This window comes from Propithecus coquereli, unplaced genomic scaffold (assembly GCF_000956105.1).
Source record: "Propithecus coquereli isolate 6110/MARCELLA unplaced genomic scaffold, Pcoq_1.0 Scaffold10, whole genome shotgun sequence".
Taxonomy (NCBI): Eukaryota; Metazoa; Chordata; class Mammalia; order Primates; family Indriidae; genus Propithecus; species Propithecus coquereli.
In genome coordinates this window covers 19,398,972-19,467,440 of record NW_012133858.1, presented here as the reverse complement: position 1 = coordinate 19,467,440, position 68,469 = coordinate 19,398,972, and the positions used below count along the sequence as shown (strand labels likewise).

The 68,469-nt window shown below is 48.1% G+C and overlaps 4 protein-coding genes across 7 annotated transcripts; all 4 read left to right on the top strand.

The window, feature by feature from the left end:
• Positions 1–6,511: 6,511 nt before the first annotated feature.
• EIF2B5 (eukaryotic translation initiation factor 2B, subunit 5 epsilon, 82kDa) lies at positions 6,512–16,086 on the top strand. 2 transcript variants are annotated; one of them, XM_012640763.1, is made up of 16 exons: positions 6,512–7,075; positions 8,138–8,262; positions 9,144–9,329; positions 9,421–9,598; positions 9,688–9,768; positions 10,043–10,120; positions 10,365–10,677; positions 11,925–12,070; positions 12,308–12,449; positions 12,575–12,676; positions 12,857–12,964; positions 13,725–13,815; positions 14,117–14,240; positions 14,815–14,940; positions 15,370–15,480; positions 15,656–16,086. In XM_012640763.1, the coding sequence occupies exons 1-16, from the start codon at positions 6,878–6,880 to the stop codon at positions 15,713–15,715; spliced, it is 2,169 nt and encodes a 722-aa protein (XP_012496217.1). In that variant the 5' UTR covers positions 6,512–6,877; the 3' UTR covers positions 15,716–16,086. The 2 variants fall into 2 exon arrangements, with proteins under 2 accessions (XP_012496217.1, XP_012496212.1); XM_012640758.1 differs by having other exon boundaries at positions 6,682–7,075; positions 12,308–12,465; positions 12,558–12,676.
• A 5,577-nt stretch (positions 16,087–21,663) lies between these two features.
• DVL3 (dishevelled segment polarity protein 3) lies at positions 21,664–34,815 on the top strand. 2 transcript variants are annotated; one of them, XM_012640738.1, is made up of 15 exons: positions 21,664–22,071; positions 27,742–27,811; positions 28,337–28,458; positions 28,577–28,686; positions 28,885–29,020; positions 29,198–29,291; positions 29,495–29,564; positions 30,190–30,329; positions 30,511–30,587; positions 30,701–30,768; positions 30,924–31,073; positions 31,641–31,772; positions 31,959–32,126; positions 33,882–34,097; positions 34,190–34,815. In XM_012640738.1, exons 1-15 carry the CDS (start codon positions 21,911–21,913, stop codon positions 34,624–34,626), a joined length of 2,151 nt encoding a protein of 716 aa, XP_012496192.1. In that variant the 5' UTR covers positions 21,664–21,910; the 3' UTR covers positions 34,627–34,815. The 2 variants fall into 2 exon arrangements, with proteins under 2 accessions (XP_012496192.1, XP_012496200.1); XM_012640746.1 differs by having other exon boundaries at positions 21,763–22,071; positions 28,888–29,020.
• A 3,536-nt stretch (positions 34,816–38,351) lies between these two features.
• AP2M1 (adaptor-related protein complex 2, mu 1 subunit) lies at positions 38,352–47,784 on the top strand. Its single transcript, XM_012640728.1, has 12 exons — positions 38,352–38,511; positions 40,515–40,631; positions 42,487–42,752; positions 43,504–43,586; positions 43,980–43,985; positions 44,183–44,318; positions 44,420–44,561; positions 45,037–45,156; positions 45,259–45,394; positions 45,498–45,595; positions 46,085–46,196; positions 47,172–47,784. Exons 2-12 carry the CDS (start codon positions 40,558–40,560, stop codon positions 47,304–47,306), a joined length of 1,308 nt encoding a protein of 435 aa, XP_012496182.1. The 5' UTR covers positions 38,352–38,511; positions 40,515–40,557; the 3' UTR covers positions 47,307–47,784.
• Positions 47,785–49,792: 2,008 nt separating this feature from the next.
• ABCF3 (ATP-binding cassette, sub-family F (GCN20), member 3) lies at positions 49,793–57,282 on the top strand. 2 transcript variants are annotated; one of them, XM_012640715.1, is made up of 21 exons: positions 49,793–50,002; positions 50,229–50,376; positions 50,518–50,597; positions 51,108–51,154; positions 51,382–51,479; positions 51,578–51,700; positions 51,841–52,107; positions 52,416–52,496; positions 52,586–52,645; positions 52,743–52,799; positions 52,913–52,935; positions 53,045–53,100; positions 53,215–53,415; positions 53,514–53,590; positions 54,649–54,693; positions 54,773–54,905; positions 55,905–55,993; positions 56,104–56,195; positions 56,360–56,492; positions 56,639–56,726; positions 56,816–57,282. In XM_012640715.1, exons 1-21 carry the CDS (start codon positions 49,930–49,932, stop codon positions 56,972–56,974), a joined length of 2,130 nt encoding a protein of 709 aa, XP_012496169.1. In that variant the 5' UTR covers positions 49,793–49,929; the 3' UTR covers positions 56,975–57,282. The 2 variants fall into 2 exon arrangements, with proteins under 2 accessions (XP_012496169.1, XP_012496161.1); XM_012640707.1 differs by having other exon boundaries at positions 53,045–53,415; positions 56,816–57,280.
• Positions 57,283–68,469: the final 11,187 nt, after the last annotated feature.

The following is a 68,469-nucleotide window of genomic DNA, read 5'->3' as shown; positions in this document are numbered from 1 at the left end:
ACAAATGATAAAAAGAAATATAGATAAGGTGACTTTATCAAGTTGAAAACTTTCATGCTTTAAAGAAGCCATCAAGAAAGTGAAAAAAGGCCAGGTGCAGGGGCTCCCACCTGTAACCCCAGGACTATGGGAGGCTGAGGCAGAGGATCACTTGAGGCCAGGAGTTCGAGACCAGCCTGGGCAACATAATGAGACCCCAGGTGAAAAACAAGAAAAGACTAAGGAATTAATTGTCACAGATTGGAGGAGACTAAGAAGTGAAAACTACACACAAGATGAGATCTTGATCTAATTCTGGAACAGAAAAATGATATTAAGGGGGGAAATTGTTGAAATTCTAAAAAGGCCTGTAGTTTACTGAATAATATTGTACCAGTGTTAGCTTCCCGGCTTTCAGAATCGTACTATGGTTATGTAAGTTGTTAACTTTAGGGGGAAAATATTATACTATTTTGCAACTTTTTTGTACATCTAGAATTACTTCAAAATGAATTTTTTGAGAGAGAAATTTAAAAGACATTTCAACCAATTACAATATCAACTTTATTTTGATCCTGAACAAAACAATAGTTAAAAGAAAAAACTCACATGAAAATTGGGAAAATTGGAACACTGAGTAGTTAATGATACTAAAAATCATTGTTAATATTCAGTGGAATAATGATATCGTGGTTATTTTTGTTAAATAATACTTTTTTCTAGAGATAAAGGTAATATTTACAGGCCGGGCGCGGTGGCTCACACCTGTAATCCTAGCACTCTGGGAGACCGAGGCCGGTGGATTGTTTGAGCTCAGGAGTTCGAGATCAGCCTGAGCAAGAGCGAGACCCTGTCTCTACTAAAAATAGAAAGAAATTAATTGGACAACTAAAAATATATAGAAAAAACTAGCTGGGCATGGTGGTGCATGCCTGTAGTCCCAGCTACTCGGAAGGCTGAGGCAGGAGGATAGCTTGAGCCCAGGAGTTTGAGGTTGCTGTGAGCTAGGATGACGCCACGGCACTCTAGCCCAGACAACACGGTGAGACTCTGTCTCAAAAAAAAAAAAAAAAAGGTAATATTTACAGATGAAATGATAAAATTTATATGATTTGCTTCAAAATAATCTGAAGAGAAAGAGGAAAGCATGGAGGCAAGTATTGATGAAACAAGACTGTCGATGAGTTGATCATTGTTTCATGTGGTGATGGGTACATGGGATTCATTGTACTATTTCTCTACTTTGCATATGTTTAAACTTTTTTATTATAAAATGTTTGTCCTTAGAATTGCTTGTTTCTTTCCCTTTATCTCTTTTCTGTTACAAATCCTAATCTCTTCTCCAGCAGATGCATACCTCAGGTCAACCAGAGATAATGTCATATATTCAGAAAAGTTAAAAAAAAAAAGTCACATTACTGCCTCTCAAAATATTATCTACAGTTAACCTGGTATTATTGACACAAAGTTTAAGGCAGTGGCTTCCAGTTCGGGGGCTATGGACCTAGGGAACCAACTCCATGGCATTGGCAAATACAGAAGTATTGACTGTAGATGATTGTAGATTGTAAACAATATATTACTGAATTTTATTTCTTCATCCAGTCTTTATGTGAATAATGAAAAGATCTTAGAATGTTTTAACCCTAATCAATCACTTCCTTCCTGACTTACGTGTATAAATAGTTGAACACTTTCTTTTAATCCCCCAACTTAGACATTAACATTATTTTATATCATCAATGTTTGTTTATATTTACTCACACACTGAGCATTTTCTTTACTAGAACTTCCACCTTGCACCTCAGATCTTTGTTCTGGAGTTTTCTTCTGCTTGGGGTATGTCTTTTGACAGTGTTGTTCAAGAGAACTTTCTGCGATGCTGGAAATGTTCTGTCTCTGCACTGTCCAATATAGTAGCCACTAGCCACATGCAGCTATTGTGCATTTGAAATGTGGCAAATGTGACTGCAATACTGAATTTTTAATTGTGTATAATTTTAATTTTAATAGTCATATGTGGCTAGTGGCTACTACATGAGACAATGTAACTTTAGAAGTTTCTTTAGTGAAAGTCTTTTTAAAATTTTTTTGTATTGATATATAATAGTTGTACATATTTTGGGGGTACATGTGATATTTTGATACATGTATACCGTGTGTAATGATCAAATCAGGGTAATTGGGATATCCATCACCTGAAACATTTATCTTTTCTTTGTGTTGGGAACATTACAATTCTTCTCTTCTAGCTATTTTGAAATATATAATAAATTATTGTTAACTGTAATTTCTCTCTACTGTACTATCAAATAATAGAACTTAATCCTTCTATCTGTCTTTTTGTACAACTTAACCAACTTTTCTTCAGTCTCCCCCGAGTAATCATCTTTTGATGGCCAATTGTCTCTATTTTTGTTTCTCTGAAAATGTATTTATTTTATTCTTGTTCTTGAAAGATAATTTTTCTGGGAAGACAATTCTAGGTTGATGTTATTTTCTCTCAACACTTTGAAGATGCTATGCCATTCTCTTCTGGCTTCCATTTTTGCTCAATAAAGTCAACCTAATTTGTTCCCTTTTAGGTAATACTGTATGTATTTTCTCTCTGGTTGTTTCTAATCTTTTTTTTTTTGTCTTTGGTGTTTTGCCACCAATAAGTGCCACAGTGTTGCTAACCTATACCTCACCAGATTCAAGGACTCCTTCCTGTCCAGGCTTTGGAAAAACTCTGGCTTTTTCTCCTGGTCAAGGCTTTTTAAAATTTCTTTCAGAGACGGGGTCTTGCTCTGTTGGCCAGGCTGGAGTGCAGTGGTGTGAGCATAGCTCACTGAAGCCTCGAACTCCTGGGCTTAAGTGACCCTCCTGCCTCAGCCTCCCAAGCAGCTGGGACTACCCACCTTCACCTGGCTAATCCTGGTTAACTCTTTAAGAGGAAGTTCCTGCAACAGAACTCTTGGCACCTGTGACCTGTTTCTATGGTGAGCAACCATTCCAGCGTGCCAGGGACTGAGCAGTTTCCCTCAGTTGAGGATGCAGAACTTTCAGTGCTAAAACTGGGACAGTCTTAGGCAAATGGGGACAGTTGGTCACCCTACCTACTTCCCCTCCTTCATACCACAGCCTCCCCACTCCTAGAGCACACACGTTCCTCTGGGAAGGCTGGATAGAGCAAGTCAGGCACAGCTTCACATTGTTCCTACAATTCCTCCCGGCTCTGGATTCAAGACCCTGATGTTCAGGCTGATCTACTTGGCCATACTTTTTTTTCCTGGCAATGCCGTCTCAGGCAACCTATTGTCTCTCTCCAATCCAGCCCCATTCGGGAAGCTCAAGCTCTCTTCAAGGAGGTTGGTCTGTACATGTCTGGACCTCAGAGCAACCAGGTAAGATTCTTCTCCACGGGGTTCTGGGGTCCATGAACATCATAGATGTGGCTGGCTCTCACTCACAGCCCTGGAATGCTAAAAGGTACCTAAACAGTCCAGTGTAACAATTGGTAAGGAGGTCGGTGCATAACACAGCAATGAGCTCTAGGGGGCGGTGTTGCCTAACTCCACAAGTCACCCTTAGCATCTCATCAGGACCCAACCAAAGTAGTGTATTTATTGTTAGTTACTTTATTTTCATTTTTTCTCTCTTCTTCTCTCTGCTTAAGTTTTTAAGCGAAGTTTCTTTTAAAAAATCCCAACCTGTTTCAACTGAACTGTGGATAAAATTTAAAGGATTTTTTTTCTCCCAAACCTCAGCGTGGAAAACAAAGAAGGTTGTTATGCCTCTGGAGACTGGGTATATCTCCAGAGGAGACAGTGAGAACAGGCAAGAACTTAGAATTTTATTTCTTTTGTCATTTTCTAGCAATCTGGGACATGGACAGTAAAGATCTCAGTTATCCTGTAGCATATTTAGAACCCTTAACTTTCAGAACGACTCCAGACCCAAATGTAACTAGAAAAATAAACAACACTCAACCGCAGTGAACAACCAGCTCTGATCACTGAGCAACTAGTGAGCCCTGCTGAGAAGCACGAAAGGCCCTACGATTTATCCTGACAGTTAGAAGAAAACATAGAGGAAAAGCTTCACGGCATTGGATTCGGCAATGATTTCTGAAATGACAACAAAAATACAGGCAACAAAAGAAAAAATATATAAGTTGAACTTCACCCAAACTAAAACTTCTATACATCAAAAGACACTATCGAAGGAATCAAAAGGCAATCCAGGCCGGGCGTGCCGGGCGTGGTGCCTCACGCCTGTAATCCTAGCACTCTGGGAGGCCGAGGTGGGTGGATCGTTTGAGCTCAGGAGTTTGAGACCGGCCTGAGCAAGAGCAAGACCTCATCTCCACTAAAAATAGAAAGAAATTAATCAGACAACTAAAAATGTATAGAAAAAAAAATTAGCCAGGCGTGGTGGCGCATGCCTGTAGTCCCAGCTACTCGGGAGGCTGAGGCAGAAGGATCAGTGAGCCCAGGAGTTTGAGGTTGCTGTGAGCTAGGCTGATGCCACGGCACTCTAGCCTGAGCAACAGAGCGAGACTCTGTCTCAAAAAAAAAAAAAAAAAAAAGTGGGCAAAGGACATGAATAGACATTTTTCAAAATACATACATATGGCCAACAAGTATATGAAAAAATCACTAATCATCAGAAAAATGCTAATTAAAACCACCATGAGATACCATCTTACACCATTCAGAATGGCTATTATTAAAAAATCAAAAAATGTTGGTAAGCATGCTAAAAAAAGGGAACACTTCTACACTGTCGGTAGGAATGTAAATTAGTACAACCTCTATAGAAAACAGCATAGATATTTCTTAAAGGACTAAAAACAGAACTACCATTCAATCCAGCAATCCCACTTCTGGGTATCTACCCAAAGGAAAAGAAATCATTGTATCAAAAAGACACCTGCATGTTTATCACAGCACTATTCACAATAGCAAAGATATGGAATCAACCTAAGTGTTCTTAAGCAGATGATTGAATAAAGAAAATGTTGTATATATACACAATGGAATATTATTCAGCTATTAAAAAAGAATGGAATCATGTCTTTTGCAGCAACATGGATGGAATAGGAAGCCATTATCTTAAGTAAAACAATTCAGAAGGCCAAATCCTGCATGTTCTCACTTATAAGTGGGAGCTAAATAACGTGTACACATGGAAGCAAAGTGTGAAATGATAGGCATTGGAGACTTAGAATGGCAGGAGGGCGGGAGAGGGGTGAGGGGTAAAAAGTTACTTACTGGGTACAATGTACACTATTCCGGTGATGGATACACTAAAAGTCCAAACTTCATCCCTATGCAACGTATCCATGTAACAAAATTGCCCTTTGTACCCCTTGAATTTTTACCAATAAATTTCTACAATTGGACCTACTTTCCATACCCTCTCAACCTCTCACCTCTGTGTAAGTGTGCTATTTATTTCCTTGCTAGTCCTATTTCATTCCTTTTTTCCCCTTTATTTCTGACTCTGAATTCGGAGGGCAGCTGAATACCTTCCTACACAACGTACATTCATTTAATAGAAAACCTTTACTGAGTTGCCTTCTGCCTTTTTTCCTCCAGGCTAAACTTTCCAAAAGCAAATGGTTTTCGCTCAGCGACCTCAAAAGGGAAGAAATGACAGACTTCTTGGTCCCACGAGGAGGGGGCCAGAGTACAGTGAGTCAAATCGGAATAGCCACGTGGCAACAACTCTCGGTCTTGCGAACTCCAAATCCCGACGTGCAACGCGGGGGTGGGTGGGAACAACGTTTGCAGAAACTGCAGAATCCTGTGACTGCAGAATTCGACAGTTCCCGCGCAGAAAGGCACGGTGCCTTGCTGGAAAGCTCCTTGCCTCCCGAGTGACGGCCAGGCTGCCGTGCCTCTCTTCCGCCGCCTCTCCATGCCAGGCTTGTTTTACTCTCGGCAGCCACCGCTTCTTTCCCCAAAACGTGATGCGCCCCTTCAGCGTCCGGCCTTTAGCTCGCAGTTTCCTCTGCCTGGAAAGTTTGCTGCTTAACTCCAGTCCTACTCAACTGAGCTTGTGTTCTTGGATCCGCCCCCGTCTCCACTCTGCTTAAGACAGAATAGGCTGATAGGCCGAATGCATGAATAGATGAAGACATCATAAAATAGTCACTGTTATCCCTACATAACTTGGCAGAAAGACTGTGGAACTGTGAAGTCAGATCAGGTTCCAATACCTGTTCTTCCACTTACTAGCTCCGTGAACTTCCCTCTCAGAGTTCAAGTAGTGTTTGTTGAACGAATGATAAAATGTCTTGCAGAGGTGTGTGACGAATTAAATGAGATAATGCTTGTATCGTGCGTGTCCCCCAATCATCGCTCAATAGAATTACTACTCTCCCTACAATACCACGTCCCGTATTTCTGTGAATTCCCTGCGGGGAGGGGAAGTCTGACTCGGTTCCAGCTCCCGAAGGCGCCAGGTCCCATGAGATGAGTAGAATGAATACGGAGGACTACGCTTTTTAACGTGCTCGGGGCGGGGAAACCGCAGGACGATTACAGATCCGGGAAGGATCTGGCCTCCTCGCGGCGACCACAAGTCCCATCATGCCGCACGATTCTCGGCTCGTTCACGTACACATGAAGGCCTATAATACTTGCAGACGGTGTCTGACGTCTAAGAGACCGCACCCCGACCCTACGCCTCCTCTGAGAAGGACAACCGGCGGAATCGCACCCCTCACGCCTCTGGGCTCACGCCTCACACCCGGAGGGTGCCAGAGAACGACGCATGCGCACTCCTCCCTTCTCGTCTCCTCCCTCCCTACGTTAGTTAGCCCTTCGCTTTTTAAGTGCCGGGTCCTTTTTGTCCCCTACTGCGTGCGGTGTCAGTTTCCCTGCGGAAGTGGTGGCCGTGAGAGGAGAAGATGGCGGCCACCGTGGTAGCGCCGCCTGCTGCGGCGGCTAGTCGGGCCGGCAAGCGCAGCGGCGGCGGGCCGGGAGGCGGCGGCGGCGGTGGGGGAGCCAGAGGGGCGGAAGAGGAACCGCCGCCGCCCCTACAAGCAGTTCTGGTGGCCGACAGCTTCAACCGCCGCTTCTTCCCCATATCCAAAGACCAGCCTCGGGTGAGCACCGCGCACGCAAGCGGCCAGAGGACCCGGAGGGTGGCGGGGCTGGAGTAAGTTGTCCTTTCGGCTGCCTAGTGCAGCGTGCTCTGGAAGGACTTGTGTCCCTCCTGTTATCCTAAAACCGAGTTATCCGGTTAGGAGGAACGCCGAGGAGGGAAAGTCTAAAACCCTGACCAAGTGAGTGGCTGGCTGATTTGGGATTTCATATTGCTGTCCACCTCAGGTTTGAGAGGAATGGAGAGTGCTAAATGTAGAAACGGTGCCGGAGAGAAGCCTTCGCACCAGGAATCAATGCCCCTAGAGGAGGCCCGATGTCTTTAACCTTGCAGAGAAGAGACGCTTAGGTGAAAAGAAACACCACCCTCTGCCTCTGAACGACCGATAATATGCCTAAAAAAGAGCGGGCTAGATCTCAGGCAGTGTACTTTTTTTCCTTTCAAATTTTAATGATAGCTAGTGCCTTTTGTCAAAAGGAGGACAGAATGAGTTTAGCGCCTGAATTGTCTAGACAGTGGGGAATTGGACTGAGCTGGCTCTGGGGATTGCTTGGTCACTTAGCAGTACCCAGTTCTATCAAAGAGAGGGAACTGCGTTGGGTTTAGGAAAAATTCTCTCCAACTCTCCCCCAAAAAAGGCTGATGCCTGTTTTTTGACAAGCGATGGAGGGTAGCAGCTCCTGACTCTTAAAAAGGGACCAAAGAAGGAAATTTTTGTGGGGAAGAACGCCTTAGTAGTGCTTAAATTTATGGAGACTTGATTGGTTTCCATTATTATCCTTTGTCAACAGTGGTCTGCTAGTCTATCACAGCTCTGTCTGATACTAGGCAAGTAGATTCTATGCTTGCTATGCCCAAATTGCAACATCTTAGACTCTGAAGCTTAGAGCAAGCCATGAGCGTCAAAGACGGGAACCTGTTTACCTTTGAATTAAAAGGATAAAGCAAAACTATAGTGTTTGGAAATACTCATAGAGGAGTGAAAATTATTATTGCAGTGGGGTAACCAAAGAGCCTTTAACAGATCCAAGACCTCAAATTTTTTTTATATCCTACCCTGCAGGTCCTCTTGCCCCTAGCCAACGTGGCATTAATTGACTACACTCTGGAATTCCTGACTGCCACAGGTGTACAGGAAACCTTTGTCTTTTGTTGCTGGAAGGCGGCTCAAATCAGAGAACATTTACTGTAAGATCCTGCATCTTTTCTTTACATGTGTCACCACCTTTTTCCAGTTTTTTCAGGATGGAAGTAATTTAGTAAGGGGAAATGTGAAGAGAAAAAATGTGTCTATTTAGATCCCATTGTAAATTCCAAGAGTGTTTTCTTAACTTATCAGGAAGTGAGCAGCTGAAGCCTTGTATCTATCTGTCTTGGGGTTCCTGTGACAAAGATTAAAGAATAACACTAGGGTTTTTCCACATCTCACTTATAAAGTTTGGTCCCAATGGGCTTTGCTTTTTATTTAATGGCTCCAATATGGAAGTTACAAAAATAACATCTTTGTTTTTCCACCAAGTTTTAAAATAATGTTTGTTCTGACCCTCAAGGACAACAATGAGCTCTTCTTCATCTTTGTATTCCCACTGCCTAGCTTAGGGCCAAGCATATAGTGAGCACTTAACAAATTTTTGTTGAAATCTTCTCAAAAAGGACTAAATCTCGGGATTTATGGAAAATTAGGATATTAGCATGGTCTCCAGACAGTTCCTAAATTTTATATAGACTTCACAAGGAGAAAGCTGATATGAAAAAAGTGTGTTCCATGGGTACTTTGTGTACCCTAGGTTTCAGCAGGATTTTGAGTTCAAATCCATGTTTGAGGACAGGGGTCAAGATATGGAGAGGAAATAACCATGTTTCTCTATGCCATAAAACAAGACTGGTGACACAGGATACTGAAAGCATTAATTATAGTTCATAAACCCCTTTGAAGTTGAGGACGCTGGCAAGAACCCAAAAAAGCCTAGAGAAGGAGTATGAGTGCTAAATGGGGGAGAAAAACAGGAAAGGTTCATATGATCTTTATGCTTGATTTACACATTCCCCTCACACCCACTTTCCTTTAGGAAATCCAAGTGGTGCCGCCCTACATCCCTCAATGTGGTTCGAATAATTACATCAGAGTTATATCGATCACTGGGAGATGTCCTCCGTGATGTTGATGCCAAGGCCTTGGTGCGCTCTGACTTCCTTCTGGTGTATGGGGATGTCGTCTCAAACATCAATATTACCAGAGCCCTTGAGGAACACAGGTCAGGATGGGAGAATGACAGGGACAGGGTTAGGGACCAGCAAAGCCCTGTGACTGCTTTTTTGCAGCTTTTTCCTTCCTATCCTTTATAGGTTGAGGCGGAAGCTAGAAAAAAATGTATCTGTGATGACAATGATCTTCAAAGAGTCATCCCCTAGCCACCTGACTCGTTGCCAAGAGGACAATGTGGTAGTGGCTGTGGATAGTGCCACAAACCGGATTCTCCATTTTCAGAAGACCCAGGGCCTCCGGCGTTTTTCATTTCCTCTGGTGTGTGGGTATCTGGGGTCTTTGAGGTAGGAAAGTGACAGGCTTCAACAGGAGAAACAAATTAAAGTCCTTGTAACTTCTCCCCACAGAGCCTGTTTCAAGGCAATGGAGATGGAGTGGAGATTCGGTATGATTTACTGGATTGTCATATCAGCATCTGCTCTCCTCAGGTAAGCTCTTCAGGGCCAAGGCCACATATCCAAAGAGTAGAACTCTGAGGGTATGTTATTGCCCCCTTAGAAGGCCAGGCTATATTTTTCTCCCTCTTTTTCTTATCTGTTCTAAAGCGAAGAGGTGCTGTCATCTTGTCCCCAGTATCCCACTGGGAATCTCTTTGGGATTCTGGTCCATGTCCAATGTCATAGGGTGTGATAGGTCTCTGGGGGCTTATCTTTGCTTCCAGAGAATAGCACCTAACCTTAGCCCACCCCCTTTACCCCCCAGGTGGCGCAACTCTTTACAGACAACTTTGACTACCAAACTCGAGATGACTTTGTGCGAGGCCTGTTAGTAAATGAGGAGGTAAGAAAAGGCTTACTATGCCTCTTTAGGCGAGGCTGTGATTTTATCTCATGCTGGTAACTTGTGGTTCCTTTTGTGAGCCTTAGGAGGGAGGGTGACGAGAGCAGTACAGGAAGAAAAGTCTTAGGCCATTTGGGCTGTAACAGTGAGAGGCAGAGCAGAACTTATAAGGATTAGAAAGGTGCTGTACTTGGGGGCGTTCTTTCTATCTTCCTTGGATGACCTCCCTTTCCTTCTCATTCAGATCCTAGGGAACCAGATCCACATGCATGTAACAACTAGGGAATATGGTGCCCGGGTCTCCAACCTACACATGTACTCAGCTGTCTGTGCCGACGTCATCCGCCGATGGGTCTACCCTCTCACCCCAGAGGCAAACTTCACTGACAGCACCACCCAGAACTGCACTCATTCCCGGCACAATATCTACCGAGGGCCTGAGGTCAGCTTGGGCCATGGCAGCATCCTGGAGGAAAATGTGCTCCTGGGCCCTGGCACTGTCATTGGCAGCAATTGTTCCATCACGAACAGTGTCATTGGCCCCAGCTGCCACATTGGTGAGCACAGATGGGGAATCAAGCCAGCCATTCTAGGAGCAGGCAGGTCCTGTGTCTTCAGAAACAAGGATGAATACATGGTGCAGTCCCTGAGAACAAGGAACTTGAGTGGCTACCTTAAAAAAGGAGGAAACAGATTGAAAATACTGATACCTTAATTTGTGGCCTGTGAGCTTCTTATTGGGTGACTCTTCACATTCCGTGGTACCCTGTATTTTACATTCAGGACCAAGTGGATAATGAACAGCAATAGCAACATCTATTTACTGCATTATAGTTTACAAAGGGCCCTTACATACATTGTTTCATTAATTATCACAAAAACCATGTGAGATAGATGTTGTTTATCCCTAATTTATAGATAAACAAGCTCAAAGAGGTTGTCTCACCCAAGGTCATAACTAGTAAGAGGCATTGGTGGGACTTGAATCTGGGAATTCTGGTTGTAAGTCCAGTGTTCTTTTTACTCTACTATAACTGCCTCATTAGCCTCTTGGCAACTCATTTTGGTTGTAGGAATGTGATGCTTCGAATAGTACTGCCCCTTTAAAAGAACAATCAGATTGCAATTTTAGGCCGGGGCGGTGGCTCACGCCTGTAATCCTAGCACTCTGGGAGGCCGAGGCGGGCGGATTGTTTGAGCTCAGGAGTTTGAGACCAGCCTGAGCAAGAGTGAGGCCCTGTCTCTACTAAAATTAGAAAGAAATTAATCGGACAACTAAAAATATATAGAAAAAATTAGCCGGGCGTGGTGGCACATGCCTGTAGTCCCAGCTACTCGGGAGGCTGAGAAGGATTGCATGAGCCCAGGAGTTTGAGGTTGCTGTGAGCTAGGATGATGCCACAGCACTCTAGCCTGGGGAACAGAGTGAGACTCTGTCTCAAAAAAAAAAAAAGATTGCAATTCTAAAATGTACAAGAAGAGGTGGAATAATTTGGTTCTCCTTATAGATATGGATACAATTCTAATAAGGTTCATGAGTTCAAGGGGTCCCCAGGAATCTTGAAGGTTCTCAGATTCTTAAGCCTGATAGATAGTCTATAATTATTGTAAACCTGGTAGAGGATAGTCAGGCTAAGCAATGTTCTATGCACAGGACTGGGCTTAGAGGGCGAGTGGGTATTTCTGGTGAATTGAGGGATGGAGTGTTAGGTGAGAGCTGTGGTGGTGTCAGTCAGCCCTGTCCTGCATGAAGGGCTGTGGTGTGACCCATGAGTGACCAGGAGTCCTTTCCATCCTGAGCCAGGTGATAATGTGGTGCTGGACCAGGCCTATCTGTGGCAGGGTGTTCGAGTGGCTGCTGGAGCACAGATCCATCAATCTCTGCTCTGTGACAATGCTGAAGTCAAGGAACGAGTTACACTGAAGCCACACTGTGTCCTCACTTCCCAGGTGAGACCTGCTCCATACTATACACAGGCCCCAAATTGAGTGGTAATCATGCTGAGCCAGAGGGGTCTTATTTCCACCCATAATCCAGTCTGGCTTGAGAGTCCAAATCCAGTGGTTTCATTTACCTTCTACTTAGCTTAGTGGAAAAAAAAAAGTCGCTCTCTGATTGTCAGGATGTACTTTTCCTCAGCATACTGATGGTCCTGTGTCATCCACTCCCTTTTTTTTCTCCCCTAGGTGATAGTGGGCCCAGACATCACGCTGCCTGAGGGCTCGGTGATCTCTTTGCACCCTCCAGATGCAGAGGAAGATGAAGATGATGGCCAGTTCAGTGATGATTCTGGGGCTGGTCAAGCAAAAGAGAAAGTGAAGATGAAAGGTGCGAGGCTCAACAGGTGTGGGGCATCTATGTGTCTCTCTCTGCCCCATAGGAAAATGAACGTTTCCTCCTGGAGGGATTGGTGCTTCTGCTAGACCTTCTGTATAGATCAATGCCTTTTCCAGGTTACAATCCAGCAGAAGTAGGAGTTGCAGGCCAGGGCTACCTCTGGAAAGTTGCAGACATGAACATGGAGGAAGAGGAGGAACTACGACAGAATCTGTGGGGTGAGCTAGGCCTTATGCCTGTCTTCCTTCTACTAAAATCTGAATATTTTGAAGGATAGTGAATATTTCAGAATTACATTACTTGTATATTCCTTTATTCATGTAGACAGGACAGATATATTACTCTTTGTCAGTGACTGTTTCCTTATTTTTTTTTCTTCATCCTTTATGGATTCTCAGGACTCAGGATCAACATGGAAGAAGAAAATGAAAGTGAAAGTGAGCAAAGTATGGCTTCTGAGGAGCTGGACAGCCGGACAGGCTCCCCTCAAATGGATGACATCAAAGGTGAGAGACTAGGGGAGCAGTGCCCCAGAAAAAGGAGGAAAGCCCCTGGTTTATCCTTTGCCTGGATCAACTAGCCAAAGGCTTATATTCCTCCCAGAAAGTATTTGGTATAAAGTCAGGACTAGATGACTGAGAGCAGCAGTCTCCAACCTTTTTGGTACTGGGGACTGGTTTCATGGAAGACAGTTTTTCCCTGGACGGGGGGGATGGTTTCAGGATGATTCAAGTATGTTACATTTATTGCTCACTTTATTTTTAATTTCTAACGTTCTTTTTCTACATTTTCATTTGCCACTCACTGATAGGTTTTTGATATGAGTCTGCAAGCAATTAATTTATTATGGTCTCTGTGCAGTCAAACCTTTCTGCTAGTAATGATCTGTATTTGCAGCCGCTCCCTAGCACTAGCATCACCACCTCAGCACCACCTCAGATCATCAGGCATTAGATCTCACAAGGAGCATGCAACCTAGATCCCTCGCATGTGCAGTTTATAGTAGGGTTCATTCTCCTATGAGAATCTAATGCCATGGTGATCTGACAAAGAGGCAGAGCTCAGGAGGTGATGCCATTGATGAGGAGCAGCTGTAAATACAGATGAAGCTTCACTCACTCACCTGCTGCTTACCTCCCACTGTGTGGCCCGATTCCTAACAGGCCACAGACCAGTACTGGTCCACGGCCCACGAATTGGGGACTGCAGACTTAGAGCATTCTGGAATGATGTTGGCCCATGAACTTACTCTTCCTTTGATTTTAGTGTTCCAGAATGAAGTCCTGGGAACACTACAGCGGGGCAAAGAGGAGAATATTTCTTGTGACAATCTAGTCCTGGAAATCAACTCTCTCAAGTAAGAGCAGCCCCTCCCTGTTCTCCTTGGGGTAATCCCAGGCAGGTAGGGGTTTTCTTCTAAGTGTTTCTTTTCCAGATAGGAACCTATTCCCTTGACATCCCAAATGGAGAAGGCCAGTAGTATTTGGAGCAAGGAGAGCATTAGGTTCTAGCCTCAGCATAGATTTTTCCCTTCCTAAGCGCCCCCTTCCATGTTGTTCCATTCGACTTCCTCTCCTCCAGTGTTCTGTCAAAGTCTTATTTCTACAACATGCTGAAGGGCCAATGGAGGCCCTGGTGTCACCCTAGTCTCCCCACAGATACGCCTACAACATAAGTCTAAAGGAGGTGATGCAGGTACTGAGCCACGTGGTCCTGGAGTTCCCCCTGCAACAAATGGATTCTCCGCTTGACCCAAACCGCTACTGTTCCCTGCTGCTTCCCGTGAGCAAAGATTTGGGATGGGTACAAGGGCTTGGGTAGAGGCAGATACATATCCTTGCTATACTTGACTTCAAAGGAAATCAGGAATAGGAGGTCTTATTATGGGATATATGTTATTTCTGGTTCCTTTCTCCTTGCCTCTGGAAGCTGGCTGGGTTCTAGAACACCCTTAGGTTGTCTGGAGGAGTCAGGTTGGGTTCAATACTGAGTGGCCTTTGAGACTCCAAGATTGAGACCATACTAGGCCCCCAAGGTATATTCAGAATAGACTTGGACAGTCAGACTTTATGAAAGTGATTTGACCCAGCACGAGATCAACTTCTAGACTGGGAATAGGTAGCCTACAACATCTGATCCCCTTTAATCTTCTCTGAGCAGTCTCTTCTTTTTCCCCAACTCTAACTGCCAGGAACTCCTAAGTTCCTCTGACATGGTTCCACAGGGCCTATATCATCTCCCTCTTATCCCCCCATGTCATGAAAGACCCATGTGATAAATACTGATTTTCTTTGCTGTCCGGGTATAGGTGCATGCTCAGGAGTATATTGCAGCTCCCTTCTCCTTTCTTCCACAGCTACTCAAGGCTTGGAGCCCTGTTTTTAGGAACTATATAAAACGTGCAGCCGACCATTTGGAAGCATTAGCAGCCATTGAGGACTTCTTCCTGGAGCACGAAGCTCTTGGTACTTCCATGGCCAAGGTGAATACCACCCCAAGCCCCATGCTCCTGCATTTGCTTTGAAAGAGGCCTTGGTGACCCCCATGGAGACACAAAACAGAGGCTAATGTGAATCCAATATGGAATTTGGTGAACAGTACCATCCACCCCTAGTATTTTGCTTACTGCTGTAATACTATAGCTTGGAGCCAGGCTCGTAAGGCAGCCAATTTGGGGGGAGGGGGGTGGCCTAGGAATGTACAAAATTCTATGCAGCAATAGTTCCAGAAGTTATACCTGCCCCAGTAGCTGAGTGAATAGCTCAGTCTTGTCTGTTGTGGAGGAGGCTGGTCAGTGCGTGGAAGGAAGATAAAGGCTTGGTAGAGACATGCTAAGGTCATGCTTCCTCTTCCTCTGTTACCCGTTATATCTTGTTGGACTCTGTAAGACGCCTTTGCTGGCCTTCTGCAGGTGCTGATGGCTTTCTACCAGCTGGAGATCCTCGCTGAGGAAACAATCCTAAGCTGGTTCAGCCAAAGGGACACAACTGACAAGGGCCAGCAGTTGCGTAAGAATCAACAGGTGAGTCAGGCTGCCCTCCTCTCACCAAGGTGGTTGTCTGCTTCCCAGGTCCTTGCCCCTAGACTCTAAGGTGGTTGGTCCCTGGGCCTCTGTGGTTGTTAGAGCTGTTTATCCGCTAAGAACAGAAGGGTTATGTGTCCCTCCCCCAGTAGATCTCCCCTCTGCTTCCTTACAGCTGCAGAGGTTCATCCAGTGGCTAAAAGAGGCAGAAGAGGAGTCATCTGAAGATGACTGAAGTCGCATGGCCTGCTCCTATGGGTGTGACTGATTGCCCTCCTGGCTCCTGGGCCAGGACAAGTGAGGAGCTAGTTGCAGAAGGATGAGTGATCCCCATCCATGCTGAGACATAAAGGAGCAGAGACTGGAACTACAGTATTCTTCACATCGCCAGCAACCATGTGCCTCCCATCCTGACTGGGGAGTTGGGATGAAGGAAGCTAGGTTGGAACAAAGCTTCTGCCTAGGGAGGAGCTAGGCAGGCCCTGTAGTTGGAGGAAAGCCAGAAGAGCAGCTTTGTTCTCTGGCTTTCCCTCAGGGGATGGCAGAGAGCAGCTGGCTCTCTCTGCTCCTTGTATTTGTTAATATTAAAAAAGAGATAGCGGTGTATTTGGTTTCTCTCCATCATGACTATTCAGCCGTTAAAGTATGTGACCAGAGTTCTGAACCATTGACCTGGCAGCTTTTCTCTAATTGGGGGAGAGGGAGAAGGGGGTTATGGCCACTAGGTGGTACTGTGGTGCCTTGCCAATTAACGATTCCCCTGGCTCACAGGTAGTGAAGGGCCTACTTTCTTTTCCAGCCTCTGTCAACCAGCTTGTGGTCCTGGGATGGTGTGCCTAAGCCTGTTTCCATAAAAAGTCCTAGTCTAAAGACTGCCAGAGTTTATGATGCCAAACCTATGTAAAGCCCATTACCATGGGAAGTCCCTCTCACGTGCCTTTTCTACTTGATCCAATACTAGTCCTGTCAGAGAAGCTGGGCTGTTCTCCATCTTAAAGATAAGAAAATCTGCTCAAGGTCACATGACTCTTGATGGGTAAAGCTAAGGACTTGAACCTCATAATCTCCTTCAGCATACTGTGTCTCAGTGAAGGGAAAATTGCCCCAGAGACAACCCAAAGCCAGTAATGGATATCCTAAGAATGCAGGAAGGTCCTGGGAAAGCTTTCCCTTAATACTGAGTGAGTATTTACTGTGTGACAGGCATTTTGCTAAATATTTTTCATGTGTTATTTAATCCTCACAGCCCCAGGAAGTAGGTCATATCCCCATTTTCAGATGAGGTGCCTGAAGCTCAGAGGGGTCCCATAACTAGTAATTGATATAGCCAGATTTAATAATGGACTCTAGAGCTGGCATTTGTCACTTTGTTGTATTGTCTCCTTTAAACTCAACCATGAGATGCCTTTCTGACCTAAAAAATAGAAAAGGTTAGAAGGGGCCAGGCAAAGTGGCTCACGCCTGTAATCCCAGCACTTTGGGAGGCTGAGGCAGGAGGATTGCTTGAGTCCAGGAGTTCAAGGTTATAGTGAGCTCTAGCCAGGGCAACAGAATGAGACCTTGAGATCATGTCTCTAAGAAAAAGAAAAGGTTAAAAGAGCAAGCAAAAGATTTCCAATTAAATATGGAAAATTAAACACGAGCTTTTTTGTTCCCTCTAAAAACTCCATTAAAATGCTTATAAAGGAATTCTTTTAAAAAGCCACATGACCCAATGATAAGGAAAACAGGTGATGACAAAGAGCGAGAAACATTAACATTTTAGAAAATGAAAAATAAAAGAGTGAAAGGTGACTTAGCAGAGCAGAGTGAGTTGGGTTCTACCTGCCAAGGGAGTTATTAATAGGAAGCAAGCCAGTGTGCCCTTCTGAACCCAGAAAAGGGTCAGCACTTCAGAGAAGGGTACAGATTGGGACTGAAAACTAGGGGTAGGGTGGAGGGAGATTACACAAAGCTCTGTATGAGAAAAAGCTCCCCAGGTCCTGACATCATGTGATCCATCTGGGTAATTACACCTACTTCTCCCCTGCAAGAAATAGGAGATTATGTCTCTGGAGAAATGGTGGGGAAGAAATTATCAAAGAAATACTTAAGATTTCCTAAACCCAAAAGTCATGAGTTTCCAGACTGACGGGGCCCATTAGTTCCCAGCATAATGAATGAAAAAGCCCATGAAATTTCAGAATGTCCAGAACTTAAAACTATCAGAGCCTCTGGACTCAGCAGCAGGCATAGTTAGATTGGGGGTGAAGTGTTAGATTGAAAATGAGGAGTTAGGTGAAAGTATATGAGTTGTGGGACTCTGAACATCAACGCAAAATGACATAACCCCCAGGCAAAAACAAATGGAACAGCTGCAGAAAAAAAGTCCTATGAATACTGACATTTTTGGTTTCCTTGACCAAAAAAAAGGTCAGCTTTCCCCCCACTTGATCACCCTACACTGAAACCTGTTAGTTAATAAGTATTGTGTATAGACTAAGCTTCCAATCAGCTTTTGGTATCTCACTGTTAAATGTGAATAGACAGCCAAAGACCATCAAACATTTGAAGAATTTTCCAACGTGAAAGACAGACCAAAACAAGCAAACAGAAAATTGAAACCAAGGAAATAATGGCAAAGTAGGGAACTTTTTGCAAACTTCAGGGGGAAAAAACTGCAATTACTATACTCAAAACTCAAAGAAGAAAGATACTATGGCTATGAAGAAAGTGCTATAAAAAGGAAGAATTCGAAGAACAAGAAATAGTTTTTAATTTCTAATTTAAAATAAACTGATTCCTTCTATTGAGAACTGGAGGACTAGAGAACCAAATAGGAGGGAGAAGTTTTATTGTATTTCCATCCTTATGTACTTCTTGAATTTTGATTCTTGAATATTTTACCTATCCAACAAATATATTCAATAGGTAAAATCCAGTAAATATATTGAATAGGTAAATGGTTGGAAGGGTTGGATAATAATGTTAAGAAAAATCTGTCTGGGCTTGGTGGCTCACATCCGTAATTCCAGCTCTTTGGGAGGCTGAGGTAGGAGGATTGCTTGAGGCTAGAAATTTGAGACCAGCCTGGGCAACATAGCAAGACCCCATCTCTACACCAAAAAATTTTAAAAATTAGCCGGGCATGTGGCAGGTGCCTATAGTCCTAGCTACTCCACTGCTCGGGAGGCTGAGGTGGGAGAATTGTTTGAGCCCAGGACTTCAAGTTTATAGTGAGCTATGATTGTGCCACTGCACTACAGCCTGGCCTACAGAGTAAGACCCTGTCTCTTAAAAAAGAAAAAGAAAATCTTTTTCTGCAAAAAGGTGAAATCATTGAAAAATAAAAGGAAATGGATAAAGGAGAAAAAGATAAAAGAATTAAGGATCAATCCAGAAGGTCTAACATCTAACACGGATTACAGAAAGTGAATAGGAAAAATTGTAGTGAGAATGGTCTTAATTCAAGAAATTATTGTTGAATTTCTAGCACAGTGAATGAGAAAAGATCCTTACCAAAATGTATCACCATGAAATTTCAGAACCCCAGAGATAAAGAGAACTTCCTAAAGACATTTCAGAACCCGAGAGATAAAGAGAACTTCCTAAAGACTTCCAGAGACAATAAAAACAAGTGTACAAAGGCTTGGAAAAAATAAGGAGATCAAACTGACCACTCATTATCAACACTGAAAACTAGAAGATAATGGTGTGATGCCTTCAAAATTCTGAAGGAAAATTATTTTCAACTCAGAAGCATACATTGTCAGATATGCAAGTTCTCAAAAAAATTTTATTTTCCATGCTTCCTTTCAAAGAAGCTACCAAAGGATATGCTTTACTAAAAACAAAGGAGTAGACTATCCAGGAAATAGGGATTCAACACAGAGGAGAAGTAAAGGGAATTCTGAGGATGCAGAGAAGTCCCAAGATGACAGCTGTACACAGGCTGAGACAGCCAGCAGTGCAGACCAGAGTAAAAGAATGAAAGCCTCCAGGGAAATATGGAACTGATGGATTATCTAATAGATTTGACTGAGTGAACAAAATGTGTGTTGAGAAATAATTAGATTACATGGAAAGAATTAATGATAGGTACAGTATATTGAAAACAAAGCAAATGAAAAAGCAAGGCAATGATTAATGCCAGGGGAAACAAAAAGTTGTAAAGGAAACATAATCATGGAATACACATGGCTTAGCGGTAAACATTTATTCATAGTTAAAATAATGTCAATACTAAGTACTATATTGACTTAACCAGAAAGCATGATTTCACCATTTTAAGAGGGTAGAGGGAGGTGGAAGAGAGATCATCATCAATCAAAATTGGAAATCAATAAGCAATGTCTAGAATGCATACATCAAGAAATAGTAGCCGGGCGCGGTGGCTCTTGCCTGTAATCCTAGCTCTCTGGGAGGCCGAGCGGGCGGATTGTTTGAGCTCAGGAGTTCGAAACCAGCCTGAGCAAGAGCGAGATCCCGTCTCTACTAAAATTAGAAAGAAATTAATTGGACAACTAAAAATATATAGAAAAAATTAGCCGGGCATGGTGGCGCATGCCTGTAGTCCCAGCTACCGGGAGGCTGAGGCAGGAGGATCACTTGAGCCCAGGAGTTTGAGGTTGCTGTGAGCTACGCTGACACCATGGCACTCACTCTAGCCCAGGCAAAAGAGTGAGACTCTGTCTCAAAAAAAAAAAAAAAAAAGAAAAGAAATAGTAATACGAGCTACTCCGTTTCAGAGAAATGAGTTGTATAAACAAACAAAAAAGAGAAAAAAGAAAAAGCATTCTGAGAGTGGCGAGGGAAATTGGACAAAGGACTGCTGTTTTTGTTAAAAACTTCTTAATGCTATTTGACTATGCATACATATTACTTTGATTAAAAATTAAAAATTTGAAGAAGATGAAGGGAAAGGTATGAAGTGAAAATATGTAAGGTGTGTGCAGGGGCTAGCAAGTGGGTTCATTTCCCTGGAGTCAAAAAAAATTGGCTAGGATATAATGAGACAAAAGGCTATAAAGGTAGGTACAGGTTAGATTATGGAGGGCCTTGATTATCATGCTAAGGATATTTGGAAGGCATTGGGGAATGTGGAGAGGTGTCTGAGCAGATGATGAATCTGAAAGAAGTTCTTACTCTAATGCAATTTGGCAACAGTATACAAATGGCGTGGGAGGAGTCCATACTTGTTACTGTAGCATAAAAAGCCCTATGTGATCTGCCTCCCCCCCACCTTCTAGCCTCATCTAACACTGTTCCTTTAGTCACAGGGGACTTCTTGTTCCTCAAATGTGGCAAGCTTATTCCTGCCTTGAGCCTTTATACTTGGCTGTGCCACCCCATCCCTAGAATACTCTTCCCCCAGATCTTCTCATAGCTGCTTCCTCCTCACTGTTTCTAGGCCTTAGTTCATATGGAAGAGGCCTTCTCTGACCACCTAGAATCCTCTCTCCCCTGTCACTGTCACATCACTCCATTTTATCTTGATATTAATAGCATTTGTCACTCTGAAATTATTTATTTACAAGCCTATATGCTTTCTTCCAGTTGAGTGAAAATCCTGAGGGCAGCCTTGTTTGTTTTGTTACTGTTATATCTCATACAATACACCTGGCATATAGTAGGACCTCAGTATTTAATTAAATGAATTAAAAGCTAAGGGGTGAGGAGATCTGTCAGGAACCGGTTATACCTAGTTCTGGTTTGAGACTTACTGTTCCAGGCATGCATGCATCCACTCATTCTTCATTCAATCCATTTATTAAAGCACTACTTTGCACTTAGGCGCTAAGGTTAGAAGGAAAAATCAGTACTCGATCCTGTCCTGCCTCCAAGGAGCTCAGTTTAGTAGACTCAATGACAGCAGCTGTGCTTCTCCACAAACCCTAAAGGGCCATGCTGAGGTCACTCTCCTCCCCCAGACCCCCTCTGGGGACCAAAGCCATCCCTGCATTCCACTCCTCCCGGACAGCAGAGGAGCCACCCATCCCACTCGGGTGCAGTCAGGCCTCTGGAAGGTCTGGGGAGGCGGCCATCCTGGTGAAAGCTCCCCTTCCCTTTCTGGGTCCGGGGCCAGAGCGCCGCCGCCCGGCGGGTGGGTGGGGTGTCTGCGGGGCCCGGGCGGGGCCCGGCCGTCTGCCGGGGCGCGGGGGAGGGGAGCGGGCCGGGACACAGCCCAGGGCCGGGAGGGCCGCGGCCACCGGAAGAGTCGCGGTCGCCAGCCGAGCCGGGAGAGTGGGGAGCGGAAGCGGCGGCCGCGGCGGCGGCGGCAGCAGGCGGCGCTGGGACCCGGGAGCGGCCGGAGAACAAGGGAGCTGGCGCCGCGGCCGGCCGCGGAGCTGGGCTGAGCCGCTGGGCCGCGCCGAGGCCGCCGCCGCCTGAGAGGCCTGGCCCGGCCGCCGGAGCAGGCCGCGCGCGGGCCGCTGGGCCCGAGGCCGGAGCCATGGGCGAGACCAAGATCATCTACCACCTGGACGGGCAGGAGACGCCGTACCTGGTGAAGCTGCCCCTGCCCGCCGAGCGCGTCACCTTGGCGGACTTTAAGGGCGTTCTGCAGCGACCCAGCTATAAGTTCTTCTTCAAGTCTATGGACGACGATTTCGGGTGAGGATGGCCCTTGCCCCGCCTCCGGGGAGCCCCGGCCCCTCAGGCTTTAAGGACCGACGCGGCCAGTCTGGACTTCCCTCGCTACCCTGGCTTCCAGCCCCACTCTGACTTCTGTGGGCGACTCAGCCCATTTGGCTTTTTCGGGGGCCAACGTCCCAGCCCCTTTAGGGGCTCCCGTGCGCCTCTTGAGGGGGGACCTTGGCCCCCCTAGTTTAGGGGGACGTCCAACTCCCCAAGAGCAGAGTTCCTGCCCGTCAAGCCTGCTCACCTCCTCAGAGACCAGTGGCCCACATAGACAGACACACACCCCCTCCACCCAATTCCAGAGCCAGAGCCCCCAGCCCTCCTCCTGCCGTGGGAGCCACCTTTTTAGCATAGGCTAGGGGTGTCTGGAACTCGGCCTTGGCCCTCTCCATCTTTTCAGCTCCACAACTCAGAGCCATATTTGGAGTATCCTGCATCTGAGGGCTATGCCTTGGGACTTTGAGCTGGGGGAAGGGGGAGTTGGGGGTGCTCGGGCTCCAGGACGTGAGCTAGGGTCTGCAGCCCTGATGTTTATTTAGCTGTCTCCCCTCTCCCCTGTGGGCCTTTCCGATGTTGTCGGGGGAGCAGAACGCCTGACCCCCTGAGGGGGAGTCCTCACCAGCCCAGGTGCTGATCTCCCTTTAGAATTGGGGCCTTTTCCCTCCAGATGGTGGCCAAGCGGGGAGATGTTGGAAGGGGCCTCAGGGCCTGGGTGGGAGGGCCAAGGAGAGTTTCTGGGTGTTCTCCATCTTCCCTTCCCTGGCGGGGTCTTCCCCTCCACCCAGCTGCAAGGATTTGGACAGGCAGAGTTTGGAAGCATCGACTTCCCCTTTAAGAGGGGATGGAATGTTGGAGCCGGAAGGTTCTGTAGCAGCTGGCCTGGGAGGGGGGGCCTGGCTGATCCCCTCGACCCCCCCCCCCAACTCCCAGGGGACTGGGGGAGGGGGAGGCCCCCACGCTAACTGGGCGCTGGGCCTGGAAGCCATGGGGAAGGCCTGGCCAGGCCCTCCAGGCCTGAAGGGCGCCTCTCCAGCGCTAGCCTGAGGCCTGCACTGCTCTTCAGAGCTGAGGTCCCAGAGCCAAGTGAGGGGAAATAGTCTTCCCCCCAGTGTTCATCAGTCTGGGTTCTCTCCCACGACCAGGGCCATCCTAGCCTTAGGAAGCAAGCACCTTCTGTCTTCTGTCTGGCATGTCTTGCTGTCACTTTCTGCCTTGGAACTCAGGGTTTGACGAGCCCATGAAATCATGTGTGTGAAAGTGCTTTGTGGGGGGGGGGGGAGTGCTGTGTAGATTCTGACTATTCTTCTTTCCATTGTTGCTGTTCTTACCCTGGGGTGAGTACTCTTGGTGTGGTGATGATTGTCTAGCTTCAGTCCAGAGACTGACACCACTGATTGGAAGATTCTTAGGAGGTGCGGGTGAGGGGGTGGGTGCCTTGGCTTGGCAAGAGAAGAATAGGGTTAGAAGGGACTAAGATACTGCCTCAGGACATGGGATGGGGAAAAATCAGCCACAGTCCAGTGGCTGGAGTCACCATGGATCCAGATGCCTTAAGGGACTAGGACAGGCCTGTGTCTCCACCCTCTACTTATCCCCCCACTTATCCCTTACAGCCTGACACCCCCTGGGCCTAGCCCCCACCTCCCAAGCTCCCTTACTCTCCCACAGCTGCTGTTGAGCCAGGCCTAACTGCAGTCGTAAGAGGGCCTCCATTACATCCACTCACTGTTTACTTAATATATTTCTTTAAATCCACTGTAAAGCTTTTTCTTAGCTTGACCCAACCAATAATATGAAATCACAGGTCTGATTTTCTGTTTATATTTCTTTCTAAAATATGTTTAAAATAGCTGTCTAACTATTGATCTAAGCAATGTTTATTCATGCACTCTCTGAAGCCATCTTGCATACATCAGTGGTACTTAACCACCCTTTGCAAAATATCAGAGTTGGCCATTTTAACAGAGTTGAGAACAATGCTAAAAATGAAGTGGAGGAGATTAATTTTATTTTTATCCCCAGAGGGATAAATGAGCAGGAGACCTGCTAGCTATCTTGTCACACAAGATTAAAAGCTGACTAGCATGTATAGTTTTCATTTATTTAACACATTCGTTTTATGGTACTTACAGTATGCCAGGCACTGATCTTAATGCTTTTCAAATCTTCACTTATTTAATCCTCATAACAGCCCTATGAAATAGGTAGTAATATCCCCAGTTTACAAATGAGAAAACCAGAGCACAGAAGGCTTAAGTAATTTGCCCAAAGTCACACAGCTAGTAAGTGGCAGAGCTTGATTTGACATCAAGAATCTGGTCTAAAGTCTAAAGCCTTAATCACACAATTGTAGGTGTTATGATGATCACCGTTTTACAGATGAATCCTTTCTGAGGGAGATGGTAAGCCTTGGCAAACTGTAAAGGTGCTAGGGCCACCACATTTCCAAGCCCCACAAAGGCAGGGTTGGGCGGAGGCCAGTGCCCCTGCTGACAGAAGGGAAGCTGGGCCAGAGGAGGAAGGCTACTGTCTCTCCAGTCTCTCCACTCCAGGCTCACCCTCTGAAGTTCCGGTTATGAAGCCTGAGGACTCCCCAAGTCCCATCTGGTCTCCAGAAGTATTTGTCAAGCTCAGGGTAGACCCAATCATCTTATTTGGGAAATGGAAAAAGGGTAAACATTTTCAGCACTGAGATGGTGGATGGTACACGATAACAAGGTACCCACTGCTAGCCTGGCCTTGAGCTGTAGGAGGGGGCAACATGGCAAGTTAGGTCATTAACTGTGTTGCTACCCCATCCCTGTCACACACTGTGCTCCCTTCCTCTCGGCCTTCTAGTTGGCGCACTCTTCCCCTGTTTCCTCCACGTCCAAATTCTCCTGTCCTCCAGGTTGAGCTTTTCCATGAGAACAATCATGGCACTTACTCTCTTTATCCTTACAGCCTGACACTAGATAACATGCAGCAGATGTCTATCCAATGAACACATCTGCCGCTCTTACGACTCTGACCACTTCCCACTTGCAGTGTACTTACATGAACTATCCATTGGACTGTAATCTCCCTGAGAACAAGGCAGGTTCAAGGTCTAATGCGTCACAAAGTCCGTACAATGGGAAGCATGGGACCTAAAACCCACTGGGCTCTCAGCAAAAGGTTTTTATTTATTTAATTTATTTTTTTGGAGACAGAGTCTCACTCTGTTGCCCCAGGTAGAGTGCAGTGGTGTCATTGTAGCTCACTGCAACCTCAAACTCTGGGCTCAAGTGATCTTACTGCCTCAGCCTTCCAAGTGGCTGGGACCACAGGCATGTGCCATGACTCCTGGCTAATTTTTCTATTTTTAGTAGAGATGGGGTCTTGCTCTTGCTTGGGCTGGTCTCAAACTTCTGAGCTCAAGCAATCCTTCTGCCTCAGCCTCCCAGAGTGTTAGGATTACAGGTGTGAGCCACTGCACCTGCAGCGAAAGCTTTTTAATCGGATGAACAATGAATAATGAGCAGAAGATGTGTTTGCCCTGCCCTTAGCAACTTACACCTAGTTAGAAAGAGGGTGTGGATCCTGCTAAAAACTGACAAAGTTAGTAACTAGCTTCTATTGTATGCCTAGATTGTGCCAGGTATTTAAGAATCTTATTTACCAGAACAAGACAAAGGCTTGCAAAAGTTAAGAAACTTCTGTAATATGGAAAGGCTAACAAGTTGTAGAATTGGAATTTGAACCCATATTTATTCCACTTCACTTGGGGGGGTGGGTGTGTGTAAGTGCTATGGAACCCTGAGCCATTCGGCTCCGTGGTAGGAGGGTAAGGCCTGTCTGAGGTCCCCCAAGGCTGCTGAAGATCAGCTGATTGTTGTGAGTCAGCAGAGCCTTGGTGGCCTGTCAGTGACCCCCAGAAAGAAAGGAAACATCTGTAGTGTGGAGCAGTGTGGTGGGGCCTGCTAGGGGAGGGGGAAGAAGGGACTCAGCAGCAGTTTCCCACTTACAGGGAGACCTTCTCCAAAGCAGGCCACGAGACCATGCCATGTGTTGCACATACCCGCCTTTTCCTTTGAGTCCTGGTTCCCGTGTGGGGTTGCAAGCGTGGGGTACCCTGCTGCCAGACTGATGGGTCTGAGCTACCTCTCTGTCCCTTCTTTCCAGCCTATTCTTTCTACACTTTCTGCGATGGTGGGCCTGAGCAGGATGATCTGGACTTCTTTGTTAGGGTCACTGTGGGGTTGCAAGTGGTGGAGGAGCCAGAGCTGGCTGGGAAGGGGGAGGGCAGGCTCGGCCTGCAAACTTGGCTGTGAGTCCAAGAATGTGAGCATCACAAGGAGCCAAGCACATTCCAAGCTCTGGACAGAAGCTGCTCTAGGAACAAGGGAGAACTGGGCTTCCCAGCTTCCTTCCCTGCTGTCTTCCCTCTCTTCTCAGAGCTCCTGGCATGTGTTGTTCTCTTACCCTTGGTCACATCTTTCCAGCTCTGTACTCCTGGTGTGTTTGATAGTCTGACAGTCCTCAAACTTTTCAATTCCCTTCCCAGGCCTCAAACCATAGTCACTGTCTGACTTCTTGTCTCACCACATTCCCCAGGCCAAACTACAAGCCCATGACCACATCCCACACCCCTCATGCCCCACATCACTGTCCTACCACCACCCACCTTCCACACAGACCCACATTACCTCTGTCATTGTACAGGAAAGAGTGTGAAATACGGTGGAAAGAGAGGGAGTTTTGGAGTCAGATGAGCCTAGAGTTGAATTCCAGCTCTGACGTCTACTAGTTCTGTGACCTTTAAAAAGTTACTGAATCTTTCTCAGTTTCCTTATTCATGAAATGAGGACCATACTGTCTACCTAGTAAGGCTGGTATGAATTTTATATGTTCTAACTGTAGGGAGATAAAAATCGTAAAATAGGTAAGAAGATAGACTTTAGAGTTAAGCTGATCAGGATTCAAATTCTAGCTCTTCACTTGCTAGTGGTGGGAGTTTAGGTGAAATACTAAACCTATTGAGCCTAGTTTCCCCACCTGTACCTACCTTATAGCATTGTTGTGAATATTAAATGAAATGATACAAGTGAAGTGCTTAGCATAGTGTTTGGCCCATAATACATGCTCAATAAATGAGAGCATTGTTACTGTTAATTATAATGGCATGTGGAAGATGTATGATCATCAAATGCCTTCTCCCTTTCTCCCTTCTAATTTCTTTAAATTCCTTGCCCATACATCCCACAACAATGTCAGGATTCCTAGTTTAGAAGGGAAGGGCAGTAATAATTGTGTGCTTTTTTACAGTTTGAGATCAGAGGGAAAGAGAAAGTCTAGCCCAGGAGAGCCATGTTGGGGATGGGTAGAGAGCTCTGGAGATTCGAGGGAGTGGCATGCAGGACAATGATTTGTCAGTTGTAATTTGCAATCACCTGATGACTGAGAGGATGACTTAGGAAGGCAGCTGGTCTTGGTAGGGCTGGTGTCTTCCTGGTGGTGCTAAAGAGCTGTCCCTGGGTCACCCCCACCTCTGCTTCCATTTGAATACTCTTGTGCTGGTAGTTTGACTCCCAGTTTAGGGCTGAGGAGCCCCTAGGAGTTGGGATTTGAGGAGCTTCCATTTCTGTCCCAGAAAGTTCTTTCTGACATCCCCTTTCCCTGCAGAGTGGTGAAGGAAGAGATCTCGGACGACAATGCCAAGTTACCCTGCTTCAATGGCCGGGTGGTATCCTGGGTAAGGAGCCCTCAGCCTTCCATCCACCTGCATCCCCATGCCAGGCTAGAGGGGGAAAGGCCTCACTGAGATTGTAGCTGGTAGTTTTATGCTTCAGTGTGTGAATTTTCCTTTAGTTTTCTAACTGAACTGTTTCTCACCCCAGATTCTATAACTTTAATGAAAAGTGAGAGTGGTGCGAAGGGGAAAAGGGAGAGACAGAAATACACAGTAAAGACAATAATGTCTCCTATGGCCTTTGAGACACTTTGCCTCAGGTTCCCTCCTGTCACCTGCTGATCCCTGCCATGGGCCAGTGACCCTTTGCCCCCACTCCACTTCACCACCCCATTCCTGCCAGCTACCCCATTAACCCAGGCAGTGGGTCCACTCTTCATTTCAGCTGTTCTTGCATAGGCCTGTCTCTTTTCCCTGAATGTTTCTCGCTTCATTCTCCCTAGGCCTTCATGCCCTGCCAGAAGCCAACTATCCCCCTTCTCCCTAGTGCCTCTATAACCTAGTACCCTCTCATTTTCTCACCATCAGCTGGTATCAGCTGAGGGCTCACACCCAGAGCCAGCCCCTTTCTGTGCTGACAACCCCTCAGAGCTGCCACCACCTATGGAGCGCACAGGAGGCATCGGGGACTCCCGACCCCCATCCTTCCAGTGAGTGCAACCTGAGGGTGGGGAGGGCCCCGGGGGAGGGCCACATCAGCTCAGCCCAGGGCTTGGGGGGGAACCCCCAGCCTGCCCCCTCCCCCACCAAGTCCTCTCTTCCCTGCAGCCCTCATGCTGGTGGGGGCAGCCAGGAGAACTTGGACAATGACACAGAGACGGACTCTTTGGTATCTGCCCAGCGGGAGCGGCCACGTCGGAGGGATGGCCCAGAGCACGGTATGTCTTCCCTAAACAGGGATGTGTTCCCCACCCCCACACCCTCCCTACAGCTGCCACCCAGCTACCCACCTCTTTGCCCTTCTTCCTGACCTCTGGATGTGCCTGGTCCCACTGCAGCCCCTGGCTTGTCTTTCTCTCCTTCCTTCATTCCTATATTGGGCACTGTGTGAACCCAGCTGCTTCCATCCCCTGCAGTAGCTCGGCTAAACGGAACTGCGAAAGGGGAGCGGCGGCGAGAGCCAGGCGGTTATGATAGCTCATCCACTCTTATGAGCAGCGAGTTGGAGACCACCAGCTTCTTTGACTCAGATGAAGATGACTCCACCAGCAGGTGGGGCTTTAGTTTCATGGGTACTGTAGGGCAGGTGACCCTTGAGGAGCCCTGAACCCCGAGGATGCTGGGCCCGTGGGAGGCATGTGGGCTTTGTGTTGGGGACCTGGGCCCTGCAGTGCCTCTCATGGGGTAGGGCTGGGCCAGCCTGGTGGGGAACGACTGTGGGCTCCACAGGTTCAGCAGCTCCACAGAACAGAGCAGTGCCTCACGCCTGATGAGAAGACACAAGCGACGCAGGCGGAAACAGAAGGTTTCTCGGATTGAGCGGGTATGGGGCTTGGGATGCTAGGGATGGGTGGGGGCAGATTGTGAGCACTTCTCAGGCAGGACCAAGGCTTATTCTTCTTTAGATCCCTTCCCATTAGTTCAGGGAGAAAGGGGGATGGTGCTGAGGGCTCACGTTGAGGAAGAGCCAGTTGGGAGTGAATTCCTGCCACCCCACCTGCTGTTCAAAGCCTCTGTCTATTCCAGTCCTCATCCTTCAGCAGCATCACGGACTCCACCATGTCACTCAACATCATCACAGTTACTCTCAACATGGGTGAGTCTGATGAAACAGCACTGTTGAGCACCTACTATACGTGCCAGACACTAGGCAGACTTGAGGATTTCAGAGAGGCATGGAATAGTTCCCTGCCCTCAAGGAGCTATCTTCCATAATATCAACTAATACATAAACTGATCATTTCAGTATCTCATGATCAGGGCTGTAACAGAGATAAGTATAGAAAGCTGTGGAAGCAGAAAATGGCATCAGGGAAGGCTTCCTGGACTGAGTGCCCCACTCCTTTCCGTCTTTCAGCCAATGCATCCTTGCTCTCTGATTTTTACCCTACATATTCTCTTTAGGAGACAGCCAGATATAATAAAAAGAGCTCAACTTTGGGATTTAAATCTGAATTTGAATCCTGGCTCTACCACTTACTGGCTTAGAAGAGTTACTTACATTCTCTGAACCTCAGTTGCCTGCTCTTTAAAATGGAACTAAAAGTCCCTACCTCATAGACAGCAAGCATTCAATGATAGCATGTGCGAGCCTGCTGAACACAGTGCCTGATTCAGGTTCAGTAAATGTCAGTTCTTGTCCCTTTCCATTTTCTAATAGCGGGCTGGGAATTTGGGTAGGAACCTTGCTATCCCTCAAGGTCATAAATTACTTCCTGTAGAAAAGTATAACTTCTTGGGCATCTCCATTGTGGGCCAAAGCAACGAGCGTGGTGACGGTGGCATCTACATTGGCTCTATCATGAAGGGTGGGGCCGTGGCTGCTGATGGACGCATCGAGCCAGGAGACATGCTGTTACAGGTATCATTGCCCACCCTGGGTGGTGGTGTGGATAGGAAGCAGGGAGTTGTCCCTACCCTCTGTACCCTATTCATTCAGAGGCCCTCCCTCAGTGGAGGGAAGACCTCCTGACTCACCAAGCTGAGTCCTCCACCCCCACCCCAACACAACTGCTTATCCCACTCCTGGTTCTCTTTTCCAGGTAAATGAGATCAACTTTGAGAACATGAGTAACGACGATGCAGTCCGGGTACTGCGGGAGATTGTGCACAAACCGGGGTATGGATGGAATGATGCACTGGGGAGGACAGGGCAGGCATTTCTGGTTTCAGGCAAGGGACTTGCTCTGGCCTCCACATATCATGCCCTTACTAGGACGTCCTTGCTTTCAGACCTATCACCCTGACTGTAGCCAAGTGCTGGGACCCAAGTCCGCGTGGTTGCTTCACATTGCCCAGGAGTAAGTGGATGGGGGACTCAGCCCTAAAGCTGGTGCTTGACATCCATGAGCCCTGTGTCTCCTTTCTTATATGTTGCCTTGAACCCCCATACCTATCCTGTTGGGCCCAGCAGTGGGCGGGGTGGGCAGGCTATGACTCCTCATCCTCCCTGCAGGCGAGCCCATCCGGCCCATTGACCCTGCGGCCTGGGTCTCCCACACTGCGGCCATGACGGGCACCTTCCCTGCATACGGCATGAGCCCCTCCCTGAGCACCATCACCTCCACCAGCTCCTCCATCACCAGTTCCATCCCTGACACAGAGCGTGAGTGTCCAGCCCTGTCTCCTGGGCCCAGCAGACAGAGCCAGGTGGGAGGGAGACTCTTGCTTGAGCATCAGAGGGGAACTCAGCTCATTCTAGCTTCCCCCACACTGCAACTTTCCCCAGTGGTCACTCTGACCCTCACTAAACAGTGTTTGCTCTGAACCTGTATTGAGCACCCAGGGTACCTCAGTTTCCTCTTATAAAATGGGACTAACAATAAACACCAGGTTCCCGGGGGTTTAATGAGAGGATGTAAGTGAAGCATCATCACAGTGTGTGGCATAGAGTAAGTATTCAATAAATGATGGCCATTTTTATTCTCATAACATCACATGATACACTATGCTAAGCACATTCATTTACATTATTTAATTCTTTCTTCAAATATCCTTGTAATATACATGTTAAAATTCCAATTTTTATAGAAGGGGAAACTGAGTATCCAAGAAGTCAGTAATTTACCCAATATCAGTTCCATAGTCATTAGGTAGCTGAGCTGGAATGTAAACCCTGACTACCTGACTCCAAAGCCCCTTTCTGCCTCACCATTCTGCCTCCTACCCCCAGGCCTAGATGACTTCCACCTATCCATCCACAGTGACATGGCTGCCATCGTAAAAGCCATGGCCTCCCCTGAATCAGGGTTGGAGGTCCGCGACCGCATGTGGCTCAAGATTACCATCCCTAACGCTTTCATCGGTGAGAGAGCCCCATGGTGGGATGAAGGATGGGTGGGGAGTAATGGGACAGGGCAGGCCAGGGGGCTCAAGAGCTCCCTTGCACCACTCCTTTGAGCTGGAACCAGCCCCAGCCTCATAGCATCTGTGAGGCCAGATGAGCCCAAGTCAGATGGGCTTCCCAATCAACTAGCAGCCTTGCCCCCAGGCTCAGATGTGGTGGACTGGCTGTACCACAATGTGGAAGGCTTCACTGACCGGAGGGAGGCCCGCAAGTATGCCAGCAACCTGCTAAAAGCTGGCTTCATCCGCCATACTGTCAACAAGATCACCTTCTCTGAGCAATGCTACTACATCTTCGGCGACCTCTGCGGCAGTACGTGCCTCCCCTACCTTCTTGCCCTATCTCCTGGCTGGGAGTGGGGAGGTGCCCAGGGATGTGGCAGCAGACTCCAGAGAACCCAGACTGGGGGGCGAGGGCAACAGAGCTGGGGGCCCAGCTCAAGGCCTGGGAGTTCTGTAGTGGAAGCAGAGTGCAGTCTAGCCTCTTCACCTGCCCTTCATCTTCCTTTGGCCTGGCATTTTCTAAGTGCCTGCTCTTTGCCTAGTACCATGCTGGTTGTTTCTAAGGCATCATCTTGTTTTCTAACTCAATCCTCACAATATCCCCAGAGGCCCAACTCAGGGGGATACTGACAGAACAGGCCTTTTCCTTCTCACTGATCTCTTCAGCCAAGAGTATGTCAGGCTCAGAGGGGACACAGTCACTCCCCTCGGGACAGTAGTCTGGAGGCTAAAGTCATGAGCAGCTCTTTGAGCATGAGCTGATACAGACCACTTTTTAACTCCACCACCACCCCCCATGCTAGCTGCTGGCCTCTTGACAGGTTGATAGCTTAGCTGGCAGGCTCCACAGGCCGCCTCGGAGCTCTGCCTCCTGACTGTTCCCCTGGAAGGCTGGGCTGGCCCACCTTAGGGCTTGAAGGAAGGTCTTGTCTATATTGGGCAGGTGGCCCCTAGGACAGTTATAGCTCTCTTGGAGCTCTGGGACCTAGTACAGATGGCATATGAACAAGGGGTATCCCAGGCAGGTATTCAGTCCTAGTGGCCCCTTATATCCCTTATATTCCCTTCAAGGTAGTTCAAACATTGGCGGGGCCAGCCTTGCCCTTAAGGAATATACAATTCCCCCAAGGGAGCTAGAGTCATGAAATAAGTAATGTTATAGGAGTGAGACAGTGTTGTGAAGAGCCAGGCCTGGCTGGGAATAGGGTAGAGAACACAGAGGAGGCACCTGTGTTCTTTCTTTCTGGCCCCATCCCACACTCATGAGTAGCACCAGGGAAGTGTAATCGAGGCCAAGGGCCTTCTATATGGGGAGGCTCTGAAAGGCCCTGTGCTCATTCTGGGCTTTTAACGGATATATATTTTTTTAGTTCTAAGTGAGGGGAGAGGGTAAAATTTCACCTAAATTTCCCCAAACTGCTCCCTGCTCCTAAGTAATGACTTCGTCTGGAAAGGTAAAGCAAAAGTAAGGAACTCTTAGCTTCTGTTCTGGCTGCAGTTTAGGTTGACCTCAGGCTGGTCTTTTAACCTCTCTGGATGTCACTTTCCTCATTTGGAAAAAATGTGACAGATACCTTCTTCATAGGGTTGGGGTAACATTTGCAGGAGATAGTGCTTTGTATTGTACTTAATGAATTATAGGTAGGCAGTACCTGATGGTATTTCAGCCCTCCATATTCCCCAACATCACCCTCCAAGTGAACAGAAAAGGGCCAAATAGGAGTTTTGCCCCTTCTTCCAGCCCACTGCGGAGGGAGGAGAAGGTGCCAAAAGCTTGGCAGGGGCCTCCAGGGGATTGGAATTTGGGTGTCCAGATTTGGCTAAGAATCTAAAATGATGACTCAGGACCTTCCTGAAGAGGGTCTCCCAGAGCTGTCTCTGGTGGTGGCAGAGGGGGTCTGCAGAAGAGGTGAGCTCTCTGATCTGTTTCCTCTCATTCTGGCCAGAAACTACCACAGTGGTTGTTATCCAAAGCCCACCCACCCGATTTAGGCTGGGGATCTCTCCTAATCAAGGCGTGTAGGGCATAGGATAGACCTAGCTCACCCAGCCCTCTCCTCCACAGACATGGCCAACCTCTCCCTCCACGACCATGACGGCTCCAGTGGCGCCTCTGACCAGGATACACTGGCCCCTTTGCCACACCCTGGGGCTGCCCCTTGGCCCATGGCTTTTCCTTACCAGTACCCGCCGCCCCCGCACCCTTACAACCCACACCCGGGCTTCCCGGAGCTGGGCTACAGCTACGGCGGGGGCAGTGCCAGCAGTCAGCACAGTGAAGGTAAGGCGGAAAGGGCCATAGACGGAGGCCACAGGTGAGCCCCAGGCTTCCTCCTCAAGCTCTGAGCGTTCTGGCCTGGTTGTCTCCTACAGGCAGTCGGAGCAGTGGCTCCAACCGCAGTGGCAGCGATAGGAGGAAGGAGAAGGATGCGAAGCCTGGGGACTCCAAGTCCGGGGGCAGCGGCAGCGAATCGGACCACACGACACGCAGCAGCCTGCGGGGGCCGCGGGAGCGGGCGCCAAGTGAACGCTCAGGCCCAGCCACCAGCGAGCACAGCCACCGCAGCCACCACTCGCTGGCCAGCAGCCTGCGCAGCCATCACACACACCCGAGCTACGGCCCTCCCGGAGTGCCCCCTCTCTACGGCCCCCCCATGCTGATGATGCCCCCACCGCCCGCAGCCCTGGGACCCCCAGGAGCCCCTCCGGGTCGCGACCTGGCCTCCGTGCCCCCGGAACTGACCGCCAGCAGACAGTCCTTCCGCATGGCCATGGGAAACCCCAGTGAGTTCTTTGTGGATGTGATGTGAGCAAGGCATCCCCACCCACTGCCATCCCAACCCCTCCCCGGCCGGCTGCGTTCCTCTCTCCATCCGTCCGTCTTTTTTACTTTGTCTGGTACCTAAAAGGGAAATAAACGGAACTAAATCCAGGTGCGCTAACTGCTCGCTGGGTGCAGCGAGGGCAGGGTACACCTACCGATTGGCTCTGCCAGCCCCTAACCTGCCACCGGCCCCAGTTTGTTCCCTCTGCCCACTAACTGCTGTGCAGGACTTGCTGGGACCCTTCATGTGCCTGGGACCAGATTTACTGGTGCTGCCCCTTATTCCCCTTCACCCCCTTGTAGGAGGTGACCCCCGTGGTGTCCTTGGGGGCATGTTCACTACTTATCCCCTCTTTTTCCCTTTCAGTTCTCTTTTACAATTCATTCAGTTACACCATTCCTCTATTAACCCCACCCCCTCAGGCATGTGTTCAGATCTCTTGACTGCCCCACAGTACTGACACCAAAAAATATTCGCTTCATCTGACCCTTCTAACGTCCCGCTGCCTGCTGCCCCAGTCCTGCACCCTAGGCTGTAGTCACCTCGAGTAGCCATACTGCCTGTGCCCAGCCTGGATCAGAAGCCCAGTGGGCCCCCTCAGTTGCCTGAGCAGCTCTTGGCTTCCATGGGGCATCTCTGCTCTACTCCCACCCCATGCCTGCCCTGTGTGCTGGCTCCTTCAGACCCCTAACACTACTAACGAGCAGGCTCATCTCACCTCTGGGCCTGAAACATTTCTTTTCTTTCTTTTTTCCTCCCCAAATTTTCCCTGGGCCTGGAGCAGCCAAGAATTTCGGGCTGTTTGACTTTCTGTGAGCCCCCTGCGAGGGGAGGCCAAGCCTCTGAGGAGACCAAGAACCCTGCTTCAGCAGCCCCTCAGGGCTTCCCAAGGATGTCCAGCCCCCACACCCACACTTCCACATCTTGAATCACTAGGCTTCTGGGGCGGGCCCAGAGTCACCCATGCATGAGAGACTCTGTTCTTTCCAGAGACAGTGTGTGTCTCCTTTCTCTCCCTCTCCCTCCCATTCTCTCTCCCTGTCTCTGTCTCTCTCTTTCTCTCATTTTCTCACTCTCACTCACATAGCATGCATGCGCACACACACACACACACAGGTGCCTATGCAAGTTTGCTTAAGCCTCAGGGCTGGTCCCTGCCCAGAGGGCTGGACCCTCTCTCCCAGTCCTCTACCAGGTTGTGGGGCTGGTCCCCTGACTTCCCTCTCCCCTGCCTTGTAGCCCTCAAACCTCCCACACGTCCCCAGCATCTTCTTACCTGGATAAAGCCCATAAGCTGGGTCTCAGGCTGAGCTCAGCAGAGGACTCCTCAGGTGACTGACAGGCCATTCTCACCCACCCCCTCTCCCCCACACACCCTTCCCTGTTTTCACATTCACCGTGACAACCCCAGAACAAGGATACAGGAGCCCACAGGCCAGTTGAGGTTGGGCAGAGGGACTTCCAGGACTTCCAGACTCATAGAGTGCCAAGTTTTCTTATTTTTTACTTTATTCTCCACTTGAAACAAATCATGACTTTCTCTTTAAGCCTCTGCTATAAATTCTTCTGGCTCACCTAGACTCTCATGCTTTCAGGGCTGGGTGTCAAGAGTGAGATGAAGTCCTTAGCTCCAGGTTTTGGGGCGAACTGAGGTAGGGGCATTTTGGCATTCGTCTGTTTAACAATACTTCTGGGGTTTTGGTGAGCAGAGGGCTGTGTTGAAAGTGTGACTCAGTCTTGCCTGCTTTCTGGTAGCTCTGGGTTTGGTCCCAACCCAGGCCATGGCTTCTAGCCACCACTATAGGGCTGTTTCCTGTACTTCTCTCTCTAGCTCTGTCTTGAGAATTTCTCCACTATTGCTCATGCCTTCAGTGTTGGTGCTTCCATTGTTCCATCTTTGGACTACTTCCTTTTCCTCTCTATTTCCTTCCAAAATGGTGTCATCCATCCTGATGTCCTCAATTGCTGCTGATATGCTGGTGATTCCCAAATATATAGTTCCAACCCCAATTTCTCCCAATGTTTAGATTTGTATTTTTATTACTTACTGGACATCTCCATGGATGTGTCCATATGGACTCAACTCATGTCCCCAGCCAAGTGTGTTCCTCCTGAATTCCAATCCTGGTTACCTTCATCACAGTCTACATAGGCTCACCGGCTAGAAACATTTATGGGCTTAAATTCCTTCTTCCTATGTTTTACTCATCAGCATATCATGTCCATTCCACTCCAACAATCTTTCTTGGATTTGGCCCTTCCTCGCCCCTCTGCCTCTACTTTAATTCAACAGAGCATGGGATTTGGAGTCAGGTTGTTCTTGGTTTGAATTCCAGCTCTACTATTTTTTGGTTGTGTGATAAGAGAGTTATTTAACCTCTCTGAGCCTCAATTCCCTCGTATGTAAAATGATGATAATAAAACCTACCTCACAGGGTTGTTGTGAGGATTTAAATTAGATATTGTACGAAAAGTGCCTAGCACAGTGCCTGGCACACAATAGAGTAGGTGCTCAATAAATGGTAGCTATTATTATTATCATTATCATTATGATTGTTATTTACTCTAAATTGGGAGCAGTTTAGGGTATGTTTGGAAGATAAAGCTTTTACAAAAGGTAGGAGTGAAGCCTTGAGTGCTGGTTCAAAGATTAGAAGTGCCTGTATTCAATCACTCAATGGCTTCAGGCTGTGATCACCATTTGAGGGAAACCAGATCTTCATCCTGCTACATCCTGGCTTCTGAAAAGGGGCTGCAAAAGACAGTATGGTTTGCAACCACATTTGCCATTTTTTGCCCTTCCTCCCATGACAGGCTCAATCCTGCTCAGGGAAGGCAGCAAGGTATCTCTGCCTACAGAAAGAGAAGAGCCATCAGATTTTCTTCAGATCCTCTAAGAACCAGGCAGGACTTTCATGTTTGAGGGTCAGTTCTGTCTCCTCCACTCAGCTTGGATGTAAAGATTAATTCTGTTCATCAGAAAGGGAATCTCGAATCCCATGTCCAACTAAACTCAATTCTCCAAACATTTTCTAAGCAATATATATATATCTATATATCTGTCACTAAAAGGGGCACACAGTCACACAGGTATAGCTGAGGAGACATTGGCACATTCATGAAAATCTTTAGCTGGCCTTCAGGAAGAGTTCATAGTCACGAGCACATTCATGAAAAACTTTAGCTATTAGTTTCTTCCTAAGCATTTGCCTTCTCCCTGCTCCTCTCCTTGGGTCTTAATCCCTGGGAAAAGGCTTTGTCTGGAACAAATATATGAGAAAAGATTGGGATAATTAGAGGTGGTGTTAGAAAGCAGTAAATGCAGCACAAACACTTCTACTGCCAAGTTGTGTTTCAATGTAAAGAGAGGACAGCTAGTCCTCGGACTCTGGAGACAGAAAAGGCCTTTAAGCAATCCAAGGCTTAACAGATGGGCTTCAACAAATAGTATTAATCCTCTGAGGCTCTCTGAAACACTGATATGGGAACAGGAGGGATTGCAGAGACTACAATCCCCAGAATGCTAAGCGAGGAAAACGAAGCCAGTGCTGCGACCTTTGGCGTGATGTGTATTTCAGATAAGGCGGGCGAAGGACTCGCCTATCCCCCGCCCAAGGAGGGGGCGGTTTCTCGAAGGCAGTCGGTAGTTGTAGTTTTAAACTTAGCTTAAATTTGTAAACGAGAAGGTCGAGGGGCCTGACGGGATTTGTAGTCTACGCGGGAGGCGGGTGCGCACGCGTAGCTGGGGCCGGGGCGGGGCCGCGGCACTGCGGTGAAAGCCGAGGCAGCGGGCAGGCGAGCCGGGGGCGGGCGGACATCTTGGGATCTGGAGAGTGGCCGGGCCGGCAGAGCAGGGGCCTTGGACACCAGGTGAGCTGGGTATGTGGCCTTACGGAGGAGCGGGAGGGAGGACGCCGTGGGTCGCCTGCCTCTCCGCCCAGCTTTGCACGTCCCTGCACTGCGCCGGGTGGAAAGCTGCCCACACCCAGGAGTGGCCTCAGCCTTAAGACCCAGGAGGGAGCTGACGGCGGGGCGGGGGCGCCTAGGGTGCGGCTGCAGGACGGGCGGGGAGCGGAGCCCTCCACCTGACCCGCCGGGTACCTCCCGTGAGAGGGAGACCTACTGGAATCCGCCCAGAGCAAGGACGCCGTGCGGCGCCCCCCTCCCTAGGATCGTGACAACCCCCCAGCCCTCCGCGCCTCCTCCTCGGTGCAAGGACAATTCCCCCATCTAGAACTGTGGCACCCTCTTGTGCCGCCTCATTGGACTATGACAGGTCTCACACAGTGCGGCACTCCCTCCTCTCAGGTGGCACCCCGCGGCTCTTCTTCCTCAGACCTGTCATAGTCCCAGCACCGCGTGGCACTTTTTCCACGATGTTCTCCTCCCCAGGGCGAAAAGCCCACCACACCCTCGTGCCTCTGCTCCTAAACCCCAAAGCAGGCTCCATCTCCCCAGCTTTCCTTTATTCCCCACTGTCAGTTTCTCCCTGTCGGTTTTTCCTTCTCAAGGCCCTGATCTTTTCCATACTGGAAACTCTTTCCTTTAGGTGCCCCACCACCCCTGTTTGCTGCTGTGGGCTCATTTGAGTATACTGCCTGGCCATGGCTGCCAGTCTTTTCCCTTAACTAAATATTACATTCCTGTTTAGGGCCCCACCTTTTGTCCTCTGGTGCCTTAAGCTACCTACCACTTGATACCTGTGGACTTGGTTCTTTGCCCTGGGCTCGACCTCCATTTTGCATCTCTTTTCCCAGCCCCTTTGGACTGGGTATGGGATGTGTCCACCACCTCGAGAGACCTCTCACTGGTCCGGGAGGCCTTGACAGCCACAGTAAAAGTCTGCTAAACTACTCCCTGTGAAATTAATACCAGGGTTAATCCAGGAAATCTAGAACCAAATTAACCCCTTTTCTCAAACAGTCCAAATTAATTTGACCCAAATAATGTAGATAATTCAGGCATTCTGACATCCCTGCCCCTTGCTTATAGGCACTCAGGCCAGAAATGAGTTACTTGGTGGGCCTGGAATCACAATTTCAGCTAGAAGGATCTCTTAATTTTATGAACCTGCTCCCCACCCCACCCCAAATCCTTATTTTTATTGCACTCCGGAGCTTTTTGAAAGAGGAGTAGTCAGAAATAACTGTAATAAGCAGGGTCACTGAAGTGTGATCTGCCCATGCTAGGACCTTTCTCTTCTACTCTTTGCGTGTATATCTGACTGCCTGGAAGAGGTCGAAGCCACATTCCTGGGTCCATGTCAGGCCTCCCTTCCCTCCTCCTCCTCCTACCCCCACCCTGCACACCCTTTCCTGGAATGTTTAGACTTCTGTGAATTAGAGTGTCAGAGGTTTCAGGCCCTGCTGCCTTCTCAGAAGGGTAGCGGAGTCTGAGAGATTAGATGCTCTCTATAAAGGTTGTGCCTGGGGGCCCCAGGCTTGAACCAGCTGGCGTAATTCCTACCACCAATCCTGCAGCCACCAGCGGCAGCGGTGCCCAGGTCTTCTCAGTGACTCACTGGTGGGAGCCTGAGTGAGAGTCTGCACAGGAGGGGGCCTAAAAAGAATCCTTGCTGAGCTCAGCGCTGTGAGGAAGGGGCTGGGGCTACTCTCTGGCTCAGCTCCAGAAAAGGGAGCATCAAAATGGCCTTAGAATCCTGGGCCTAAGTCCCTCTCCATTTCTTTCTCCCATCCAGTTTTGGATAAACAGGAACTGGAGCCTAGCTAAGGGGAGGGGCCTGTCTGGGAGGGCTGCAGGGTCACTTACTAGAGGGTTGAGTCAGGAAAAAAGTGCCAGTGACCTGCACAGCCCCACAGGGGACATTGACAGGGGTTCTGAGGTCTTCCTTACCCTGCCCCCGCCTGTCCTAGGTCTGTTCTCAGAGCGATGGGCCGCGGAGACTGAGCTGCCGCCATGATTGGAGGCTTATTCATCTATAATCACAAGGGGGAGGTGCTCATCTCCCGGGTCTACAGAGATGACATCGGGTGAGTCCCCTGGCTAAGCCAGCTGTGTCCCACCATGCCGGCTCCCCGAGCCCCAGCATGCAGGATCAGGTCTGTTCCCACCAGAGGCTTGACTTAGGCCACCCCCACGCCTCGATGCATCCTGTAAGCTCAGCTAGTGTAGCCTGGTTCCCATTAGGTCTGGTATTATTGGCTTGGCAGCCAGCTTGCTAGCCACTAGGAGTGACCTATGGAATGGCATGGTCCCCCCAGCCTTAAGAAGTCCTGCCCTTCCTGCCTCCTGTTTCCCTTAGTTACAGGCCTGGTTGCTGAAGATGAGTGCTTTTGCCCAGGCAGGTTGATCTCCTTTGAGGAGGAGCGAGATCTGTCTCTAGTGGGTGGAATTAGTGGCCGGGCTGGCTCTATCTAAGCCGTGCTCTTAGAAGTTCTTCTCATGTTGAGGACCTTCACTGGATTCTCTTGAAAACCTCTCCAGGCTGCTGAATCCTCTCCCACTCCCTTTCTCAGGAGTCAGATTTCTGACTCAGCTCTTTTCAGTTCCTCTAGGCCATTCCTGGAAGAGAGGTTGTGAGCAAGCTTGAGGCACTCTCTAGGTCATTGAGGGAAGGGCAGGGAGGCCATGCTGCCCTTTCTGGCCTATCAGAGTAGACCCAGAACAGCTCCATGTCCTGGGTCCCTCAGACCCAGGAGCCACAGCCTTGCTTCTCATTCTGCCCCACCCTGCACGCCATTGTTCTTTGCTGACTGAAGGGACCGATCCTAGCCTCAGCAGCTCTAATGAGATTAGGCTCCTCTGATTCCTGCTGCCCTGTTCTTTTTCCTCAATGACCTTGAGATAAACAGTCTCAGGATGGGCCTGTTGCAGTGCCCCTTGCATCTTGGCTCCCTGGCTGATAGGCTGGCCTAGGCTTTGTGGCTGTTTGTCCGTTGGCTGGTGGTGTGGCATGAGCTAGAATTGTGGCAAGGCCTGGCCTGCCTGAACCTGGCTGACTGGATCCCCCAAACCCTGTGTCCCTCCTACCCTGGATGGACCTGGGCAAGCCAAGGCCAGGTCACACACCACTTTGCCTGTCTTGTCTGCTTCCACTTCATGGTGTGTGCCACCCTCCCAGTGTGTCATGTGTCTAACCCTCTCTCTTGTTGCTGTCACTCTCCTTTTCTTGCTGGCGTCATTTCTCTCATCCCATCTCATTGGCTGCTGTAGCAATAGGTAAGCGGCCTGTCAAGCTGCTGCCCAGGTACAGGTGGGTGGGGAACCCTGGCCCCCCTCATTGTTTTCATTCATCCTTTTTCATTCCCTTAACTCACTCTGGAGTTGGATCCTGGACAAGAATGGGTGGCACAGGTCCAAGGCCTCTTGGTACTTCTCCTTCAGTAGATTAGAACCTTCTCTGAAGTCATGCTGGCTTTGTCTAACTTCTGGAGGAGTCAGCCTTTCCCTTTGGTGGGATCACTAGTGGGAGGACTGGAGAAGAAGCAGGGTCTTTTTATGTCCTGGGCCTGGAGCTTACTGGGAATCTAGAGAGGTGGCAGCTGGGGTATGGCTGGGAAATTGGGGCCAGGCCTGGGAGTCAGGAATATTTGTCTCTAAACCTAGTGAACCTCACTCTATTAAGGTGACATCTGCCCTCTGTTATTGCCACTTCCCCATTTTTCATGGCCTTCAGACACCAGCCCAGCTAATGCCTTCTGCCCATGCCCCTGCTGGGAATCATAAGAAGGGAACCACCCTAGTGGTTTAGGCATTGGCTTTAGAGTTCGTGTCAGACTTCAGCAGTGAGGAGGGTGGGGCTGTTAGCAGCTGTGGTTGATCCCCGGGGAGGGGGGCGAGGTTTGCCTGGGCTCTGAGCAGCCCCTGTGTACCTTTTTCCCTCAGGAGAAATGCAGTGGACGCCTTTCGGGTCAATGTTATCCACGCCCGGCAGCAGGTGCGCAGCCCTGTCACCAACATTGCTCGCACCAGCTTTTTTCATGTTAAGCGGTCCAACATCTGGCTGGCAGCAGTCACCAAGCAAAATGTCAACGCTGCCATGGTCTTCGAATTCCTCTATAAGATGTGTGATGTAATGGCTGCCTACTTTGGCAAGATCAGCGAGGAAAACATCAAGAACAATTTTGTGCTCATATATGAGCTGCTGGATGGTGAGGCCGGTGGGGCAGTGGGCCTAGGGTGGGGATGAACCTGACTGGGCCTGGCCTGAAGGTGGAAGCAGGTCTGAGGCTCCAGTACACTCTGAACTTTCTTTCCTGAGTGTCTGGTCTCTTGGGCTAGGATCTCTATGCCCCTGAGAAGGCCAGTTCACATCCAGACCTAAGGGCTGCTCTGAAGTGGAACACAGAAATAGGCCAGCAGGTGGGGTAGGAGAAGTTTTGGTCTTTCAGGGGGCTAGAAACCTGACTGTGCAGTTTGGTGGCCAAACCTACTATATTTATCTTCTTACCTTTGTGGTTTGGGCCTTAGTTCGCTGACTGTCCTCCCAGCTTTCCATCTCAGCAGCTGCTTCAGAGCCTGGGGAAGGTTGAGATATTACAGGCCCCTTGGGGTGCACTGTTACCTCTGTTCCTTTGTAGGGTGTGATATAGGTGTGAGTCCTTCCACCTTCCTAACAGCTCTCTATTTTCTAGAGAAAACAGGGCTCAGGGCTTCTTGACCTGTCACCCACTGGCCATGTGACTTTTCTGTTGATTATTTGAAAAAAATCAAACATTGGAATTGTTTTCTTATGAAGCACAAATCACAGAGTAAATGCTACAAAGCTGGAATATTTTGCTGCAGATGATCCCACACAGTCTTTGGGAGCTGTGCTGGTCAGACATGTCCAGGCCAGGGGAGGGACTGGAATGAAGGAGCCTCAGCTTTGTCCAGGGACTGATGATTCCCTTCCTTTTGCAGAGATCCTGGACTTTGGCTACCCACAAAACTCTGAGACAGGCGCACTGAAAACCTTCATCACCCAGCAGGGCATTAAGAGTCAGGTACTCAAATTGTACAGACCACCGTCGGGGTGGAGTCCAACCTCCCTTCATCCCAGCTGGCCCCCAGGCCTTGTCCAAGCTGACTCATGAACCCGCCTGCCCATGACAGGAAGTGTTGGCCTGAACCTCCTTGCCATAACTGCAGGCTTGTTTTGCCCTGTGTGGCCCTCCCACCCCCGGAGAGCCAATTCAGCTGATCTCTGTTACCAGGAATACAGCTCAAGCAGTTTCCTTCTGTACTGCAGGGAAGGGGGTGTGGGCTGCTCTGGAGGCCTGGTGTTCCTTAGGAGGAGAAAGCTTAGGCCTTCTTCTAGGATCCAGGCCTCATAGCCTTTTCCTTTTCTGCCTCCCTTGTTGCTTCCTGTGGGCACCGCGCTGGCCTGCGGCCTCCAGCATCAGGTAAGCTATTCACTCAGCTTCTACTCTTGCAGCTTTGCTTGTTTTGTCTAGGCCCTGCCCTGTGGGGATTGCGGGGGAAGATGGGTTACAGGTGGGGACTAGAAGGGAAGGGGATGAGGGTGGAGTGGGGATAGAGAGAGGATGATTGAAAGGGGAGGGGAGTGAGGCCATTGCTGTTTGTCTCTACTCCCATGTAGACAAAAGAAGAGCAGTCCCAGATCACCAGCCAGGTGACTGGGCAGATCGGTTGGCGGCGAGAGGGCATCAAGTATCGCCGGAATGAGCTCTTCCTGGATGTGCTGGAGAGTGTGAACCTGCTCATGTCCCCACAGGGTGAGGGCCCTATCATGGTGAAGCTGGAGCAGGGTCAGGGTAGAATCCTCGGCCTGCCTGCCAGACTCAGCTGCTCCCCTGTTTATCTCTTCTATCACCAGGGCAGGTGCTGAGTGCCCATGTGTCAGGCCGGGTGGTGATGAAGAGCTACCTGAGTGGCATGCCTGAGTGCAAGTTTGGGATGAATGACAAGATTGTCATTGAAAAGCAGGGCAAAGGCACAGCAGATGAAACAAGCAAGAGGTACCTGAGGCGGGGTAGCTAGGGGGAAAGGGTGGGCCTTGGAGGGTTCAGTGGGACCTGGGGAACCACAGTTCCTTCTGGACTTCATTTCCACTGTAATTGCAAACCCTCTCTTCCCAGGGGTATGCTTGGCTGGTTGCTTTTGACACCAATGCTAAAAGAGATGAGGGGATTGTTCTCAGCAAGACCCCCTTTGTTCAGTCCCCAGGACCAAGGCCTCCTGTGTACATACTGATGGCCTCTGCCTAGTGTGCCTGAAACACCTGAGTCCCAAGCAGTAGGGCTCTTGAGAGATAATGAGCTTGCAAAGCTTCCCCTCATCCTGAACTCTGGGGCAGGGACCTCTGAGGCAGAAAGCCACATTCTGCCAGCTTTCCATAGTCTATGGTGCCAGCCTGGGGTAAGGAGTCCTCCCAGCCTGACACTTGCCACTCTCCTGTATTGATGAGGAAACCTCTTCTGCCTTTGCTTGCAGCGGGAAGCAATCAATTGCCATTGATGACTGCACCTTCCACCAGTGTGTGCGACTCAGCAAGTTTGACTCTGAACGCAGCATCAGCTTCATCCCACCAGATGGAGAGTTTGAACTCATGAGGTGCCATTGGGCTGTGAGGGGGCAGGGGATGCTGCTGGCAGAGAGGGGAGACAGGGAGCGGGACAGACTCTGTGGTGCCAACCTTGCTTCCTATCCCCAAAGGTATCGTACCACCAAGGACATCATCCTTCCTTTCCGGGTGATCCCACTAGTGCGGGAAGTGGGACGCACCAAACTAGAGGTGAAGGTGGTCATCAAGTCCAACTTCAAGCCTTCACTTCTGGCTCAGAAGATTGAGGTGAGAGCAATGGACTCGGGGAGGAGGAAGACCTTGTGTCTAGGAATAAAGGCAGCTGATGTCAGGACTTGATAGAGCTCCCTGACAGGTGTGTCACTTCTAGGTGAGGATCCCAACCCCACTAAACACAAGTGGGGTACAGGTGATCTGCATGAAGGGGAAGGCCAAGTACAAGGCCAGCGAGAACGCCATCGTGTGGAAGTGAGTCTTTCCTTCATGAGGCCATAGCGGGGCTCAAGTTGCCATAGTGTACCCTCTTGTTACCCTCATCCTTTTAAGTGTGGGGTGGGAGGGATAAGTGTACCTTCTCCAGGAGCTTCCCAGGAGCCTCTGCTTATACTTTCAGCCCTTATACCTCTGTCTGAGTGTGTACATGCTTGCACTTGGGTTCACACATGTACTTATTTTTCAGGATGCTTTGGCATTTCCCCACTTGCCCTTGTAGTATCTCTGTGAAATAGACAGAGACAGAGCAGAGGACAGTATGCCCAAATATCTAAGCAGAAACTGTAGGCCTCAGTGCTAAAGGAGTAATAGACCCAAGGTTCCATAGAAGTGGTTATCAGGGTCCTGACCACTTTTCCTTGTCCTGGCATCTCCTGGCAAGCTCCTGGGCTCTCTCCCACTTAAAATGGGCAACTGCCCCAAGCTACCACAGCTGCTTGCTGCCCATTGCCCCTGTATTTCCAGGATCAAGCGCATGGCAGGCATGAAGGAATCGCAGATCAGCGCAGAGATTGAACTTCTGCCTACCAATGACAAGAAGAAATGGGCCCGACCCCCCATTTCCATGAACTTTGAGGTACGGCAGAGGAGGGGCCTAGAGCCATGGCAGGGTGTGTTGGGAAAGACCTTAGAGATCATTCAGATCAACCTCTGCACCTTAGAGATGAGGAAACCGAGGCCTAGAAAGGGAAAGTGACTTTAATTCACAGACACATTTCTTCCCCCTTCAAGCCTCTTAATAGAAAGGCTTTTCACACTGAGAAAAATCTTTGACCTCTCTTGGCTTGTCATAAAACAGTTTTTTGAAAAATTTAGATTGTTTGAATTCCAGGTGAGAGGCTGGGCATGGTGGCTCACGCCTGTAATCCTAGCATTCTGGGAGGCCGAGGTGGGAGGATCGCTTGAGGTCAGGAGTTCAAGATCAGTCTGAGCAAGAGCGAGACCCAGTCTCTACTAAAAATAGAAAAAAATTAGCTGGGTGTTATGGCCAGCACCTTAGTCCCAGCTACTTGGGAGGCTGAGGCAGGAGGATCACTTGAGCCCAGGAGTTCGAGGTTGCTGTAAGCTAGGCTGATGCCATGGCACTCTAGCCCGGGCAAGAGAGCAAGACTCTGTCTTAAAAAAAAAAAAAAAAAAAAAAAAAAACAATTTCAGGTAAGATACAAAGTTTACTTATAGGCTGAGTTTGCTTTGTACATATTAAGCATATAATTTTCTCCATCTTATTTTTTAAGTTCATAATATTGAGCAGGATAAATATGTTCTAAGACAGTTTTTTGCTTGCTGTCTCCTGCTAATTAAAAGAATTGATTTAAGTTGTCATAGGCAGGGCCTGACTTCAAACCCAAGGTGACTGCTAGCTGCTCTTGGATATACTTTATTTAGTAACCTCTCAGAGGGCCCCTCACCACCCGAGTTTCCCCCAGCTTCTTCCAGGGCCCCAGCCATTCAGACACCTGTTGAGATGACGTAGCACAGGGACTATAGAACGTCCCAGAGAGTGGCTGTGAGGGGAAGGGCACATTCCTAATTAGAGCTGTCCCTTGCCCAGGTGCCATTCGCACCCTCTGGCCTCAAGGTGCGCTACTTGAAGGTGTTCGAACCGAAGCTGAACTACAGCGACCATGACGTCATCAAATGGGTGCGCTACATTGGCCGCAGCGGCATTTATGAAACCCGCTGCTAGCTGCCTAGTGGCAGCTAGCCCACCTCCCCACATCTTCTTCCGCACGTTTGGATACCACCCCCTTTTCCACCCCCCACCACCACACAGCAGTGTCTCCTACTCCCCCTTGCTTTGCTGCCTTCCCTTTGCACCAGCCCGAGTCTAGGTCTGGACCAACCACTTTGCGAATGGGACTGGTGGAGCAGTCCCCGGGCTCCCTGGGCAGGGTAGTTCTGGGGCTCCTGCTCTTCCATCCATCTGTCCTGGCCAAGTGCCAGGCTCTGAGTTCTGTGACCAAAGCCAGGTGGGCCCCTTTTCCTTCCCACCCCTGTGGCCATACCTCTAGAGTGGGAGGGTTGGCTGCCCCTCACTTCGGAGCTCCCCCAAAGGCCAGTAACAGATCCCCAGCCCTCAATCTCTGCTTTGGGATAGTGTGAGCTTCATTTTGTACGTGTGTGGTTTTGTCCAGTTCCAAACCCAATAAACTCTGTAGAGCGGAGTTGTTGGCTGTTGATGTGGGAGTTACATGGGGAGGGGAACTGGTAGGACTGCTCTTCCTAAGATTTTGTATTCTGAATACTCTCAAGGTTCATCCCAATTGTTAGGCCCCTCCTGGACTATCCAGCTCTTATCCTCATGGGTTGTTGGCCCAGGTCTCCTGACTCAGCTAAAAGGAAAACAGCCTCAAGGGCAAACAGCCCCACAAGGCCCCAGTTACCCTGAGGGTAGATTCTTCTTTCCTTAATTTTTTTTTTTTTTAAGAGAGGTGGTCTTGTACTCCTAGGCTCAACTGATCCTCCTGGCTCAGCTTCCCAAGTAGCTTGGACTACTGGCACTCACCACCACTCTTAATTTCATCCTTTTCCCTTTTACCCAGGTTTCCCAAACTTGGGTGGGTGGGTGGGTGGTAGGAAAAAAAATTTTATTTTTCCTAGGCCTCTTCCAAAACAACTCCCTTTGATACCTCCACCCCTCCAGATAATTGTGTGGTGAGTTAGTCCCTGAAGGACAGGATGTATAAAGCAGATTTTTCCCTTACCAGTTTTCCCTTGCTTAGTTTCAACTTTCTCACACTTAAAAAATCTATTAAAAGCCGGATGTGGTGGCACATGCCTGAAGCAGGAGGATTTGAGGCTGCAGTGAGCTATGATTGTGCCACTGCACTCCAGCCTAAACAGCAGAGTGAGACCTCAACTCTATTTTATATTTTATTTTTTAATATTTTTAATTTTGATTTTTTCCAACTCTTTATTTTTTTCAGCCAGTTGTAATCTTTTTGCTAATGGAGAGACCTCAACTCTAAAAACAAATAAAAAACTAGAAAATTTCAAACGTAAACAGAAGTAGAATAATCATGTTCCATCATCGAGCTTCAGCTATGATCAACTCATGGCCAATTTCTTAAAATCATCCAGTCTTTGTTCACTTAACCCAGGTGTCCTATAAAATTTTCACAACTTCCCTCTGGATCCAAAAAGGGCCCACTGTAGTTGGTTAATCCTTCTTAAATCTTACAATCCGTACATTTCACCTCAGCTCTTGCAATTTTGTTGAAGAAAGTGGACTTCTGTAGTTTCCCCATCAGAATATGCCTGTTACATCCCCATGATGTCACTTAACATGTTCCTCTTTGCCTGTGTTTCCTATAAAATAAATATCCAAATTGATTCCTCACAATGGCAATGTTTAATCCAAAAGAATAAATGGATACTGATGTAATTTTAGGTGCCACTTTTAGAGCCAGCTTGGATAATATTCACGTTAAATATAAAGTAGTAGTGTCATTTTGGGTAAATTCTTAACTTCCACCTGAGGGAATCGGTAAAAGGCTTTTACTGTCATTGACATTCAGGGTGCAAAGAAGTCTGCTTTGGGTGTAGGTAGGGAATAAATACCAGTGAATTCATACAAGCCACGTTGACCTGGTTTTCTTCCCCTTGGCGGTGGGTGAGGTTGTGCCCTGGGGTGGTGGAAGAACATAATTCGCAATAGTCGGCTGAACTGCCACGAAGTGTGAAAGGACTGAACACAGGTCGCGTGGGGTGGAGGACAGGGTGACTGGCCACCAGGCTGAGAAGCCGGTAGGGCCTGGGGACCGGCGAATGCACGAAACGTAACGGGGGCTTCCGAGAGGCAGGGACCAGGGTGAGTCAGCAAAGCTCTCGACGGGTTCCAAAATGGACCTGGTTGGGTGCCCGCGGCACCAGACGCGCCTCAAGGAAGCGCATAAAACCTCCCAAAGCCAGTGTGTTTTATCTGTCGTCTGTCTCTGGGAAGGCTCCCACCCACTGGACCACCTCACTCCCTGATAAACCTCGAGCTCCCTTGCCTCCTCCCCTCGCCTCCTAATCTCAACCTCCCAAAAGGCAGCGAGAACCGCACTTCTGGCTCATCTTTCGGCGGAAAAGGCGTCGCGCAAGCGCAGAGAGAACAGTTCCGGCGCAGACTCTTGAGCAGCGCTTGCGCACCGTTCCTCCAGCACGTTCACTCCGCCCACCGGGTTCTGCGCACTCCGCGCCTTTCTTGTGTCACCGCTACGCATGCGCTTTGGAAGAAGTGGGGGGCGAGATTTCGGGGGAAGGGCAGGGGGTGGGCCTAAGCTGAGGTCTCACAGCGACTGCGCGGACGGGTTCCCTACTGGAACATGGCGACTTGCGCCGAAATCCTGCGGAGCGAGTTCCCTGAAATTGACGGACAGGTCTTCGACTACGTGACTGGTAAGCCTTGCCGAATCAATGGGCTGGGGAGGCCTAAGAGGAGGTCAGGGGAAAAGCCTAAGGGAGGGCGGTGCCGGGGACCGCTGCCAGGCCTCTCCTCTGCATGACCTCTTGTCCCGTGGGTTGGTTGGGTCTGGAGACCTGACTGGGGCCGGGTTCGGCGACTGAAACTGATTGTATGTCTACCCTACCCGGTTTCTTCCTTGTCCTGCCACGCCCGGCCCAGGCGTCTTGCACAGTGGCAGCGCGGACTTCGAGTCTGTGGATGACTTGGTGGAGGCTGTGGGGGAACTATTGCAAGAGGTGTCCGGCGACAGCAAGGATGACGCGGGCATCAGGGCCGTGTGCCAGCGCATGTACAACACTCTGCGCCTGTACGTGCCAGGGAATAGGGGCTGATGGGGGCGAAGGGAGGGCGAACGGTCTGGAGACTAGAGATGGGGGAAGAAGGCCCAATGGCCTTAGAGCTTTTCCCTCAACTCCTAATCCTGCGTTTTCTATCCCTACCTACATAGGGCTGAGCCACAGACCCAGGGAAATACCCAGGTGCTACTGGACGCCCCCATCCAGTTGTCAAAGATAACAGAGAACTACGGTGAGAGTGAGGGGAGATTGAACTACCTGTCCTCTACCCTTTTCATAGCCCACCCCCACATCCTCCAACAGCCTATTCCAGCTCAGGACTCCTACTATCTCTTTAACACAGGATAAGCTTGTAGGAGCTAGTTGCTGTCTTTACTGACATCAGCTTTACTGAGGGATTTTTAAGAAGCCTATGATGAAGGGAGTGGGGTTGGAGGATTGTCGGAGCTCTTGGGTATGTCAGGAAGCATACAAGAGCCTTGGAGCTGGACAGACTTGGTTTTACCCCCAATTTTACAACTAGCCAATTGCATGTTCTTGGAAGAGTTGCTTATCTGCCCCAGCTTCTGTATCCTTATATATGAGATTCATTTTTGAGTGCAGGGAGGATGGTAGCCCTTTATACCCTGAATTGTAAGGCTTTCTTGAAAATGGCTGTCTGTGCCTGGTTTGCATTAGTCACTCAAAATGTTAGTTTCCCTTCCTTCAGGGAGAAGGTGACTGCTTTTCTTATCGCTTACAGACTGTGGAACCAAACTTCCAGGACTGCTAAAGAGGGAACAGTCCTCGGTGAGGAGGAGGAGGAAGAAAGGGAGGGGGCTGTGTCTGTGATGGGGATGAGAGTTGACTGTCTAAATATTGGAATATTTTGAGGGAGGATTTCTCATTATGTCTTTGCCTGAGTCTTTGAGTCTGTTCATCATGGGTAAGTTAAGAGGGTTTACTTGAGATGTTCTCTCTGGGGGTTCCATTCTGAGTCTGCACCCTAGAATGAAGTGGTTATGTTGGATCCTTAGACCGTGAATGCAAAGAAGCTAGAGAAGGCTGAGGCTCGACTGAAGGCAAAGCAGGAGAAGCGCTCAGAGAAGGACACACTCAAGACCAGCAACCCTCTGTGAGTTGAGGAAGAATCGTTCAGAAGAGAGCAGAGCAGTCTCTGCTGGGACAGAAGGGTGGTTGGGAGCACTCAAACCTATCCATTTCTCCCTTAAGAGTTTTGGAAGAGGCATCAGCCAGCCAGGCAGGCAGCAAAAAGGAAAGTCGGTTGGAATCATCTGGCAAGAACAAATCCTATGATGTACGAATTGAGAATTTTGATGTGTCTTTTGGTGACAGGTGAGGGAATGGCAGTGGTGGTTTGGCATTCTTTTTGAAGAGATGAAATGAGGCTAAAAACAATGCTAGATTTCTGTTGTTAAACTTGCTGTCCACCTATTTCTAGAGCATTCTTGGTTTCTTTTCTACCACTTCTGCAGGGTACTGCTAGCTGGAGCTGATGTGAACCTGGCATGGGGCCGCCGTTACGGGCTGGTGGGGCGGAATGGGCTGGGGAAGACAACACTGCTGAAGATGCTGGCCACCAGAAGCCTGCGGGTTCCAGCCCACATTTCCCTACTGCATGTAGAGCAGGAGGTTGCTGGAGATGACACCCCTGCCCTGCAGAGTGTGCTGGAGAGCGACAGTATTCGAGAGAACCTGCTACGGCAAGAGCGGGAGCTCAGTGCCCAGGTTGCTGCTGGCAGGTAAGTGCCCCAGGCTAGGGAATAACTAGCAATAGCTGTCCTTCAGAGTGCCTGCTGTGCTGTCACAATCCACAGTTCGAGTGTCCATCCTAGTGATCAGCAGAGCTTGGAACTGGGCACTGTGGAACTCTAAAGCCCTTGTTCTTTCCACAGTGTCCATTGCCCTTGTCATCTTAGGCACGTCCTTCCTGTAGTCTATGCCTATTCCAGCAACAAGGCAGCCAGTGGCCTGCTTTGCAACTGTATAGGGTGCAGAATATCCTAGACTGCCCCTGCTCAGGATTATTGCTCTTTCTCCTCCCTCCCAGGGTGGAGGGCTCAGAGGCTACACAGCTGGCAGAAATCTATGCCAAATTAGAGGAGATTGAGGCTGACAAGGCACCAGCCAGGTATTTAAAATTCCCCCTCCCTCCTTCAGATTTCACCTTTCTCGTCTGTGAACTATTCCAACTGGGTCCTTCAATTTCTTCACTTCTAGGGCATCAGTCATCCTTGCTGGGCTTGGCTTTACCCCTAAAATGCAGCAACAGCCCACCCGGTGAGTGCCTTTGCCATTCTTGGCTCTGAACACTGTTGGCTCCACCCCTGCCTACCCAATGATCACCCACTGCTAATGTGGCTCTGTCATTCTTTAGGGAGTTCTCAGGTGGCTGGAGGATGAGACTGGCCCTGGCACGGGCCCTATTTGCTAGGTGAGTCTCCTGGGCCTGTGTTTGGAGCCCTGTGGAGATTAGGCCTTGGCCTTGGGAGGTGGCAGTGAGTCACTGACCTGAAACCTTATGCCACGTATTCTTCTTTTTCATAGGCCAGATCTTCTACTGTTAGATGGTGAGTTTGAAATGGGGCACCCTGGGTTTGGGCTGGGCAAGGTGGTAGATTCCAAGCTCATAGTTCTCCAGAGCTTCAATCCCAAATGTGTGCTCCCCTGCTTCTCCAGAGCCCACAAACATGCTGGATGTAAGGGCCATCCTGTGGCTGGAGAATTACCTGCAGGTGAGTGCCTACAGGTGCTGGAGTGGGTTTGGGGATTGTCTGCCTCCAAGACACTTGGGGGCCTGGGAACGGACTGCCCTCCCAAACCGGGCCTGCCATCCTGTGACCCCTCAGACGTGGCCCTCCACAATCCTAGTCGTCTCCCACGACCGCAACTTTCTGAATGCCATCGCCACAGACATCATTCACCTGCACAGCCAGCGGCTAGATGGTTACCGTGGAGACTTTGAGACCTTCATCAAAAGCAAGCAGGAGAGGCTGCTCAACCAGCAGCGTGAATATGAGGCACAGCAGCAGTATCGCCAGCACATCCAGGTGTCAGGGGATGGGGGACTGGGGTGTCCCAGCCCATGGGTACTAGAGTTGGGAGTAGTAGGGGAGTGTGACCAATGCCTGCACTCCTTCACCTGCAGGTTTTCATTGACCGGTTTCGCTACAACGCAAACAGGGCCTCTCAAGTGCAGAGTAAACTCAAGATGTTGGAGAAGCTGTGAGTACAGTGTCCTTGGCCAGGCCCTAACTCCTGTTCTCTTCATTTCTTCCCTCATTTTGCAGGCCACCTCTTGCTCTCCCATTCTAGGTCTCCCCTTTGCCAGAAGTCAACTTTGCTTTCCTGCAGGGGAAGAAATCAGAGTATTCTACACTGCTCTTGGAGGGTTCATCTTGCCTAATCCATGGCAACCGCTAATCTACTTTCTGTCTCTATATTTTCTTACTCTGGACATTTCATATAAATGGAATCATTAAATATGACCTTTCATGTGTTCTTCACTTAGCATAATGTTTTCAAGGTTTATTGATATTGTAGCATGTATCAGTACTTCATTTCATTTTATGGCTGAATAATATTCCATTGTGTGAATATTCAACACTTTGTTTATTGATTCATCAGGTGATGGACATTTGGGTTGTTTTCCATTTTGGTTATTATGAATAATGTTGCTATGAACTTTGGTGTACAAGTTTTCATGTGGACATGTGTTTTCAATTTACTTGGATACATACCTAGGAGTGGAATTGCTGGGTTACATGGTAATTCTATATTTAATCCTCTGAGGAATTGCCAAACCATTTTCTAAAGCAGCTGTACCATTTTGTATTCTACCAGCAACATAATGAGAGTTCTAATTTCTCCATGTCCTTGCTGATACTTTTTACTGTCAATTTTAGCCATCCTAGTGGGTGTGAAGCGATATATCATTGTGGTTTTTTATTTGCATTTCCTTAATGACTAATGATAGTAAATACTGGGGTTTAATCTTGAAGCACCTTTTCTAGAAGTGCTGGCAGGGAGCTTAAAATCATAAGGCTTAGATCTTTGTGACATGGAAACATACATTACAATATATTAACTGGAGATAAAAAGCTATAAAAAGGATGATTCTTTTTTTCAGCATATAGTAAACTACAAGAATATGCTCTAAAATAATGGTGTCTAAGTGGTGGGAGTACAAGCCTTTTCTAAAGTTTCTCTGAATATATATTACTTTTGTAAGAAATTGTTTTTTTTAAAGTCCTAAATCTAGTCCATCCCATCTCTCCCCTCAGACCAGAGCTGAAACCCGTGGTCAAAGAATCAGAGGTGGTGCTGAAGTGAGTGTTGGGCCAGAGGGGCTCCCGGGGAAGTGCTTCTTCTGGCCATGCCCACAGTCCTCACTCCCACCCCCTGCAGGTTCCCTGATGGATTTGAGAAGTTCTCACCACCAATTCTGCAGCTAGATGAGGTGGATTTCTACTATGACCCTAAACATGTCATCTTCAGTCGTCTCTCCGTCTCTGCTGATCTTGAGTCCCGCATCTGTGTGGTATGGTTGCTGTTTCTCTGTTCCATGCGCTGGGACTCTCCTACCCCAGTATGTGGTGTGGATTGGCCCAGATGCACAGGAATAGGAGTGAGGGCCTGGGCTAAGGGCTTTGCTATACTTGTACTGCCCCTGTCCTCGGGCTGCACAAGGCTGCCCTGCAGAAAAGAAGAGGCTGGTATGTGATATTTTATGAACACTTAGAGCAGTGCTTTATATTACTGCTCTCAGTTCTGAGTTTTCTCAAACCATGGAACATTGAGGAGAGAGCATGGACTTTAGGGTCAGACTTTAGATCACAACTGTGCCATTTCCTAGTTTGGTTACCAAGCAGTTTCTTCATCCTTAAAACAGATACAACATCTGCCTCATTTGGTTATTGGGAAAAGTAAATGCCTAACATTTAACAGATACTCAAGTATTGCTTCCCTTAGTGTTTTTATTTTTCTGTATAGTTCCTTAAAAATATTTTTTTGGTTGTTGAGGGAGTCATTGAGACTACTGGGACCCCTTCTCATCTCCTTCCCTTCTGTATACCACACGCGTGCATTTTTTTATTGACATAATGTACATATTTATTGGATACAAAGTGGTATTTCAATACACGTATACAATGCGTAATGATCAAATCAGGGTAATTAGCATATCCATAACCTTAAAAATTTATCATCTTTTTATGTTGGGAGCATTGAAAATCTTGTCTTCTAGTTATTTGAAAATATACAGTAAATTATTAACTATAGTCATCCTACAGTGCTGTAGAACACTAAAACTTATTCCTCCTATCTAGCTGTGATTTTTGTCTTCGTTAACCAACCTCTCCAAACCTCTCTCAATCCCTGCTTCCCCCTACCCTGCCCAGCCTCTAGTAACCACGATTCTGTTCTCTACTTCTATGAGCTTGACTTTTTTTTTTTTTTTTTTAGCTTTCACATATGAGTGAGAACATGTGGTATTTATTTTTCTGACATGTATTCTAAAACATCCTCATGTTTCTTACAGGTTGGGGAGAATGGGGCTGGGAAGTCCACCATGCTGAAGCTGCTTATGGGGGACCTGGCACCTGTTCAAGGCATCAGACATGCTCACAGGTTAGGCCCACCTGCACCCCTGTGCACACACTCATAGGCACTCACACTGCCTACACTCCTTCATGGTCATTGCCTTCTGTCCCCTTCTCCATCTCCATTTTTGCCTGCAGGAATCTGAAGATTGGCTATTTCAGCCAGCACCATGTGGAGCAGCTGGACCTGAATGTCAGTGCTGTGGAACTGCTGGCACGCAAGTTTCCTGGTGAGTTAGGGATTTGAGTTGAGGAAGGAGGGCCAGGGCTGACTCCTGCATCCAGGCCTGCCTTGGGGTGGGTGCAGAGCAGCCCACCCAACTGTAGGTGTTGTTGGAGGGTAAAGGGAGGAGTTGAGGCAAGAACGCACCTGATGGGAGGAGTCCTTTTCCAGGGCAGCCCGAGGAGGAATATCGTCACCAGCTGGGCCGGTATGGCATCTCTGGAGAACTGGCTATGCGCCCTGTTGCCAGCTTGTCTGGGGGTCAGAAGAGCCGAGTGGCCTTTGCTCAGATGACCATGCCCTGGTGAGGCCTCACTTTCTAGAGCTTGTGCTCTCCCATTTCCCCTTCTTGTACAGTAGAAAATGATCTTCTCCCTTTTGTATCAGAAAGATTCATTTTCTCCCACTCCTGTCCCTTAACTGCCTGTATTCCTGGGTTCTGCCTTCCAGCCCGAACTTCTATATTCTGGATGAACCCACAAACCACCTGGACATGGAGACAATCGAGGCTCTGGGCCGCGCTCTCAACAGTTTCAGGGTGAGTGTGCCTGCACCCTGACCACTTCTCCCCAAGCCTCAGAGCCCCTTGGCTTTCCCCTGAGCGCCTCCTGTTCTCCTGTCTTTCAGGGTGGCGTGATTCTGGTGTCCCACGATGAACGCTTCATCAGGCTGGTGTGCCGGGAGTTGTGGGTGTGTGAAGGAGGTGGCGTCACCCGGGTCGAAGGAGGATTTGACCAGTATCGCGCCCTCCTCCAGGAACAGTTCCGCCGTGAGGGCTTCCTCTAGGGCCGCCAGGCTGAGGACTGTGCCCAGGACATGGACTGGTCTCAGACCCTGGGCCACCGTGTAGGCAACCAACTCCAGGCTGAGGACTTCACTCGACTTGGGGACAGCCTTATTCCCAAATGTCTCTCTCCTTTCCACTGGAGCATCCTCTACACAACCTGGGGAACCCCATCCAAGGGTCTGTGAGGACTGGTCTCCCGGGGGAAGGGATTAGGGGGTACCTTCTGGGGTTATAGATTCCTCCACTGCCCCAGGTCTGCCTGGGCCCCACGTGGCTGCTATGTAAATTAAATTTCCCCCTGCATCTCCCTGGCCTCATCTCTGCTGCTCACTGCAGGGTTGCAGTGGTTGCCTGCTATTGAGGAGTGTGGGCTCTTTGGTTGGTGGTTTCCTTTGACACTTGTATCACTCACATGGAGGAAGCAGTGGCAGCACCAGCCTTGCCCCTGGGAAGAGACATCAAGGCCACTGGGGTTTGGAGGTCATGTGAGAACTGGGAGAGGCTGAGCCAGTGGGACAAAGGGCAGCACATTGGCATCATGTAGTGCTGTTACCCCCAGCTCGGGTGCAGCCTCAGCTAAGGAGTCTTGGGCTCTGCTCTCTCAGCCTCCACTGCTTGGAAGGTTGAACTGATTCTGAAACCTGGCCTCACACATGGTTTGCCAGCTGCATTCTCCAGTGGTTTCTGGCTCAGGTTTGTCCTGCTTCTCTGATCTGGACCCTCAGGGCTGAAGGGAAACCATCTTTGTCTTTATTTTGCTTGGGCAAATTCATATGTGTTATTTTTCCTTTAACTATTTAGGAGGGGCCTAGGAAGTGGGGAATTTAGGACAGGGCTAATGGGAAGAAATAGAACACTTTGTTTTCAAATTAAGCCATCTTTAAGAGGGGAGAGATGTTTAACAGAGGTGCTATGATTTGTAAATATTCTTTCTCAAGAACTTAGCTGTTACATGCAGTTATTATGCAGAAGAGGTTAAAATGGAGACATTGGAGCTGGGCAGGGTGGTGCACACCTGTAATCCCAGCTACTTGGGAGGCTGAGGCAGGAGGATCATTTGAGCCCCAGGAGCTTGAGACCAGCCTGGGCAACACAGCGAAACCCCATCTCTTTAAAAAAAAAAAAAATACTGTTTTGCACTCAATGGAGAAACCAGAGAAGCTTGCTTGCTTCGTGGAGATGATAATCAAAAAGCTTGATCAAGAAATCTTAACTCTGAGCTGCTGAGGGTAATGTGGGATAGGTATCTGGGGGAGAGAAACCTGTTTGGCGGGTAAAGGAGAATAAAGGCAGGAAGGCTCTGTTGATTAACCACAGAGCTGGCATTGGTGAGCTGACGAAGCTGGCAGAAGGACCGCTGATCTGCCTGCTGCCTCAGCTTCCCTCCCTCTCAGAAGTCCAGAGGATGTATTTCTGCAGCCTTGAGCACCTTTAGCACTCCTGAGAACTTTCTCACAACCCCCATAATTCTCTTCCAACTTCAGACCTGCAGATGGGTGAGTCGGGGAGCCACCTGTTGGAGGTCTATGCCTGCTGGTTTGCCAGGCTTTCAGCCCCTGAGCCCCTCACCAGTTGTGAACCCCTCTTGGAGTTCTCCCAGCTTCTTAGAATCCTCAGAAATGCAGTTGAAGGATTCTCTAACACTGAATTTGCTTTTGTGCATGAAGAGCATTAGAGTTGGTGTTGGATCTAATACCAAATCTCAGTTCTATTACTGGTAATGGAAAGAGCCACCAACGTTAGCTGGATAACCACAAATCCCTTCATTTCTGAACTCCTACTTGGTTCCTTTATAGGACTGTTGTGAGGATTTGCTAACAAATACAATACGTAACCACTCAGAAATGTGACCAGTCTGATTTGAAGGACTATCATGGGAAAAGAAGTGAAATTTCTCTGAGTCACTCCAGAAGTAGACCAGTTTGGACTCTGTTAATAGCTCAGGCTGCCTTCTGAGAGTGAGTTACCAATTGCTGGGACCGTTCAGCCCTGTCAGGCTTTAGAGAAGGGCTCTCTGGGCTAGGAGGCAGCACTAGAGGACCTCCCGGTTTGCTTCCAATTTTATGACTCCATGAAAGAAATGCGAAGGACCTATATATATGGCAATACGAGCCCACGCTGGAGGACTTCAGAAAGGTGGGATAAATGAATTGTACCAGCTGGGAAAGACCTAGCTATTAGACATTAGAGCAGAGAGTTGACAGAAGACAGTTGTTTTGAGGGATGGAAAATGATAGTGTCAGTGTCAGCCAGCTCCATTTCAGAAAGCACAGACAAAGAAGGGAGAGGGGAATCTGACGTGGAAGGGTGGGAGGTAACTTTGGGGGGAGGCATCCCTGGGTGGGCGTGAACAAAGGTCACTCTTGATGACTCCAGACTGTACACTCGCAACTACCCCATTTACTGGCTAACCCCAGCCAATGGGGAGCCGTCTTTCCCCAGTTGCTGACCCTGGTGCTGCTCTGCCAACTTTGGGCCTTTAAATCAATAGGAGCTGGCCAGGTTGTAAGGCCTTAGTCCACAGAATCCTCACTGAAATCCAGGCCTTCCTGCCTCTGCTGACCTTACCACACTCACCAACACCTTCTCAGGCAACCTAGCTGGTCCCCAGTGGGAGGCAAAGTGACTAGGGGCCATGGGTTCCTTGGCACCAGCCTATGAAGCTCTCAAGGATGCCAGTCAGACAATTGTTCATTTTAATGTGATTATTACTGTCCTGAAATTTGTTAGACGTGGATAACATTTTGCTAAGTTCTCACTGATTCCAGACACATTTTAGCCCACATCAGAGCTCAGCTCTGCATCAGGCCTGAGCGTGCAGACTGGATATCAGAAGCTGTGGTTTGAAATCCCAATAGGCTAGCAGGGTGGGCCCAGGCTGTGAGGACTTTCGCAGCCTGGCTGAAGGGCCTCTGAGAGTCCCTGAACCTGGAGAGATGGACTCCTCAATTCCACCCCCTCCTACTAGGCTTCCATTGCACTTTGTGCTTGCCCCAGTCAGCTGCATGCCATCATCAAGATTGTAGTGCCCACTTTGCCTTGACATCCTTGAAGGCCAGACCATGGCTTACTCATCTTTGCATCTTCTGTGCCTGTCCCAGGTTGGGTTTCCTGGGAAACAGCTTGAAGAGATCAGCATACAAGGTGTTTTCAGGGTGCTCCTGGGATAAATAGCTGTGGGAAAAAGGGCCAGGAAACAGGATGGAGCAGATGGAGGAGTTGAGCAGCAGTCAGAACCTTGGGTTAGCCGTGCAGAGTTGTCCTGAGTTGGGGTAGCCAGTCAGGCCTCCGTTCTGCTGAGGCGATCAGCTTTGGGATGCTGGCTGCTACCGGAAGGAGGTGTGATTGTGAAAGAGGAAGTTTTCCTTAGTTGAGGCAAACCCCAAAGGGGCTGACAGCTGAGAGTTTTCTGCCTCGGCACTCCTAGCAGTGAGGGCAACAAGTCCTTTCTTCCTGAGAGAAGATTTGGACAAGTCATCACAGCATCCGCTCCAAGGCCTGGTACGTAATAGGTGTGCAATAGAAATGTTTGATAAATGAATGTTTCAGGAAGATTGATTTGAGAAGATGCAGAGAATGACATGGAAGGAGAGAGTCCAGCCTTGAGGTGGGGCCGGGATGGTGGAGGTGAGACTAGGGAAGGCGGTGCACAGACGCCGAGGGCTCACGAACTTGGCCCAAACTAGAGAGGACTCCTTTTTCAGCCAGAACCTTTGAAATGAAATGAAAGCTTTGAAACATTAACAGGCAAGTTACAGGGGCCTTTTTTTAAAAATAACTTCCCCTGTTTCCTTTCAAGACCATTCTAAGGAACTTTCAAATAATAACATTAATTAGGCTCTTATTGTGTAATAAATACGGTTGTTAAGTACCTGTATTGACTAAGTCAATCCTGACAGTCCTTGAACTGGCACAATTATTGTCCCCATTTCGTAGATGAGGAAATACAGGGAGTTGATACAGTGGGTGGCAGAGCTGGAATTCAAGGCCAGTCTGGCTCTGGGACACAGCTTTTAACTGCCACACTGTTCTACCACTGGGCTCTTAATGGGATGTGCACAATAGTCACAGCTTGTTAATTCTATCACTTAAAACTTAGTTGCTTGGGCAGGGGTTTGAACAAGCTTCTCTCAGGAGAGCAAGCTGAGGACTAGGAGTTCTGGCACAGTGGCTGACACATGCTAGGTGCTCCCTGAATAGTTATTCATTAAATAAATTATCCAAAACTCGTGGTATAATGGAAAAGTTATGCTCTGGTATTAGTTCAGCTCTAACACTGATGGCCTTGGGCAAGTCAGCCTCTCCTGAGTAAATTATCCATGAAATGAGCACAACACAATTTGTTTTGCTTCTTTCAGTAGTTGGACTGAGTCAGATAAGGTCCCGTGTAAACAGTAAAAATTTTTGTAAACTGTAAAGTCCTATGGGTCTAAAAGGTGTAATTTCATGGAAGAAGCGATTGGGGCAGCAGCCGGGAGCCACCTCTGGAGACACATACACATGCAGGTAAGCACTCCAGGCCATGCTCAAGATGATCGCCCCAGGAAGGCCACCCTACAGCTCTCCACGTCCAGAGAGCCAGACATCAGAAAGCGTGCATGTAAGAACGTAGCATGAGACTCTGGCACCCACTGACTCACATGGGGTGAGGCAGAAATCACTGTGCAATTTTAGCCCATCCTAATAATATGTATAGTTCATGCCCTGTTGGTAATTCTAGGTTTCTGTTTTCTTTATATTAAATAAATAGGTAGTTTGGAAAGCGATTTCTGCTTTACTGTATATAAACCTTTGAAACCCTAAATTAGAATAAATATTTGCCAACCCATGCTACAGCATTTTTAACCCTGGGGAATGCTTTTACAAACATTCTCTTTGGCCTTTTCTCAATAATCTTGTGTAAATGGCTTCTGCTGAGTTATTCCCACTTTACAGAAGAGTTTGGGGTAGAAAGATAAGTGTCTTGCTTAGGTTCACATACCTCTACGTGCAGAGATGAGGCAGGAACTCAGATATCTGGACACCAGCCTTCTCACATCCAGATTGGCTGTTCTCAACTTTGTTCCACAGCTATTCATACAATGGGTGACACTCTCATGTCACACATGCCTGTGGGGCACACCCAGGGTCATGTGCCCTTCTGTCCTTTTAGGGAAATATTTTGAACCTGGAATGGAAGGGAGTGACTGTGAATCTGCTCTAATTTGTTTCTAACTTGTAAAATAGGGAGCCCACTCTAGAGTCAGAAAGAGTTACATCTTAGTCTGGGTTCTATCATCTAATAGCTGTGTGACCTTGGCAAATTAGGCCTCTCTGCACCTCCATTTCCTGATCTGTAAAATGGAATAATTATAGTCCTTACATTGTAGAGTTATGGTGACTATTAAATAAGATAATATAAGCAAAACTCTCATTATGGTTTCTAGGAGTTTAATAACTGTTAGCCATTGTGATGACTATTAGTATTTGTTGAGACCCTCACTACTTTATTGATTTTTAGTGAGATATTGTTTATAATGTTCTGTGGCTGAGAACCACTATGCAGTCCACCCTCCCCATCCGTGGGTTCTGCATCTATGAGTTCAACCAACTGTGGATGGAAAATATTCAGAAAAAAATTACATCTGTAATGAGCATGTACACACTTTTCTTGTCATTCCCTAAACAATACAACAAATATTTACATAGCATTTACAGTGTATTATGTATTATAAATAATCTAGAGATGATTTAAAGTCTACAGGAGGATATGAGTAGGTTATACGCAAATACTATCCCGTTTTATATCACAGACTTGAGCATCTACGGGCATTGGTATCTGCCGGGACTCCTGGAACCAATCCCCCATGAATACCAAGGGATGACTATATTTAGTCATAGTGCCTCAGCCAAAACGAATAGGTATTCACGACTCCTACTTTGTGCCGTTGGGCCCAGAAAGGACCCCTTCTTGGATGCCTCTCCCACTGCAAAGACATTCCTTCTGATTCTTCTATTCATGCATACACACACATCCATGTCCCTCTAGTTCTTTCTGGATGTTCTGTACTCAGTCTATTCCATCACTCAATACTTTCTTCCAGGTTGTGACTCTCATCATCAGTGTAGGAGTCCAGGTTTTTCTTGACTGGTAAGGACCCTTGAGCATAGTCATTTTGAACCTTCTCCCCACCAAAGATTTCTTACTCCTCCTCCCCCATGAACTCTGCAGTCAGAACATAGGTAGGGCATATGAATAACTTGCAAGTAGGGTTATATTAAAGTAAAACTAGTAATCAACAAAAAATGGTTGAGATGTAAAATTCATTCAAGAGATTGTAAACTGTAGTTTTGTGGTGTTTGTGGGTCAGAGTTGGGGAGATATTTAAGAACCATCTGGTTGACTAGGGCCAAAGAGCACAGTGACAGGAGGAACACACAGAATATGACTGGAATCCTGCAGTGGAGGGGAGGGTGTGAGAGAGCAATCACTGGTCAGTCGGTCCCTAGCCCTGCCTCAGAGGAGGCAGACCCCATCTGGTGACTTGTCTCACAGCAGCTCTTGCCCTGGGTGCCTTAGTCCATCAGAACCTGACACCGCAAGCCCCTGAGCTCCGTCCTCTCTCTCCCCCAGCTCCATGCCACTCTCATCTGGCCTCTTTGGCTTGTGATGTGGTTTCTGGTGTGGCCTTTCTCACCCAGAGAGGATGTGCCAACTAGCAAAGATGGATTTTTCAGGCCACCTGTCAGCTGCATGTCTAATGATGTTAATAAACTGGCAGCTGATTTTCATATCAGTCTCTTCTAAGTCTCACCAGCTTGATCCAATAATAATAATAATTTACTGAGCACTCTGTACCAAGTAGTGTTCTAAGCATTTTACATGAATTCACTCATTTAATGCTTTTTTTTCTTTCTTTTTTTTTTTTTTTTGCAACAGGATCTGGCTTTGTTGCCCAGGCTGGAGTGCAGTGGTGCTGTCACAGCTCACAGCAACCTCCAACTCCTGGGCTCAACTAATCTTCCTGCCTTAGCCTCCCAAGTAGCTGGAACTACAGGTGCGTGCCACCGCACCCAACTAATTTTTCTTATATTTTGTAAAAACAGGGCTCTGCTATATTGCCCAAGCTGATCGCAAACTCCTGGCCTCTCAAAGTGCTAGGATTACAGGAATGAGCCACCATGCCCAGCCTGATTTAATCCTTACAACGAACCATTGCAGTATATATTATTCCCATTATATAAATGAGAAAAATACAGACCCAGAAAAGTTAAATAAATAAATACTTGCTTAAGTCCCCCAAGCTAGGAAGACTCTGAGCTGGGGTTTGAACTGAGGTCACAGTGGGCCCAAAGATTGAGCTCGCCCACTTTACCACAGTGAGACACCTTGATCATGTGGATGTTTGGGACCTGAGGCAGCAAGGGACCTAGTGCTCTGTGCTATGGTGACCTCAACAGGTTCTGGGTCCCTGGAAGTCACATCTCAGCAGCCTGCTTGGGGCATACCACTGTGTTTCTAAAGATTTTATCATATCTATAGGCCAAGTGTGTTGGCTCATGCCCATAATCCCAGCACTTTGGCAGGCTCAGGCAGGAGGATCACTTGAGGCCAGGAGTTTGAGACTAGCCCGGGCACCATAGTGAGAACCCATCTCTACAAAAAAAAAAAAAAAGCCGGGCGTGTAGTACGCATGTGTAATCCTAGCTACCTGGGAGCCTGAGGCAGGAGGATCACTTGAGCCCCAGCCTGGGCAACACGACAGAGCAAAACCGTCTCTAAAAAAATAATGTAAATAATTTATCTGTGAAACAAACCTAATTTGTTAAATAATAATTATTTGTCCATAAAAATTTCATCAAAGACGGAGTATGGTATGGTACCAATCACAGTGTCTCATCAGCATTAAATAATCACAGTTTGCCCACTCAAGTTATGTAAATCCAGCCCCAAGAAAAGAAATGTTTAATTTAGCCTGGACACTCTGGTGATATCTCTTGGCCAGTCCTACTGCCTTCTCAGACCCTAGGCTGGGATGTCTGTGCCCTGGTGAATTGGAGACCACCGTCTCCTACTATATGCCTCTCTGGACACTGGCTACTTCGTCTGGAACTATATGAGCACAGGTATGTTAGGACTCAACACCTCATTGGTATATTCATGAACAGGGACAACTAGGAAGGTTTGGTCTAGGACATACGGGTGTCTGGGGAAAGAGCATTCCATCTGATTTGATATTTACTGAATGTCTACTTTGAAGGCTTAGCCTTCCCCTCCATAAAATGGGCATGCCAGCTCCCTGTCCTCTGCCTGATTTGTTCAATATCGGGATGGAATGCTGTCCAGAGGTGAAGCTTGGAGAGATGCCCTCACTGGACAATGTGAAGAGTGTTCCACAGAACAACTGCCACATCCCCTCACCATGGCCCCTGATATCCTCTTTCCTGGTACACTGGATTGTCTATTCATCAACCACATATGCCAGTCACTGTGCCTGGGCCCAGAGGAACAGCACTGACTGAGACACTGTTCTTGTCTTCAGAGGTCTCTGCCACTGCCAGGTGGGGGAGAGAGGAAAAGCAAGCCAAGGGGTACCTCTGCAGGAGCACAGTGGTGTGCCAGGGGCAGCAGAGTCACCCCACTCCCCCTAATCCTGCTCTTCAGGCCTTGCTGACTGCAGCTCCGACGCCCTCAGCCTACAATTCCCTTCAGTACTTCTCTTCCCTGACAACTCCTACACCTTCTGGAAAGCCTACTTAGGAAAACTTCCCTGAAATCCTCCAAGTAGGTAGAACCTACTCCCCTCTGCTCCCAAGACAGTTGACAGATTCCCTGTTATAGCTCCTAGCACATTGTCCTGGAATCACCTTTTTTTAAATCTGTGTTCCCCCTAAACTGTGAGCCTCTGTGGGTGAGAACAATGTTATTGTGTTCTCACCACCTAGCATGATGCCTGGCATGTAGTAGCTGTACGATAAATATTTCCTAGATGAATGGAAAAAGAGAATAAAAATTGTTCCTCCAACAAGGCATCATGGTGCTTAAAACCACACTATCAGCTTTTCATTGTGCATGATCCCCTCTAGGGAAATTAAATAATAACACTAATAAATCAAAAGTAAGAAGGAGGCCGGGCGCCATGGCTCATGCCTGTAATCCTAACACTCTGGGAGGCCGAGGCGGGCGGGATTGTTTGAGCTCAGGAGTTCAAAACCAGCCTGAGCAAGAGCGAGACCCCGCCTCTACTAAAATTAGAAAGAAATTAATTGGCCAACTAAAAATACATAGAAAAAATTAGCCGGGCATGGTGGCGCATGCCTGTAGTCCCAGCTACTCGGGAGGCTGAGGCAGGAGGATCGCTTGAGCCCAGGAGTTTGAGGTTGCTGTGAGATAGGCTGACGCCACGGCACTCACTCTAGCCCGGGCAAAAGAGTGAGACTCTGTCTCAAAAAAAAAAAAAAAAAAAAAGTAAGAAGGAGCTGGTGAAGGACTAACCATAAGAGGTAGGATGGTGATGAGGAAAGAGCATGAATTTTGGAAATCTAGGTTTAAAACTCAACTCCCACACCTTCTGTGAGTTATTTAATCTCTCTGATTTTTTTATTAGTAATATGGAAATTAAAATATTTACAAAGAGCTATAATGATTAAATAAGATAATGTATGTAAAGTACTACTACAGAGCTTTCATATGGTAGGTATGAAATAAATGGTGGTCACTGTATTATTATCATCGGAACCTAATTTGTATTGATTTTGACTGGACTTTCTTCTGTGTACATGCCAACGACTTTCAGGAGAGGAAAAAGAAGGAAATCTTATAGGATCGGAAGTGATTTATCTTTAATACAGCTACTCATTTAAAAACCTCTGCAGTCCTCTACACTAACATTCTCATTCAAATTTTTTAAAAAAATTTTTCCTGAATATTTTTTCCTCATTATATACAGTAGCTTTATTTTTCTATAGTATCTTAGAAATCTTACAACAATTGTTTAGAGCAATTATCATGCTAGGAATATTGACATTCTCTCCCCCTCCCCCTCCCTCACCCCAATCTCTCTCTCTCTCTCTCTCTCTCTCTCTCTCTCTCTCACTCATAGCATTATACTTCCTAAAACTTGTTGAGCACTGAAAATCTTATGTTTCTGAGACAGAAAATACAGACAAGTTTTGTGCAGCAAAATGCATTGAGCCCCATCAAAAAGGCAAAAAGGCAAAATTACAATTCAAGGAACAGGTGAGTTTGCAGAACACTCTACAAATCAAGGTAGACAGTGTCGGAAAAGTAAATAGAGATTAGGGCGATTCCTGATAAAGGAATAAGGAAAGCAGTATAGTCTATCTCAAAGTAACCTCATCCCCCTCTTTAAAGAAACCCCTTCCTCCTGAAGTAATCTCTGCCCTTCTCTTCTGGGTTCCCATTGCACTTTGCACCCCCCCCCCCACCTTGCCTTTGGTGAACTGGTCACATTCTGCCTTGAAAGGAGCATCCTCTGCATACAAGTTTAAGGACAAGGGCCAGCAAGTCTAGAGGAGTATTTGTACAATTAATTTGATGACGTGTGTAGTTCTTTGGATTGGAACAGCTGGTGCAGCTCCTTTGGGAGAGAGACTGTGACAAGCACTGGTTTTGGCATCCTCCCCCCTCCTCTAGCTCTGTCTCCATCTCTGTCTCTATCTGTCTCTCCATCTCCCTCTCTCAGGTTGCTGTCACCCAGGCTTCCCCAGTGAAGATGTTAGCTATGCATTTCTGCAGCTACTGCCCAATTTCAGGTAAGGCTATCTCTCTTTTGAATTTTTGAAAATTAAAAAGTCTTCTTTTTCTTTCTCTTTCCATCCCTTCCCTTCCTGAACAATCCGGTGAAGTAGAATAAAGCCATCAGGTGAAGTAGAATAAAGTGGTATCTTTATTCTGGTGGTATTAAAGTGGTATCTTTATCTGAGGGTCTGCCTTGGTGACTCAGAACAGATGCCAGAACCTAAAGAGGGTGAGGAGGGCGCCTGTATAGAAAGGTTGCCTGGTGTGAGGTGTCAGAACCCAAGCAAGGTGCGTGGCCTGGTGCTGGCTGTCAGAGATTCAGCAGGGCGAACCTGCAGCAATGGGGGTGTACCCCAGAGTGGACACTCAGAGCCCAAGCAGGGCAAGGAGGGCATTCCCAAGGGGAGAGACCAGGGCAGCGTGTGGGGAAGGTTGGCATGAGGAGGGCATTCATTGTGGGCAGGGGGAACAGCAACCCAAGACTGAACGGAGTGAGAAGGGGGTCTGAGTGTGGAACAGGGGGGCAGTGACAGGAGATTGATCATAAAAGTAAATATTAATATATTGAGGAAAATGGTAGCCAAGATTTCACAGCTGGAGAAGGAAATTACTAATATAGAAAAGGAGAAAACTAGAACGAACTTTGTGGTGCTGGATTAAAATGAAGATACTGGTGTAAGCTCATTGTTTTCAACATGAAGAAATAGATATAGAAAATCTATGTAGATATAGATTTAAGTGTGTTTGTAGCTC

Excerpts from the sequence above, each read along its gene's own strand:
- EIF2B5 (XM_012640758.1), top strand. The coding sequence starts at position 6,878 with ATGGCGGCCACCGTGGTAGCGCCGCCTGCTGCGGCGGCTAGTCGGGCC. Across the intron at positions 8,263-9,143 it reads CAAATCAGAGAACATTTACT|GAAATCCAAGTGGTGCCGCC; the intron begins GTAAGATCCTGC and ends ACTTTCCTTTAG. Across the intron at positions 10,678-11,924 it reads TGGCCCCAGCTGCCACATTG|GTGATAATGTGGTGCTGGAC; the intron begins GTGAGCACAGAT and ends ATCCTGAGCCAG.
- DVL3 (XM_012640738.1), top strand. The coding sequence starts at position 21,911 with ATGGGCGAGACCAAGATCATCTACCACCTGGACGGGCAGGAGACGCCG. Across the intron at positions 22,072-27,741 it reads TCTATGGACGACGATTTCGG|AGTGGTGAAGGAAGAGATCT; the intron begins GTGAGGATGGCC and ends CTTTCCCTGCAG. Across the intron at positions 30,588-30,700 it reads GAGATTGTGCACAAACCGGG|ACCTATCACCCTGACTGTAG; the intron begins GTATGGATGGAA and ends CCTTGCTTTCAG.
- AP2M1 (XM_012640728.1), top strand. The coding sequence starts at position 40,558 with ATGATTGGAGGCTTATTCATCTATAATCACAAGGGGGAGGTGCTCATC. Across the intron at positions 42,753-43,503 it reads CATATATGAGCTGCTGGATG|AGATCCTGGACTTTGGCTAC; the intron begins GTGAGGCCGGTG and ends TTCCTTTTGCAG. Across the intron at positions 45,157-45,258 it reads GGAGAGTTTGAACTCATGAG|GTATCGTACCACCAAGGACA; the intron begins GTGCCATTGGGC and ends CTATCCCCAAAG.
- ABCF3 (XM_012640707.1), top strand. The coding sequence starts at position 49,930 with ATGGCGACTTGCGCCGAAATCCTGCGGAGCGAGTTCCCTGAAATTGAC. Across the intron at positions 52,800-52,912 it reads GCACGGGCCCTATTTGCTAG|GCCAGATCTTCTACTGTTAG; the intron begins GTGAGTCTCCTG and ends TCTTTTTCATAG. Across the intron at positions 53,416-53,513 it reads AGTATCGCCAGCACATCCAG|GTTTTCATTGACCGGTTTCG; the intron begins GTGTCAGGGGAT and ends CTTCACCTGCAG.